General features: G+C 39.7%; 5 protein-coding genes across 5 annotated transcripts; 2 read left to right on the top strand and 3 right to left on the bottom strand.

Moving 5' to 3' along the window:
• Window positions 1-462: 462 nt before the first annotated feature.
• On the top strand, window positions 463-2,501 carry LOC145138920 (uncharacterized). The gene is made up of 3 exons (XM_079072918.1): window positions 463-1,228; window positions 1,485-1,931; window positions 2,003-2,501. Exons 1-3 carry the CDS (start codon window positions 604-606, stop codon window positions 2,164-2,166), a joined length of 1,236 nt encoding a protein of 411 aa, XP_078929044.1. The 5' UTR covers window positions 463-603; the 3' UTR covers window positions 2,167-2,501.
• Window positions 2,502-5,308: 2,807 nt separating this feature from the next.
• On the bottom strand, window positions 5,309-6,271 carry LOC145140407 (uncharacterized). The gene has a single exon (XM_079073910.1). It carries the CDS (start codon window positions 6,269-6,271, stop codon window positions 5,309-5,311), a length of 963 nt encoding a protein of 320 aa, XP_078930036.1.
• A 22,010-nt stretch (window positions 6,272-28,281) lies between these two features.
• On the bottom strand, window positions 28,282-29,468 carry BNS (bonsai). Its single transcript, XM_079072545.1, has 4 exons — window positions 29,343-29,468; window positions 29,146-29,233; window positions 28,993-29,046; window positions 28,282-28,557 (listed from the first exon to the last, which is right to left on the bottom strand). The coding sequence occupies exons 2-4, from the start codon at window positions 29,222-29,224 to the stop codon at window positions 28,493-28,495; spliced, it is 198 nt and encodes a 65-aa protein (XP_078928671.1). The 5' UTR covers window positions 29,225-29,233; window positions 29,343-29,468; the 3' UTR covers window positions 28,282-28,492.
• A 7,447-nt stretch (window positions 29,469-36,915) lies between these two features.
• On the top strand, window positions 36,916-38,087 carry LOC145137209 (uncharacterized). The gene has a single exon (XM_079071347.1). The coding sequence runs from the start codon at window positions 37,087-37,089 to the stop codon at window positions 37,996-37,998; it is 912 nt and encodes a 303-aa protein (XP_078927473.1). The 5' UTR covers window positions 36,916-37,086; the 3' UTR covers window positions 37,999-38,087.
• A 116-nt stretch (window positions 38,088-38,203) lies between these two features.
• Window positions 38,204-43,175, bottom strand: LOC145137207 (DEAD-box ATP-dependent RNA helicase 3, chloroplastic-like). The gene is made up of 10 exons (XM_079071346.1): window positions 42,612-43,175; window positions 42,214-42,347; window positions 41,551-41,965; window positions 40,491-40,589; window positions 40,179-40,403; window positions 39,651-40,028; window positions 39,432-39,578; window positions 39,229-39,324; window positions 38,790-39,136; window positions 38,204-38,604 (listed from the first exon to the last, which is right to left on the bottom strand). The coding sequence occupies exons 1-10, from the start codon at window positions 43,071-43,073 to the stop codon at window positions 38,526-38,528; spliced, it is 2,382 nt and encodes a 793-aa protein (XP_078927472.1). The 5' UTR covers window positions 43,074-43,175; the 3' UTR covers window positions 38,204-38,525.
• Between the last annotated feature and the right edge of the window lie 28,914 nt (window positions 43,176-72,089).

Raw genomic sequence — 72,089 nt, 5'->3', positions numbered from 1 at the left:
ATAGATGCTAGTATGATCGAGATTGTTTTTAACTAATATGATCTTAAAATTGTAAGATCTTAAGAACAAGATCGGGATTTTAACAATCATCATTGAAGCATTAGAGGGGCCATTTATGTAAAAATTCCAATTTACATAAATCTTTCTAATAATTTATAAACATAAATCTTGTAAAACAAGATAAAAAAGTGATTAAAAGAATGAAGATTGAAGTAGTATAGGGTCGTTTATATAAAAAATTTTAATCATAAATCTTATGAAACAAGATAAATCTTATGAATTTTGAAATATGTAAATTTTTCTAAAAGTTTTCAACCATAAATCTTGTGAAACAAGATAAAATAAAGTAATAATAATAATAATAATAATAATAATAATAATAATAATAATAATAAAAGAATGAAGTCGTGGAGGGGCCATTTATGTAAGTTTGGTTATGCGTATCGGAGTATCGGCGCACCTCCCTACGCAATATTTGTATACTTTGTTGTGTTGTGATAGCAGCTCCCAAAAACTAGGTCTCCAGCTCCCAACGACTTCTCTTTCACACAAAGAGAGAGGAAGGGAGGGAGGGAGAAAGGGAAGAAGGAAGAATCAAGAATTATGCCGACGTTCACGACAATTGCTCTCGAAAATCTACTAGAACATAGAAATCCGAGCACGAATTCGTCGACTCTCAAGAGCCAACAACCCTCCACCAACAAACCTAACTATCTTCAAAATCATGTAGAACAAAACGATGAAGCTAAAGAGGAGGAGAAATTTAAAGCAAGGAAGAGATTGAATCACATCTACATATCACCTGCTCTCTACACGACTCCAGAACCGACTCCGATTTTGGATTATTCTTCATCTGGCTCTGTCTCGTCCTCACCGTATGTGTTTAATCGGAAGGGGCGTGGTGGGGGAAACTCCGCCAATCGGAGAGTCGATGGGTTTGAGGTTCAGGGAAGTGGGGCCCAGTCGGTTGGAAATGAAGCTGAGACGTTGCTTGATGGGAAAGACGAATTGGTTGAGAGTAGTTTGATTGGAGGAGGGGGTGAAAATGGAAATCGTGGTGAGGTTGAAGGTGAAGGTGCGGATGATGATGATGAAGACTTTGTAGATCCTCGATGTGATTCGTTCAGTGTTGCTAGCTCGAGCGACCTGAATGATTCTGGGAGACTAGGGCTTGAGAATATGAGCGTCATTTCTAATCAAATCGGGGAATTCTACGACGCCATTGAAGGTAAACAAAACGTTTCTTTAAATCTGGTTGACTTGTGTGCTCCTGCTCTAGATTAAAGTAAAGACTAGAACATATAAACCCTAATCCCTTCTCCATCTTTCCAGAATTTTCTAGCAATTAATTTCAGGTTTTGTTCCATTGGCTTAAGTTCAATCCCAATCAACCACAGTAGAATCTGCTCTTATTGAATCATTCTTCTATTGATTCAACAAATAGTGTAATATCATCTAAACACAAACTGTAACTTTTGACACAGATTTCTCCTCGGATGGATCTATAATGAGTTTAGCTTCATGTAGCCGCAACCTAGAATCAGAGTTGCACACCACAGGAATCACTCTCATTGAGGAGATTGAGAAGCGGAAGATCGCGGAACACGAACTTGCTACAATGCACACTCAATGGCAGAAAATCAGCAAGATTCTACTATCTCAAACTGGCTTCACGTTTCTTGAAGCACCTTCAAGTGAAGGTGGTTGTATGCAGTTTGACATTAATGAAATGAAGCAGTTTTCTCAGGAAGTTGTTTATGCTCGATTTGTGGCAGAAGCCATGGCAAAAGCTGAAGCTCAGGCGGAAGCTGAGCTGGCGGCAGAGGTGGTGATAGGATCCAAAGATAAAGAGATCTCCAGGTTGAAAGACAGGCTGCAATACTATGAGGCTATGATCCATGAAATGTCCCAAAAGAACCTTGAATCTATGGGTATGATCTCTTATATCTTAATTACCTTTTTAACCCTATAACATATATTTATTTTGTGGGAACTTTTGCAGAGGTAGCAAGAAGGCAGAGAGAGAAGAAAAAGGGGCATAGGAAATGGTTATGGAGTTGTATAGGAATGTCCATTGTTATTGGAGCTTCTGTGATTGCTTACTCATATGCTCCACCTACTACTACTACTACTAATACCGCAGAGTCTGAATCTGGACATGATTAGTGGTTCTATTCATCAATCTTACTTGTTTACATGTCAAATAATGCAACAAAACATTGAGGGGTGATTATGATGACCAAATGGTTGCCCAAAAAAAGTGAAGTTCACAATTTTGGTACTGATTACAAGTAGTTGGATTTGGTTGGATCTTTAAAAGGGTTTAATACTGACCTGATAAAAGTTAGGTTGTAGATGAAATGGATTTAATGAAAGAAATGCTTTTGGCATGCTATTCATTTGTTTTTTTTTGTGTTACATGGTGTTTAGTTTATGTATGATTTGTCAAAATATTGCTTCTAATCAATCATGTTAATGCAAGAACCTTTTTTTATTTGGGAGATCCAATTTCAATGTGGATTGAGCTCTTTGTGGTGATAGGTGTTGTTGATCTTATGTAGAATTTAGAGCATCCACAACAGTATAATGTTTTATAAAGTTGAAAAAGGTCGTATTGTAAATGCTTTACAATAGGTGAAGATTTGTAATTGCTTTTTCAAAATGAAAGCTTTGAAAAAACTCATATTGTAAATGCTCTAACAATGAATATACATGATGTTTTTGAACCATGCAATTTGGGTTTTAGGCTTTTAGCAGCCACAGCATGAATTTCAATTCTCACGTGACACTTTTGAACAATATAAATTTGTCCTCTTTTTATCTTGTTTATGTCATAAATGATGGTTTTAAACAGTGTACGATCCTATCCTCCTTTTGTCTTGGCAAAAACAAAGAATTTAAATCTTATTCAATTCTAATATGGATTGGATTTCTTGTGGGTATTTTGCTATTGTTCTTGTGTAATCAACCTAGGAAATTGCTAGGGAAATGATAAAACGTGCCATTGGAATGGGATGGTATTTTCATGAGAATAACCTTTTTGCAAACACCATCTAATCTTTTTGTATATACCAATACTTTCTTGGGTAGTTGTGACCATGGGGACACGGCTAGTTGCCAAAGTGTATTGGTTTCATACAAAGTTCATTGTTATTCTTTTTTTTTCACCATTAAATGTTATCTGGATAAATAATGTTTATTTTTTTTAAGATGATATTACACTAGAAAAAAAAAATGAATGAAAAAATATATGGTAATTTGGGATGAGAAAAACAATCGTTGGAACTGAATCAGAACCAATTGGAAACCGATTATGCATAACAGTCCGATTCTCGGTTCTTCAACTTCCCCTTTTTCAGTTTCGGTTTTTCTCTGAAAGTATATATATATATATATATATATATATATATATATATATATATATATATATATATATATATATATATATATATATATATAGACACACACACACACACACACACACAGAGAGAGAGAGACTAAACGTTTAAACATAGAAAAATAGCCAGAAAAATCCCTAAACTATATGACCTGATTAACGAAAAAGTTATCCTTCATTTTTATTTACACTTAAACATAGGATGTCCGTAAACGTTTGCAAAATGGGTCTTGTACCCAGTTTGACCTTATTAACGAAAAAGCTATCCCTCATTTTTTTAATTGTCTAAACAAGATGTCAAATCCATGCATTATTAACATTCAAAATTAGACATCTATTAGGTCCGTTAGCTGCAAGGCTTAAATTTTTCCTGAACATGTAAACCAGTATAATAATAATAATAATAATAATAAATAAATAAATAAAATAAAATAAAAAACGTTTCCGTAAAGCTCTTTAGTTGGGTTGAAGACGTAGCTTAAGTCTAACCGGAGTGGGAGGACTAACCCACGCTTCTTGCTGATGTGTCCGGCCTAAGGACGCGCGAACACCGCCTTAAGGCCGGTTGTTTGGGTGTGGCGTGGATGGAAGGACAGACGAAGACGATGAATAAAAAAGTAACAGCAGCAGCAGCAATAGTCACATATTTGATCCTTTTTCCCCTTTTCCTTTGTATCCATCGAAGTAAAAAAGAAAATGGCAATGGACCCGTTTTCCAGAAAGCGGGTGAAGAAGACAACCAAAAAGTAAACTGGAGGACATTCAAATTTGTTTTAATTAAAGTTATAAATTTGGTCCTGAGGTTGTGTCTTTTAATTTTATTATGCCCTCTCATTTTTATTTGAATAACTTAAACCTTCAACTATATATAACTATATATGTTTATTTAATTTTAAAAATTAATAATATGTTTATTTGATTTTTTAATTAATAAAATGATTACTTAAGTTTATAATTATGTTTTTTTATTTAATCTAATATTAAAAAAATTAAAAAATATATAAATATAAATAATGTGGAGTGGTAACTATTTCTAATATCTAGTGAGTAGATGGTGTCAGGCTAAATGGAATGGTCACCACCAGCCCACCGGAAAAGTGGTGTCACCTCTGCGCCAGATCAGCTTCACCACCAACCCACTACACATTGGAAATGGTCACCACTAACAATATTCATTTTTTTTATTTTTTTTTATTTTTTGTAACATTTATATTAAATAAAAAACATAATTTATAACATACATAAATTTTTTTTTGTAACATTATATTAAATAAAAAACAAAATTTATAACATACTTAGTTTTTTTTTTATTTTTTTTTAATTTTCGTAACATTGTAATAAATAAAAAAATATTAATTTTTAACACAAATAAGTTGTTTGAAAACACAAAAAAATAAAACCACATTTTATTAATTAAAAACATAGATTTAAAACCTAAATTACTAAAACAAACATAAAACATAACAAATCAAACATTACACTACTTAATTAAAAAATAAAAAACACATAAAACATAAAACCCATAGATAAATACTACTCGTCGTTGTCACCGACTTCATCACCCTCACCCGCCTTGTCGTCACCTTCTGCATTTGTCTCGTCATAATCGTCCTCATCCTCTTCGTCTTCATCGTTATATCCCCCTTCTAGTTGTCTCCCTCATATGTGCTCAGTCGAATCGTGACGTAGATTGTGATGTGTTTCACGATTTTGAATTTCCAAAACTCTAGAGAAGTATGTCGGGTTGCCAACTTGTATCACTGCAGGTGGATTAAGTATATCGTTCCCATTATATGAACATATAGCCCTGCCCTCTTCTTCTATTATCATGTTATGTAAAATAACACAAGCAGTCAACACCGTTGTTAGTTTTGCCCTATCCCATGTTCGTGTCGGATGCTTGATTATGTGTCACCTTTGCTTTAGGACTCCAAACGCTCGTTCCACGTCCTTCCGTGCAGATTCCCGTGCTAACTTGAACAATTTTCTTTTTTCATCGGCTGGAAACGAATACGACTTGACAAATGTGGCATACTCTGGATATATATCATCACCTAGGTAATACCTATACTTATATTCATTTCCATTTACAACATATGACATGTCTGGTGCTTTACCCTGCAAAATATTGTTAAATAACGGAGACGCTTGAAGCACATTCAGGTCATTGTTGGACCCCGCCATACCAAAGAATGCATGCCAAAACCATAGGTCATGTGATACAAACGCCTCCAATATAACAGTCGGGACCCCATGATCTCCTCGCGTGAATTCACCACGCCACGCATTGGGACAATTTGCCCACTCCCAATGTGTACAATCAATACTACCAAGCATCCCTGGAAAACCATGTTTAGCTTGATGCGCGGCATACAACTGTTCGACATCACTTTTAGTCGGATGTCGCAAGTATATGTCACGGTAAAGCTCAATAAAATACTCACAGAAAAGATATGTACACTCTCGACCCGTCCTCTCAGACATTTTCAGATACTCATCTGATGCGTCTGCGGTTATACCATATCCCAACTGTCTAAGAGCGGCCGTACATTTTTGTATTGTAGTAAATCCGCGTCTACCTCTAGCATCCCATCGTAATTGGAAATACTCATAATTACGTTCCAAATCTCTAGCTATACGTAAAAATAAAGTTCTACTAATACGAAAACGATCTTCGAATTTCGCTAGGTCGTATAAACTATCAGGGGCAAAATAATCACGTACCAAAAGTTCATGTGCCACCTCTCGATCCCGGTTGATCCATTTTCTATGTTTCTTCTCACGGTGGGAACTTTCGCCTCTCTCATGAATCACGTTTTGTGCCGCAGACAATAGTGTGTGCAAAACCAAATCGTCATCAGAACCGCTATCCATTTTTTGTTGAATGTGTGTGTTTGATTTGAGAGAAATTTTGTGTTTGTTTAAAAAAAAATTGTGTCAAAATAGATGTATATATAGAGAGAAATTGAGTGGTAGGTGTAATAATTAATTAAGTAATTAACTTTTTTTATGGAGTATGCAAGCCAACGGTCAAAAAAGAAATCACCCAATCAAATTGCGTGTCTTCGCCTGTCTTCGGCTCCACGCAACAAACAACCCACCGGAAGGTGGGGCGTGTTGGGTAATACATGCATCAAATACACTCTATAACTAGGCAGGGGAAGAATCGAAACAACAAAACGATTTACCTGAGTGTACATGCACCCTATGGATCTATGGCTTCATATTATTACTTCTACCCTATGAAATCCAAAAATACAAGGAAGAATACTAACCTCTTTAGCAGCTAATGATCTTCGAGCTTGACTCCTTGTGCGTGCCACCTTGTTTGGATGATGAGGATCCAAACTAGAATCCCTCTCTTGGTTCACACCCAATGAACTCAAATGAGTAGAAACAAATATAAACTAGGAGGGATGAACTATAAGGAAAGTTCTTCCACAATGAGGGAGAAAGAAGATGGCGAATACTCAAGCCAAAAATGAGCCAGGAGGAATGAATCCCTAAGGCCCTATTTATAGCCTTGGATACCTCCTAGGGTTTTATCCTTCCATCCATGTGGGATGGGATAGGCTATGAACGAAATTACCTTTATCCAAATGGAGATTTCGTCCAACCCCCTTCCTTCTAGGGTTCTGGAATGTTCCCTGATTAACCAACTATTGATTAACTTACATTCAACCCTTCTATTAATTAAACTGTTAATTAATTCCCAAATTGTTTTCCAATTAGTTTCTAATTAATTATTAAACAATAATAATTAATAAACTAATCACTCCTATTATTTATTCTACTCAATTCTGAGTCTTGAGGGCAGCCCAAGAGGACCATGCTATTATTAGAAATATCACCAACTAGTTAATGACCTTGGACATACTTCCAACAGTCTCCCACTTGGACAAGTCATCAACTAGGTATATATATGGTTCTATATTTCTCTAATAATCAAAAGAGAGAATGCCATCCAATGCATCTGCCGAACTCTGATCTAATCAGTTTCAGCCCTCAGATAAGTGATCAACTATTCCTTCATCCTCATGATATCTGTATGAATTTGAGACATGGATAATGGTCAATCTCAGAATTCAAAATTATGTTTCCCGATATAGATTTGTGACGACTACATCTGACTACTAAATCGAACACATCAATTCTAGTCAACACCCGGCCAGGTATTTAAGATGTCAGAACCAAATCATCGAAGGGCCCATAGATATCGCTTCTCCTATTAAGGCAGAAGGGATGAATAAACTTTGGCTACATAGTCTTTGTCTATTTCATCATGTCACACATGAATATACCCGTTATAGCCACCAGTTACGGATAACGTTAGATTACATCAATGCATAACAGAATCACAGAACAAAGCCCCACATGTATCTCGGTTCGAAGAACAGAAGATATTATCATCTTAGAATTACTCGTGACTGAATCCATGAAGTAATCTCTAAGTGTGGGTTGTTCCAATACTTAAATCACTATTAAGCAGTCACGAATGTTGACACAATCACTATGTTATGGCCAATGAAAATGGTCAATCCACCAACACTCATGATAGTCTTAAATCACTACTTACTTCCAAGAGTATGACCGACTGTGTAGATTTGAGTACTTAGTACTCGGGAAGTGGGTTCTAAACATGCAACATTGAAACACAGTAATAAATAAATAGAAATGATAGCAATCCAGCACTTTATTAAGTCTCCACAAAATAAACATCAATTCTATTACAAATTCACACTGCTAAATGTTTCAAAGATTATCAAACTAAACAACTAAACAACTACACCATATCTTCAGCAAATCTAATGCCTATAGATCTAGTATGACTATCATGCTTGATCCTTGATAGTGGTTTAGTGAACAGATCGGCTGGATTCTCCTCCGATGATACTCTGCCCACAACAATATCTCCATCCTCGACTCGATGTCTTACATAGCGGAACTTTCTAAGTATATGTCTTGAGTTACCATGGTCTTTGGGTTCTTTAGTCAACTCGACTGCACCCTCATTGTCACAGAAGATTTCCAAAGGATTCTTGATGCTCGGAACGACACCAAGATCGTCAATGAAATACTTCAACCATGTAGCTTCTTTTGCAGCTTCACTAGCTGCTATATACTCTGACTCGCACGTAGAGTATGCCACTGTCGACTGCTTGGAGCTCTTCCAAGTGACCGCTCCTCCATTGAGCAAGAATACCCATCCTGACTGCGAACATGAGTTGTCCCTATCAGTCTGGAAACTGGCATTTGTATAACCTGTGACTTTCAACTCATCTTTACCCCCATATACCAAGAATATATCCTTTGTTCTTCTTAGGTATTTCAAAATGTTCTTTACTGCCGTCCAATGACTTTCGCCTAGGTTGTCCTGAAAATGACTCACCATACTCAGAGCAAATGAGACGTCAGGACGAGTACATGTCATGGCATACATGATCGATCCTATAGCAGAAGCATATGGGACTCGACTCATTCTTTCCTGTTCATCACTAGAACTAGGACATTGAGTCTTACTCAATTTTGTGCCATGTTGCATAGGTAGATAACCTTTCTTGGAGTGCTGCATCTTGAATTTATTCAAGATCTTATCCAAGTATGTACATTGGCTCAGTCCTATTAGACGTTTTGATCTATCTCTATAGATCCTTATACCAAGTATGTATGCAGCCTCTCCTAGATCTTTCATAGCGAAACAACTCCCAAGCCACATCTTAACACCTTGCAACGTCGGGATATCGTTTCCTATAAGGAGTATGTCATCCACATACAACACTAGGAAGACTACATTACTCCCACTAGCTTTGATATATACGCAGGACTCACCTTCACTTCTTGAAAAACCAAACTCCTTGACCTTTTCATGAAAGCAAACGTTCCAGCTACGAGACGCTTGTTTTAGCCCATATATGGACCTTTCAAGCTTACACACTCTATTTGGATATTTTGGATCTATGAAACCCTCAGGTTGTGCCATGTACACTTCCTCTGTGAGTTTTCCATTAAGGAAAGCGGTCTTCACATCCATTTGCCATACTTCATAATCATGAAAATATGTTATGGCAAGTAATATCCTAATAGACTTGATCTTGGCTACTGGTGAAAAAGTTTCCTCATAATCAATTCCTTGAGTCTGAGTGTAACCCTTTGCAACCAACCCAGCCTTGAACGTGTGCACATTCCCATCCATGCCTGTCTTCTTCTTGAAGATCCATTTACACCCAACAATTTTAGTGCCAGGAGCAGGATCAACCAAATTCCAAACTTGGTTGTCATGCATAGACTGAATCTCGCTCTCAATGCTTTCTGTTGAAACAAAGTTCAATTAGGATCGATAGATTCTATGCAGACAAACAATTAAGAACGTAAATATGAACACAAGAATGGCTTTGAATGTGTCGTATGATTAATGCTTTAACACCTCAGAAGAGCTCGATTAAGAACTTCGACTGTAGAGGTGTTTAGGGTTACAAAAACAATAATCGATAATCAAGAACGTTAACCTTTTAATGCATACATGCATGCATTATTTATAGTCTAACCCTAACAGCTAATCACGGATGGACAGGCCCAATCCGAATACAAAACATAAGCCCATGACGCAACACAATTAGACCCAACAATCTCCCCCTTTGCGTCAATGGAACAGAAAGCTCACTTCGGCTGAGCTGCGGAAGACTTCTTTATTGTTTTGAACACCTTCGGAATGATAGCCAATAGATGATGACAGAACGTTATGTAGCACCGAAGCATGTCCGTGAAGTTCTTTTTGTCTGCTTCTGAGTTCTGCTTGCACCGATGAATAATGTTGATGATGTGCTCCAAGCAGTCGGTTGAAAATAAATGTTTATCAACAAGAGCGAATAAAAATCTGTGTGATTCGCCTTTTGTAAACATCACAGTAAGATGTGTTGAATCTATTTGGCCCATCTTCATCTTATTCACATCTCCTGGTTTCGGTGTTGGCTTGATGGTCGGTTTCTTATTCATCACTTTCGCTATCTCTTGATCCATAGCTGCAACCTCATGGATGTAAGAAGCCAACATCCTCTTCAAGTGCTCCAATATCGGCTCATATTCCCTCGGATTTGTGAGCAGAATATTAAACAAAAGAATCCAGTCATGAGGATTTAGATTTGGAAGGTCTGCCAGGGAAATAATCGACACCGAGTTTGCAGATCCTTGTGTGATTTTAAAATTAACATTGATAAACCTCCCAGCAGACGTAGGTTTCAGTACCTTGACAGTGATTATCTTCTGTGCGCTCCATGTCAAGTACTGCAGTTGACCATACTTCAAATAAAAGTCTATAAGCTCACGAGCAACCTTAGGATGAGGAAAAGGAACCTCAGCAGTCGAATCGAAATAGTGAAACGTGAACGCCTTTCGAGTTATCGGCATGTCGAACTACGAGTCCTTAGAATTGTCACAGTCAAACGAAGCAACAGGTTCCAACCAATAAACACTTGGAAACTCTATAGCTTGATTGATAAGTGCCTCTTTTGTCCATAGGAGAAACAAGGCCTTCTTGCAGTTCAAGGCTTCTTCTTCTTCCTTGTTTCTCCTTTCCCTCTCCTCTGCTTCCCTTGTAACCTTCAAGGTTTCATCCAGCTCTTTATCCCTCTTCTTTCGCTTAAGAGCCTCAACAATAGTTTCACCAGATTCGTCATTGCTATCATCATCAATCTCCTTTTGCTTGGCTTGTGAACCAGGACCTGAAGCTTCATTACCCTTCAGTTCGGTTGTAACTTTGACCTTTGGTTGAGCAGAATCAGTTTCAGTTTTAACCTTCGGTTGAGGAGCACCTTCTCCCCTTGTTTTGGAGCAATAAATCTCTCCGAAACACTCTTCATCTCGTGTAACAATGCAAGGGCAGGAAGAAGTTTTGTAGTGAGATGATTCCTAATGGTCAAAGTAAGGATAGGATCATGAGAACCAAGAATGTTGGTGAGCATATCCTACACATCCCCTGCACAGCTGTGGAAAACAGCTCTCTTCGTCTTCAACAAAGTAATTTCTTTTTCAGCTTGAGCGAGCTGAACCTTCTGAACTTCAATCGTGGATGCTTGTCGAGCAAGTTCTTCCTTCAGAGCACTTTCTTTTGCTAGATCAGCATGAAGAGATTCCAGCCGAGAGGACACATAACTGAGAAGTGAAGTGTTCTCTGCTTGGATGGAAGAACGAACAGCTTCAAACTTTGTGTGCTCTTCTTGAAGGGACTTGGAAAATGAATCCACAGAGGCTTGCACCTTGGCTGCACTTGTATCAGCATGCCCTTTGAGTGACTCAAGAAAGATCTGAGTAGTATGAACAATATCAGCAACATCAGCAGAGGCCTTTTGGCAAGAAGAAGTAGACTCATTAACAGCCTTAGTGGATTTGTCAATGGAGTCAGTGTATTGCTCAAGAGCTGTGTCCAAAAAGACTTTGAGCACAACACCACTGTAGGACTTGTTGTCATCAAGCAATTTATCCAGTTTCTCATGAATGCCCTGCAAGTGTTGACGTGTGACGGGAGCATCATCATCCTCATCAGTAGGAAGCCTATAGGGGCTATAATATGTTAAATCAAACTCATCATTAGCACCACCGAGAGTGGCACCGGAAGCGGTTGAAGGTGAGGGTGAAAGTGGTGTAGAAGTAATTGGAGGTTCTGTTTCAGTAGTCGCCCCCGTATCAGATACGTTGACTCTTACTGTCGGTTCAGGGATTGTAGTGGTAGTTGATTGGGAAAGTATAGGAGGTGGTAAGGGAGTTGTAGAAATAGGAACAGAAGAAACTGGTGGTGGTGGTGGAAAAGAAGTTGTTGTTTGAGATGTGGTAGGTGGGGGAATAGAAGCAACCGAAACTGGAACTGTCTGTTTCGGTGATGGAGGTGGGGTTGGAAGTTTGTTATGAGGAGATTCGGTTGGAGTAGGAGATCGGGGAGGAGTATTACCTCTCGGTGATTCATGATAAATTTCCTCTTCTGCATCCTCCTCATCGTGTTCTGAACTGGGAGGAGTAGGACTCTTGGACCTTTTCGCCATCTTTTTAATCTTCTTCGGTTTAGAAGAATCCCCTTTCTCAGACTTTCGCTTCTTGGACTTGGCAGTCTTAGACTTATCATCCTCTGTTGGCTCTTTCTTGGTAGTAGTCCGTTTCCCTCGGTTACTAGGCTTGTCCACAGCATCTAGGGCAGCCTGTTGTTCAGGAGATAAGACTCTCGGTTCCGTTGGAGGAAGCTTGCGATAATCCGCCATGACTTTACTCTCGGTTGTGACATAGAGCCAATGTAAGGGAACTTCTTAGGATCAGAAATTATGATTTTCTTGGTGTGAAACGTAGCAATAGACGCAACCAGGGCATCCTTCATTACCGTAATTTCCAAAGAATTAATCGCCCTTCGTGTAATGAAAGTCCAGAATCGTGCACACGAAATTTCAGAATGCCTCGTTGAAGTGTTGAGGCTTTGCACCACTTGAGACCAGATAATCGTCCCATAATCGAGATTGAGACCATTGTAAAGGTCGTAGAGAAGAGTCAGGAAACCCTTACTGGTGCCATCTGATCCACCACTTCTCTCCGCCAAACTCTTAATGAGAAGAGTAAGCATTCCATTCCATGGGGACGGTAAGCATGACTTCTTAACCTTCGTTACCGTGGTAAGCACGTCAGTGTATCCCATTTCGTAAAGCATCGAGAAGAGTTGAGTAGTGGTGATGAAGTCTGGTGAAATTACAGATGAATCCACAGCCAGGTGCAATAGGGAACAAAATCTCCCTTTTGAAATAGAAGCCTTATGAGAATGGATTTGGAAGTAGATTCGTTCTTTGTTCTTGTCATAAGAGGCAGTAGAGTAAACCTGTGATAAAAGTGACATAGGGACGGCTTCCACCTGTGTTAGGGCTAGAACCAGTGGAGAATACTTCAAACACTCAACCACCTGTAGCATATACGAATCGTACAGAAACGGATTGAGTTCAATAATCATGTTCTGATTTGGCTTGATCGAAAGCAATGTGGACGAAGCAGTCTGATCGTGAACTGATGAAGAAGTCGTCATTGTTGATCGAAGAAAGAAGATGAACAGTTTCAACTTGCCTTGTAATTTGAGAGAATTTGTTGCTGGTAAAAGACAAATAAGATTAGAAACCCTTTATATACCATTGCCAGGAGAGAGAAAAATCATCATGATAATGACGCGATCAATAAAACGTCGCCTGAAAAAGCGCGATGTGACAGGTTGGTTACTCCCAGGTATACGTCAGCACGCGTGGGTATAGAGACCGTTCAAATTCACGCGCCCAAAATCTTATCCTCAATCGTCATTTGAAATTCAGTTTCGCTCCAAGATTTAGGATTACCCCTGTTTCGCCAAAAGATAAACAAAAATCGAACTAACAGCAACCAGAATGTTGGAAAATAAATATTTTCGTGCAATAGAGTGACAAACGATAAAGAAATAAAGCAAATGTGTATTGGATGTGAGTGATGTCTATTATAAGACAGAAAGCAGGTGATTCCGGGCAAGAATCGCTTCCTTCAAAGTCAAGAGAGACTTGAAGTGCTTGTGTGGGTTCCCGAGAAATAACGATCAAGTGTTTGTGGAGAAACATTGAAAGGCTTCTTTTTAATTCATAGGCTTAGGGTGGCTAACCTTCAACCGAACGTCGATTCTTAACATAAGACCGAACATTGGAAGAAGTACTCGTGAGACCGATGTGGTCTATTGAACAAGTAGGTGGGTTATAATTTATAGTGACTAAAGAAGTGATAGAAATCTCAGAAACAAAAATAAACTGGATCCTTTTGGGAAGAAAAGCCTTGGTGTTAGACAAATTCATAAAAGATCACTCAAAAATAAAAAATGAGATTTCATTAGGTAACCAGTAAGATCTTGAATATTACAATTCACCGTCAATTCGTTGTTGGTGTTGGATTGTGGGTTTCACTCAGCACGTGGTATACGTATCTAAAATTACAAACACAGATTTTGTGCAACCATAAACCTCAGTGGTAAAGACTGAGAGTCTCAAGGGTTACAGTGGTGAACCGAAAGTTGATGGAGAATATAAGGAGGGTGGCTAAAGAACCGAAAGTACCTTCTGCTATAAAGACATGACTAAGCAGAAAAACTCTTAACTCATTTGAGAAGAGTAAGGTAGCTCTTGACTGAGTTGATTTTAACAGCCTGATTGGGAAGAAACGATAGGTATAGATCGAATCATTAAGGAGGGTGGCTAAAGAACCGAAAGTACCTTCTGCTATAAAGACATGACTAAGCAGAAAAACGCTTAACTCATTTGAGAAGAGTAAGGTAGCTCTTGACTGAGTTGATTTTAACAGCCTGATTGGGAAGAAACGATAGGTATAGATCGAATCATTAAGGTCTTGCTCTAAGTCGTAGAGGCTTTGGTCAACATGCAGCAGCATGCTTCTAGGGACCCTTAACTAGTTCATATGGAAATGATTATACCTTCCTTAGCTCCAAATTCTGTTGTACTGGTACACTTGTGACCTAATTAAAAGAACAAGCAAACAAACACACCACACAAAAAAATATATTTTTGAAGTTTTGAGATTTTCTAAAAAAGAATAAAAACAGAAAAAGAAAATATTTTTGGATTTTTGAAGTTTTCTGAAAAATAATAAAAACAGAAAAAGAAAATATTTTTGGATTTTTGAAGTTTTCTGAAAAATAATAAAAACAGAAAAAGAAAATATTTTTGGATGAACAAAGTGTACAACCGAAACCTTATCTTAAAAGAATGAAGCGAAATAGACTGAGCGTTCGGTTCATTTCGGTTCCTTAAAATTCCAGAGCCGAAATAGACTGAGCGTTCGGTTCATTTCGGTTCCCAAAAATTATAGAGCCGAAATAGACCGAGCGTTCGGTTCATTTCGGTTCCTTAAAATTCCAGAGCCGAAATAGACCGAGCGTTCGGTTCATTTCGATTCCCGAAAATTATGGAGCCGAAATAGACCGAGCGTTCGCTCCATTTCGCTTGTCTAATTTTTAGTGAGAGATTTAAGGATTCGGTACAGACTCTGCTTCCATCATTCCCAGGCCTTGTAAAATTTTATTGAAACTCGCTTCAGGTAAGGCTTTAGTGAATATGTCAGCCAGTTGATCAGAGGACCGAACGAAATGTACTTCCACGTTCCCATCTTCTACGTGGTCCTTGATAAAATGATATCTAAGTGCAATATGCTTAGTCTTAGAGTGTTGCACTGGATTGTGACAAATCCTTATTGCACTTTCTGAGTCACAATAGAGAGGAATCTTCTTCATACTTAGCCCATAATCTCTTAGTTGACTTTGAATCCATATGACTTGAGAGGTACAAGATGTTGCTGCTATATACTCAGCTTCGGCTGTTGAAAGTGACACACAGGTTTGCTTCTTGGACTGCCAGCTAACAAGTTTACCGTCAAGAAATTGGCATCCACCTGTAGTGCTCTTTCGGTCCAGACCACATCCTCCAAGATCAGCATCAGAAAAAGCTTGAATGAAGAATCCAGATCTAGCAGGATACCAGAGACCGAGAGATGAGGTTCGCTTCAGGTAACGGAAAATATTTTTCACCGCCACCATGTGAGGTTCTCTTGGATTAGCTTGAAACCTGGCACAATAACAAACACAAAACATAATGTCCGGTCTACTAGCTGTTAATTACATAAGGGACCCTATCATTTGTCGATATAGTGTTATGTCAACAGTAGGTTTTTCCAGAGAAGGTGTTAGCTTAGTGCCAAACGCCATAGGAACCTTCACTTTTGAGTCTCCTGTCATGCCAAATTTTGTTAGCAGGTTCTTTGTATACGCCTCCTGGTTGATAAAGATACCTTCTGGTCCCTGTCTAATATTCAAACCAAGGAAAAAATTAATCGGACCCATTGCGCTCATTTCAAATTTAGTCTCCATCAACTTCCTGAATTCAGCCGTTAAGCTGGGATTCGTGGAGCCGAAGATGATGTCATCGACATAAATTTGAACTATCATTAGATGTTCGCCTTCTTTCTTTCGGAAGAAGGTTGGGTCAACCGAACCTTGCTTAAATTTCGACATTTTCAGAAAGCGAGTTAAAGTTTCATACCAGGCTCTCGGTGCTTGCTTCAAACCATATACCGCTTTATCCAGCACATAGCAATGATCAGGGAATTTCTCATTCACGAACCCGGGAGGTTGCTCAACATACACTGTTTCTTCTAGTTCTCCATTCAAGAAAGCGCATTTGACATCCATTTGGAAAACTTCAAAGTTTTTATGAGCAGCATATGCCAGGAAGATTCTAACTGATTCCAACCTAGCTACTGGAGCGAAGGTTTCCTCATAATCTATCCCTTCCTCTTGGCAATATCCTTTAACCACCAACCGAGCCTTGTTTCTAATGACGTTCCCCTCTTTGTCCAATTTATTCCTGAATACCCATTTCAATCCAACCACTGAAACATCCTTTGGTGTGGGAATCAGCCTCCAAACTCGATTTCGTTCGAACTCATGAAGCTCATCTTGCATTGCTTGAACCCAATCAGAATGATCAAGTGCAGCATTAACTGTTTTTGGTTCGACTTTGGAGACAAACGAATTAAACATACAGAATTCAACTTTAGAGAATAATGCAGTTTGTTTCGCTTTCAATTGAGAATGAGTGAGAACTTTCTCAAATGATTCACCAATGATTTGTGCTTTGGGATGATCCTTGGTCCATTTCACTAATGGAGGATAATTTGGGTCATAGGTTGGATCCAACTCTGCATTTACTTCCTCTTCAAGTTTTGATTGATCACCTTCGTCAGTTGTAGTCTCTTTCTCCCCCTCGACTGGCGAAGTGTAACCCGTGTCAGGATCAAAGTTGTCACCCTTTGTGGAAGTCGGACTCTCCCCCTCAATTGGACTATTATTGGGTGGGTTTGGAGTTGTATGTTCACCCTCGCCTGGACCTTTATTGGTTAGGGATGGAATAGAATTCTCCCCCTCGAAAGACATTTCGGTTGTCTTTGGTGCTGATGAACTCTCCCCCTTGAACATTGAGCCGTGGTTTGGAGAGTCAGTTGAGGGTTGACCACCTGTAGTTTTAGGAGGTTCACTTTCCATTTCTTTGGCAGCTTCATCTATAATCTTTTTGAGATTATCAATTTTGTTATCTGCTGCTTTCGCCTCTGAGTGTGCTGCTTTTTCTGGTTCATCAAATAACTGAATGTACTCTTCAAACAAGTTGGATATTGGAACCGAGACCTGTCCAGATTCAGGAAATATTTCACCTAAGTCACTTTCACTCCTTTGAACTTTCTTCATGTAATTATCGTCAAAGGTGACATAATATGTTTCTTTAATTCGTTTGGAGCATTTTTTCAACACTCTGTATGCTTTTGAAGTGAGTGAATAACCAAGAAAAATTCCCTCATCTGCTTTGACGTCAAACTTGTTTTGGTTCTCCTTTGAATTAAAGATGAAACACCTTGAACCGAACACGTGGAAAAATTTGACGTTGGGCTTTCGATTGTTTAAGATCTCATATGGAGTGATTGAGAATCTTTTGTTGAGCAAAGATCGGTTCTGAGTGTAGCACGCGGCTACAACTGCATCAGCCCAAAAGTATAGTGGAAGAGAGGCGAAGCTGAGCATAGTTCTGGCTGCTTCACACAATGAACGGTTTCGTCTTTCAACAATCCCATTCTGTTGTGGAGTATAGGGGGCTGAAAAGTTGTGAGATATCCCCTTGTCTGCCAGAAAATCCTCAAAATCTTTATTCTTGAATTCCAGCCCATTGTCGCTTCTGATATTCCTCACTGTCTTTCGCAGCTGTACTTCCACTTGCTTGATGAACGTCTTCAGCTTGGGAGTTGCATCTGATTTCTGTTTAAGAAAGAAAACCCAGGTGAAGCGAGAAAAATCGTCTATTATGACAAGAATGAACTTACTACCACCGAAGCTTTCGATAGCCGAAGGTCCACATAACTCAATGTGCAGAAGTTCAAGAGCTTCAACAATCTTCGTGTTGATGCGTGTAGGATGGCTCTTTCTGCTTTGTTTGCCCATCTCACACGCTGCACATAGATGTTCCTTGTCAAACTTGAGAAGAGGAAGGCCTCGAACATGATCACCAAGCACCAACTTATTAATGTCTTTGAAGTTCAGGTGCGATAGTCGTCGATGCCACAACCAACTTTCATCAGTGTTCGCTTTTGATAGCAGACATATAGCTGGTTTTCCTCGAATTGGGTTGAGATTTAAAGGATACATCTCTCCCTTGCGTTCAGACTTCAACATAACCTTTTTGGATTGTTTCTCAATTATTTCTGATCCCTCATCATCAAATGAAACTTTCAATCCTGTTCCCACAACTAATTGTGATACACTGAAGAGGTTATGCTGCAATCCTTCCACATACGCTACTTTTCGAATCGAGAAATCTCCGTTGGTTATCATCCCATATCCTTTGATTGTTCCATAGGAGTTATTGCCATACTTCACACATCCACCATCCTTTAGGGACCGAAATTCCCTCAGCTCTTCCTTCCTTCCTGTCATATGACGCGAGCAGCCACTATCTATATACCATTCGTCATCGAACTGCTCGTCACTTATCACCTGCAAATTCAAGCAGATTTAGGAACCTAAAGTTTCTTGGGTCCTGGTGAGTTTTTCACAGAAAAAGGAATTGCAGTAGAAACATCAACCAAATATGTTCGTTTTATTAAAGTGGTTTGATCTTTTCTTTTGATGGTATACACCTTGATTTTAGTTTTATCTGGTTTAAACTTTGGTGTATTAGATGGTGTGTTGTTAGATGTTTTTGGTGTTTTCTTTTGAATCCTAGGGTTAGCTGACTTTTTCTTATTATTGAACTCAGAATCAAGCTTTCCTTTGCCTTTGATATCCTTTAATGGTTTTAATTTGGTTTGTGAGTTTGAAGGACTGAAACTTGTCTTAGAACCGTAACTTGACTTAGGACCGAAACTTGACTTTCGGTTCTGAGTCTCTTTGCTGGGACAGAAAGTTGAAGTTCGGTTGTTCGCTTTGACATTTGGGCCGAGACTTGACTTCCGGTTCTGAGTTCCTTTGTTGGGACCGAAAGTAGGCTTTCGGTTGTTAGCCTTGATGTTTGGACCGAAATTGGACGTTCGGTTCTGCGTACTGGTTTTGGAACCGAAAGTGGATGTTCGGTTCTGAGATTTGGAATAGTAGGAATTTGGACTGAAATTTTCTTTTCCTTTCAGTTTTTCCTTTCCTTTAGCAATTGATTCTTTCTTTGGAGAGACGAAGTTGGGATTTTGAGATTGCCAATGACGTTTTCTCTCATTCAGATTCTTCATGTATCTTTGATTTCTTAAGTGTTTCTGTTCAGCTAACTCCTTCTGCGATTTGTGGATATTGAAGCTAGCCTGTCGCTTCTCCTTTTGAGTTTCGGTTGTCCTAGTTGGAACTATCGGTTCTTTCGTTGGTTCTTCAGGGATTTCTTTAATTCCACTTGTGCTTGGTTTGTCGAAACTCGAGGGTTTGTTGATGGGTTCAGCAACATATCTTCCTTTAACCCTCCATGAAGTTTGCTCAGATAAGCCTATGGTTTCATCTGCGTTGTCAATAGGGGCTGACCAGAAGTAATCGTCACACCCTTCAGCATTGTCTTTGTCGACCAAGATTTTCAGCTCTGCTGTTTGTTTTGCAGTGACACCGGTAACTGCATAGACCTGATTCGGCACAGTTTGAACTTTCTGATAAACCATGGCTTTCTCTTTGAGTTTCTGTGGCTTGTCCTTTGACAGGCGAGCGAATTCAACCGAATTTTCAGATATAAGGGGTTTCTCATACTCGGTTTCGCTTTTCATAAACTCAGAGCAATCAACAACGTCTTCTATTGAGATTTCGCTCATCTCACTTTCCTCATCAAATTCAGACGTGTTTTCTAAGTTCATTTTATTTTCTGAAATTAATTTGGCGTTAGACGAGTCAAATGATTGAATAGTTTCGGACTTTATTTTTAACCTATCATTTTCATCTAAAAGATTTTTGAGCATACATTTATGTTCCTTACAGTCAATGAAGGTCTCTATCTTGTCCAGTCCGATTTTGTAAGACATGGATGTCTCTTCTGAGGACACTATTGATTCACACTCAGCGATGACCTCATCTTCCTTAAATTCAAGGAAGGGCAAGATCATCTTGTGAATCTTCTTCCCTATCTCACAACTTAAATGCAATTGAGCAATATTAGTATATAAGCGCTTAGCAATCAAACAAAAAACATTCCTTTGTTTTAAAAACTTTAAATTGTCTCTTTGCAAATAAATACTTTCATCCCTAGCTCTATTTAATTCTGCCTCCTTCAGCTCAATCCACATCCTTCTCTCCTCACTTTTTGAAGACACCCTGCTGAGTTGGTCAGTTAGGTTAGAATTCGCTAAGCGAGTTTGCATGAGACTACCACTTAAGTTAGAAAATTTAAATTTTAATTCTTTTAATTCTTCTTCATAATCTATTACTGGAACTTTAAGTGATTCAAGGATGGATTGTACCTTTTTGATCAGCCGATCGCAGTCGTTGATCTTTTCACTTACGGGCTTGGTTGCAAAACATTTGTCCTCAATCAGGTTCGGTTCCTCACTTGTACTTTCAGTTGATGCACCGACTGTGACCATCAAACATCTTCCAGCCGAACCTACATCCTTTGCCACATAAGCTTTTCCATGAGTGGGCTTTCTCACCTCTTCATCTTCAGAATCGGTTGACCAAACTTCAATGCCACCGAACTCATCTTCATCTGCATTCTCCTGCACAATCAAGACATTCATAGAACTGTTAGTCACCTTCTTTTTCTTGATCTCTTCCAACTTGCGCATGTAGTACGCCTCATCATCTTCACCATCTCTTTTCTCAGCCATTTTCCTCAGCATGCAATCTTTGGCAAAGTGGTTCTTGTCGTGACAGTAATTGCAGTCGAACCCAGAGTCTCCTGCAAGCTTGCTCTCCTTCTTGTCTTCATCCTTTTGAGAAGAGATTTTCGCTTCATCCTTCACCTTCTCAGAACTGTAACTTCCCTGCCAGTTTCGGTTCTTGTTGACAGGAAATTTTCTTCGTGCAAACTTCTTTGGATTGGTGACCATCATAGCATACTCCTCGCTTGTAAGGTCACACTCAGACATATCCGACTCTTCTTCTTCTTCTGCAATGCTTTTTCCTTTTGAGACAAGTGCCAGCGATCCCACACCAGAAACTACCTTTGCTTCTTTGGTTACTACACTCTCATGGGACTTAAGTATTCCCACAAGTTTCGCTAGTGAGTAAGATTTAAACTGTTCATGTGCTTTCACGGTTGAAACCACAGCCATCCATTCTGGTCTCAGACCGTTCATGAAGGTCACCTTCTGCTCGATAAACTTTCTTTCTATTCCATGCTTGATCATCTTACTTAGGAGATGATTGAACCGATCGAAAGTTTGTATGAGTTTTTCTTCCGGTTTCTGTTCGAAAACTCCAAATTCTGACAACAGCAAGGTTTGAATGGAGTGTTCTAGATGTTCATCAGTTGAATAAAGTTCTTTCAACCTATCCCAGATTTCTTTGGCCGTCGTGCATGAACCAACCAACCGAAAAGTGTCAGATTGCAAGGCGAATCTGATCATTCTCATGGCCTTCACGTTACACAGCAACTTGTCTTTCTTATCCTGTGGCATCTTCTCTACATCCGCCACCAGCTTGTTGTATTCCTTTTGGGACTTAACTGTCGTGTTCGTTCCTGAGTGAACAAACGGCCCAAGTGTGATAGCTTCCCAGATGAGATAGCCATTGTCTTCAGATCCAACCACGTAGTCTTCAAAGTGATGCGCCCATACTTCATAGTCTTGAGCGTAAAGAATGGGTATCCTGGTAGTAGATCCAATGCTGTTTGAGATGTTGATGGGATTTGTTTTCGAATCTTCGTGAGACATGGTGAGGTGCTAGAATCAGACCTGTAAACTTGAGATTAGGGTTTTATCAGAAACAGAGTTGCCGTCGAAACGAAGAAGACGACTTCTATTTATACGACAAAAGCGGAAACCCTAAAGAATTCTGAATACAGAAGGAATGTGTATTGATCACACGGTCTCCTGCTCTGATACCAATTGTTGAAACAAAGTTCAATTAGGATCGATAAATTCTATGCAGACAAACAATTAAGAACGTAAATATGAACACAAGAATGGCTTTGAATGTGTCGTATGATTAATGCTTTAACACCTCAGAAGAGCTCGATTAAGAACTTCGACTGTAGAGGTGTTTAGGGTTACAAAAACAATAATCGATAATCAAGAACGTTAACCTTTTAATGCATACATGCATGCATTATTTATAGTCTAACCCTAACAGCAAATCACGGATGGACATGCCTAATCCGGATACAAAACATAAGCCCATGACGCAACACAATTAGACCCAACACTTTCCTTCTACTTAGCAGCCTCAGTGCCTGCCATCGCTTCCTTATATTTGGATGGTTCATCCATATCAACCAGTGTACGATCACTGATCAATACGTCTCCTTCTGTGCTCACATGAAAACCATAGAACCCAGGAGGAGCACGGACTCTATTGGATCTGCGAAGGGGAGGTGGAGATATATCATTTTGCTCAACAGGTTGGTCAGCCCCGGGTTGAGGTTCCTCAACGGGTTGTTGCTCCTCAGGTTGAGTGCTAGTGTCTACTAAAGGTTCTTCTTCATTTTTCTCTTGAAGCTCTTCAAGGTCTATGTGGCTCCCACTGTCCTCTTTGGAAATGAGATCCCTCTCAAGGAAGAATGCCCTTCGAGCAACAAACACTTTGTTTTCCGAAGGCTTGTAGAACAAGTATCCAAACTACTTTTGTGGATAACCAATGAAGTAACACTTCTCTGACCGGGGTTCGAGCTTGTCACTCGCCTCGCGACGAACAAAAGCTTCGCATCCCCAAACCTTTATATGTGCTAGAGAAGGACGTGTCCCACTCCACATTTTAGATGGTGTTTTAGCAACCATCTTAGTAGGTACGAGGTTTAGGATATGGGCGGCTGTCTCTAAGGCATACCCCCAAAAAGATATCGGAAGTGTAGCTTGACTCATCATAGATCGAACCATGTCCAACAATGTTCGATTTCTCCTTTCAGCTACACCATTCAACTGTGGTGTTCTGGGAGGAGACAATTGTGAAACTATTCCATAATTCTTAAGATGATCGTAGAATTCAAGACTTCAGTATTCTCCACCCCTATCGGATCGGAGCATCTTGATCTTTCTGCCCAATTGGTTCTCTACTTCGTTTTGAAACTCTTTGAACACCTCGAAAGTTTCTGACTTATGCTTGATTAGATAGATATATCCATATCTACTGAAATCATCGGTAAAAGTCACGAAGTATCTTTATCCATGTCTTGTGGCGGATTTGAAGGGTCCACAAACATCTGTGTGGATGAGGTCCAACAAATCCTTGCCTCTTTCACAGTGGCTTGTGAATGGCGCTTTTGTCATCTTGCTAAGTAAGCAAGATTCGCATACATCATCTGACTTGGGGTCAAATGATTCCAAGATTCCATCAGATTGGAACTTGGCAATGCGTTTCTTGTTTATATGGCCAAGTCGACAATGCCACAAACATGATTTATCTAATTCACTATTAGATGAACCAACATTCATAATTAGTTTATCAAAATCACCATCACAAACAACACTTTCATACACACCTTTACAAGGACTAGCTTTAAAAATAAAACAATCATTCTTATAAACCAAAATGTCACCATTATCATTATCAAAAGAAAAACGACAACCATCCTTATAAAGTGCATGAAAATAAATAATGTTTCGTGCCATATCAGGCGAGTAGCAACAATTTAATAAACTAAGATAAACACCACACTAAGCATGAGCTCATAGTTCCCAATCCTTGTAACAGCTGACTTGTGCCTGTTCCCCATGATTAGGTTGAGCTCACCATGCTTCAACTTCCTACTTTGTCTTAGTCCATGCATATCAGAGCAAATGTGAGTACCACATCCTGTATCAAGAATCCAAGAGTTAGAAGTAGATGTGTTATGGAGTTCTATCATGAACATACCTGAGGTGCTAGCCACCTTGACTTTGCCCTTCTTAAGGTCCTCGAGGTATTTAGGGCAACTACGCTTCCAGTGTCCCTTTTCCTGACAGTAAAAACAAATGGCTTCACTCGGATCTGAAGAAGGAGCTATTTCAGCTTGGGCCCTTTTCTTGGGAGCAGGATCAGACTGTCTGATCTTACCCTTACCCTTTCCTTTGGGTTGAGGCGCCCTTTTCCTTTTGGCAGAACCACGATCAATAGCCAGTACGGGAGCAGTAGGGTTGGAGTTGTTGGGCTTCTTCATGCTCGCTTCAACAGTTTTGAGCATGCCATGCAACTCCATCAAGGTCTTGTCAAGTCCGTTCATATTGAAGTTCATGATAAACTGTGAATACGAACTAGTAAGCGAGTTCAAAACCATGTTAATGGACAACTCCTTAGGCAGCTCGACACCTAGATTCCCAAGTCTGTCTATGTACGACTTCATCTTTTGGACGTGCGCACACACAGAAGATCCCTCTTATAGTTTACATGCCATGAGGGATTTGACGATCTCGAATCGTTCTTGCCTAGCTTGCTCTTGAAACATTTCCTCGAGCTGCTGGTTAATGTCAAAGGCACCCCATGTTTCAAAGTTCTTCTGGAGACCAGAAGCCATGGCTGCTAACATAAGGCAAGCCACTTTGGTTGATTCATCGTAATGCTTGTTGTAGGCAGTAACTTCTTCTGGGGTAGGGTTTTCTCCAAGCACGGGGACATCTTCGTCGAGAACATACTATTTGTTCTCATATCTTAACGTGATCCTCAAGGTTCTTATCCAATCAAGATAGTTGGATCCATCCTCCTTGAGTCTCTCCCTATTAAGAACCGGCATTAGAGAGAAGCTTGAGTTTTGAGTTAGAGGAGGAGGAGGAGGAGGAGGAGGAGGCAGATTGTTGTTGTTGTTGTTGTTGTTGGCTTGGTTCGACATCTACAAAAGATAAGACTCCAATTAGTTTGATATAAGTCCTTAATTAATAATCACCCTAAATAAATTATTTTATTAAGGCTAGGATCCATATTTGGCTTCATGATGTGTAAAGGGATGCCGTAAACACACCACAAAGTTATTTAGGTAGACAAAGCTCTTTGTCAATTTCAATCACTATGAAATTCCTAGATCTTTGAGATTCATTGACTATCAATGGCATGTTAATCTCGGATTATGTTCATCTCAAACTCAATGACGGGGATGCCGCGGATCATTGAACAAATGGTGAATCACCCATTCAAAATTGCGTGGTCCCCGGCTCAAGTTACGCTTGAGATTCGCGAGTCTCACATCATTTTCTACCTATACCATCCAATTGACGTGCCGGTTAACCACACGAGCTTCATCAACAAGTTATAAAGAGAATGTGCAATTTTCATGGATAACATAAGATTCACTTTTTAAATAAAACGGGATTTTGTTTTATACTTGTATTTAGAATACTTTTAGATTGACCATTATCACTATCAAACCCTTTCGGTAACTCCATTCTCAAAATGCAATAGGGCGGTGAGGGTGGTAAGCGCGTAGCATATTAAAAACCGACCTCATTAGGAATCATAGAGACCTCCTTTAAACCCATACATTAGAACGGGTGAGCCTAGTCGAGGTATGACTAACAATGTCAATATTTAAAATATGCGAGGACGCATATTGTAATTCTCATATACATACAATATATGAATCTTACATATATATAAGGGGTAAATTTAAAAACACTTTAAATTTAGTTGTCTATTATTAATTCAAATTAATTACAAGGATGCAATATAACAATTAATAAAACATGAGGGGTCAATATTTAAATTTATAAAACTCTATTATAAATAATATTAAAATATTTAAAATCACTATTTAAATAATAAATAAATATTCAAATTCAAATAAACATATTTAAATGATATTTATCTATTTCCAGATTTACACAATTAAAATTTGACATTTATCCATATTTATCAAAACTTCAAATTCGAAAAATGAAGGAAAATTCGAAAATCCCGAATCTGCTGAGTTCACGTCGTGAACAGCTTGTTCACGTCGTGAACCCCGATTAGGGTTTTATCACATTACGAATTTTTGTTTACTCACTCATCATTCAGTTTCAAACAAGTATTTTCCAGAAAACATGGATGTAGGGTGATAGTAACCATGAACCAATGGCTCTGATACCACTGTTGTGTAATACATGCATCAAATACACTCTATAACTAGGCAGCGGAAGAATCGAAACAACAAAACGATTTACCTGAGTGTACATGCACCCTATGGATCTATGGCTTCATGTTATTACTTCTACCCTATGAAATCCAAAAATACAAGGAAGAATACTAACCTCTTTAGCAGCTAATGATCTTCGAGCTTGACTCCTTGTGTGTGCCACCTTGTTTGGATGATGAAGATCCAAAGTAGAATGTCTCTCTTGGTTCACACCCAATGAACTCAAATGAGTAGAAACAAATATAAACTAGGAGGGATGAACTATAAGGAAAGTTCTTCCACAATGAGGGAGAAAGAAGATGGCGAATACTCAAGCTAAAAATGAGCCAGGAGGAATGAATCCCTAAGGCCCTATTTATAGCCTTGGATACCTCCTAGGGTTTTATCCTTCCATCCATATGGGATGGGATAGGCTATGAACGAAATTCCCTTTATCCAAATGGAGATTTCGTCCAACCCCCTTCCTTCTAGGGTTCTGGAATGTTCCCTGATTAACCAACTATTGATTAACTTACATTCAACCCTTCTATTAATTAAACTGTTAATTAATTCCCAAATTGTTTTCCAATTAGTTTCTAATTAATTATTAAACAATAATAATTAATAAACTAATCACTCCTATTATTTATTCTACTCAATTCTGAGTCTTGAGGACAACCCAAGAAGACCCTGCTATTATTAGAAATATCACCAACTAGTTAATGACCTTGGATATACTTCCAACAGGGCGGTGTTCACGCGTGAAGGGGGCTGACACGTCAGCTCCCACGCGTCCTTTCCCCCACCACTCCGGGCAGCCTCATGGTAGGTTGGTGGTGGAGCTGAAATGACGCTGAGTTGGCAGCGTTTTTCCGGTGGCTTAAGTGTGGCCACTACCCATAACATAAAAGAAAGCAAACCTTTTTAGTCGTGTTGGGAACAAAAAGATTCATTACAATTATCAAGCCAATGTCATTGTTTGATGTTTATCCTTGTCCAGGTTTGCTTTATTTTATCTTCCCACATTCTGAAGTTTATAATTATATAGGATTTCAACTATTGCTTAACGAAACATTAAAAAGACTAACCAAACATACATCGCTGAATCTTGTGGCTCTAATTCAAAACAATTATATAAAAAAAACAATGTAATCTCAAAATTGGTTATTTTCGGTTATGAAACTGTAAAACAGAAACCATACACTACTCCTCGGTTTGGTTATTGGTTCCTCAATACCCATGAAACCTGGTTCCAGTTTTCGGCTTTTCAATTCTTATTCGATTCGGTTCAAACGGAACCAATTTATAAAAATAGGCCGCGACTTTATGGGTAAAATGTCATTTTCCTAACTTTTACATAAAGTCTTCATTCTATGTCATGTTAAATCATGTATCTATAATGTGGTAGAATGAGTAATGCTGTATGTGCAGATAAAATATTGTATCCACAAGGTGTGTTTTTTTAGATCAAAATAGGACTAAATAACCATTTTACCTTTCATTTTAAAAAAGCAAGTTTCAAAACATTCTTCAGTGAGAGAAGTAGAGAAGGAAAAAGAGCAAATAGGTAACTTGTAAGTGTTAAACTCATTAAGTTGTGTTATTCGTTTAAACCCATTAAGCTATCCAAATTAAGTGCTTAACCATTAAGCTCATTAAGTAAAAAAGAAACATCCCCTTAAACTTGTCTCCTGTAAGTCCATTAAGCAAAAAAAAAAAAAAAAAAAAAAAAAACACCACCTTAGGGTAAGATAACATAAGGCTAATAACATATGTAATGAAATTTGAAATATTAGAAGATGTGTAACAAAGATGCAGTTAGACAACATCTGTACTACTGAGTTGACCCAAGTGCAAGATCGTGCCAAATATCTCCATCCGCTTGTGGTGCCTCATGATCTGATAAACAAAATGATTTTATCAAAGTACATAAATACAAAGCAACAATTAATGAATACCATTTTAATATTCTTGTTTAAATAAATGATAATGAAAATTTGTTGTTTGTTTGACACAATGGAATGGAGTGGAGTATTCAATTATTCTGTTCATTCCATTCCATCATACCAAAGGCAAACAGACCCTAAGAACATCAATGGGGCAAAATATATAATGAATTTTGGGAAGGTTTTCTGGTTTTTACAGCATCAATGGAGTTCAAAGAATGCTAAACCATGCAAGTTTTGTTCAATTGATAGATAAATACTAACAACCCAATCCAAACAAGACATGCGATTCAGTTATTCAGTCGTAAATAAAGCAGACACCAAAAAAAAACCCTAAGAAGATAAATAGATAGAAATATTTGTTTGTTAACAGCAAGAGAAAACATACTGGAATCTTCAGCATCATCATTCCGAGGGACGAGTGATGGGGGTAATGCGAGATCTGTTAAAACAGAGTATCAACCATTTAATTTAAGCATAAATTCTCCAATTTCATGAAGCTTTTAGTATTTCAAGAAAGAAAGTGAAAGAAGTAACGTACCATCGTCAGGAAGAGTATCTCTCATCCATTCGTCGTCGACGACGTCAATTAAAATCCCTAGGGTTAACTCTTGTGCCATTCTTCGCCCCTAACCAGATCATTTACAAAGGGAAAAAAGATGAAATTAGTTTCCAATGATGCATCGTTGTTATGCGAATAGATTAGTCTAAGAATCGAATAAGTGGAGCGGGGCTTACAGTGGGGTTGTCGTGGATGAAGCTTCACACTGGAGAAAGGAGTAGGATAGAAAGGGATGAATGGATAATAAATTGTCTACTTGATTTTGTTAGGAGGGAGGGGGAAGGGATTTGAAGAAAATGGAGAATAATTGCAAAAAGGGTAAATGATTTAAGTCTTAATGAAGTATCGTTTTTGTTCTATCTAGTCAATTTTTTTTTACATCATTTAGTATTGAAGTTGTTGTAGATGTTTAAAAAATATCCTCATTATCGGTTATTGAAGGTTTCAAGCAACTTTGTCATCTCCAGCGACTCTTCGGTCATCTTCTTCCACGAGTCTCTGACGAATATTAGTTTTCCGGTGATTTCAAACATTTTCTTGAAATCATTTAAACCAAAATACATATGTTAGATTTGTAGGTCCTGAAATTGTTTAGTTCAGAAAACCAAGAACTTGCTGGAAAAAACAAGAAATCATTTAGGGATGAAAACTAAGAACATACACACATCAGGGTTGAGGGTTCTGAAAATAAATGAACACACTCCTAAAAACGATTTCTAGATGAACACACTCCTGAAAGTCTAGAGCCGCCCCTTATGCCGGATCACCACCTTCATGTCATTTGTTCATCTCCACCTTCACTGTCGTTAAGTCACCTTTATCGGAGCTTCCTTCACTACTAACCCTAAACCACCAGTGAGTTATCTTCAACGCTAAACCCTAATGTCGTCGGAACCTATGTTGGCTAGGGTTTTATGGTTCGAGGGCTAGAGTTTTCAAGTTCGAGGGTTAGGGTTTTTTGGTAGCAGCAACCATACTAGGCTAGCTAGGTTTTCAAGATCAGAGTCGTCACTGGTAAAAGGTGTAAGGATTTTCCAAATTGGAGTCATCAATGTAATCATCTCTCGGTTTCTTTCTCTGGCGAATTCGGCATCGGATACTACTAGGATTCTGGTGGCTGGATATTATTTATTTCTTCGTCAATGTTCGGTTCATCGCCAACAAAGTCTAGTCCGCCACCAACGAAGTCTGGTTCATCTATGGTTCATCAATGTGTGTCGAATTTCGGCGAAGTCCTTAGCAAAGTAACCAGGCACTTTGTGACATCCCCATTTTCACGGCCAGAAAAGACCGATTTTGTTTATGCTTTATAAAAATCAGAGTATTTCTTTTAATAAAAATGTTGCGGAATTTGTTCCCAGAAAAACATGATAAATGTGTTATCAAAGCATTTCCGAAGAAATGTATTTTTATTCATTTTAAAACCTTGGGATGTCATCGTCAATACAGGAACATAAGCATAAACAGAACTTACTTTCATTTACACTAGTGATCTACATCTCTTTTAATCTCTCAGTGTAAAGTAGCTTCGTATCGACACTAGTGATACAAATAAGCTGGAGTGGGTCAGGTTGGGAAACCTGGTGAGTACATAGGGTTTTCAACCCACTATAATATAACTATATTATATTTAATCATCAAACAATTAACCAAATTACCCATCCCCATTATCTTCCTTGTTCTTAAGGATCTAACCTAAGAATCAGCTATTCCTCGTTCATTCATTCCTAAGGATCATCCTAAGGAATCGGCACGAAGTCCATCGTTGTCATAGTTTACACAACGGGCACTAAGTCTGCATAGTCGCCAGGGTTTATACAACAGGCACTAAGTCCGCATAGTCGCCGGGATTTAGGCAGTAAGTCTGCATAGTCGCCAAGGTTTTGGCACCAAGTCTGTATGATCGCCAAGATTTAGGCACCAAGTCTGCATGATCGCCAGGGTTTAGAGTACACCGGGTGAACACATCGTTCACAACACCTACAGGTTGCGAGCCTGCTAGTGTTCCACTGGACTGTCTAGAATAGTCCGTGGTTGTCATCCATACTCTGCTAGATGACGGGGACATCATTTGGGAAAAAGGCTTCTCACATCGTCCACCTCTCACCCTTACCTCATGGTCTATATCACCTCTCAACTCATCATCCAACTCATATTTCATCTACCCATGTTTTACCCAACATATTATGTAGATATAAAATACATATACAGTTTAAATCATTTAAAACATGTATAAAATCGTTCATCCATCATAGATAGCAAGTATACATATAATATGCACACATAGCACGTAATTTATATAAAATACTTCATATCTATGTGTAAAATGAAAGTAACTATGCACTCACTTGTTAAAGTGATGATTCCAAACTCGGGCAGCGCTTCGCTTTTAATGATTCTATTTTCCTTCGACGAAACCTAGCATTATTATCGCTAAAGTTTAGTCTAATATTCACTGAGACTAATTAATAGTCTAGCTATCATTACTATTATATAAGCGTTAAACAATACTCTTCACCCACTATGTACAGACAGGGGCCAGACATGGAACACCGGAGGGCAGGATCATTTTGGCATATAGCACTTCTGAATCCAGCAACCCAAGCGGCCCTCCAAACCAGATTCCCTGTACCGCGAGTGGTTAAAAAGATATTATAACGACACTTATATAACCTATAATAATAGCCCAAATAATTATTATAAGGTCCTAATAACATTACTATATTTAAATAAAAGCTATATTAAATATAGTATAGGCGTAGCTCACTTACAGCGGGTTTTTATTAAAAACCGGGCTTCGCTGGAGCAGCGTTTCCGAGCCGAAAGCTTTTATTCTCGGAGCCGTCGGGCGCTCCGTGGCTTCCTTCTCGTGCTAGGGAGGTTCCCTAGACTTGGGAGGGGTTTAGGGAGGCTAGAGAGAAGTTAGAGAGAGAAAGAAAGGCTTATGGTGTGAGTAAAAAATATGAAGAGTTCGCCCTTTATTTATAGGGATTTTATAGTAAAGTAGCCCCTAAGTTTCGTCTGTATCTTCCGCGTACGAGCTCCGTTTTCTACGTTCTTTATATCCACGCGTTGGTATTTACGAGTACTACAACTTTCATTTAGACTTTGTCGGCTAATTCTCCTTCTATCTCAAATTTACAAAAACTGTATCGTATTTATCGCGCACGAAGAGTAGCGACTAAGCTTCGTCCATATCTTTCGCATACGAGTTAGGGATGCCAATGGGAGCAAATGGGACGGGAAGTGCATCCCCCGCCCCCGCCCCCAAAATTTCTCCATTCTTCCGTCCCCGCCCCCGCCCCCGAAATGTTCAACCTTCCTACCCCCGCCCCCGCCCCCGAATCCCCTTTATTACCCCCGTCCCCGATTGATTTTCGGCTGCCTTTTTTTGGGCTAAAAATAGTTGTTATTTATGCTAAAAGAAACTATTTTTTAGGTAACAAATAATTATTTATAGCGGAATTTTAGATGTTAAAAATAAAAAAGTTATGGCATCTTAAAAACATTATACTAACAACTTAAAAACATGATTTTTGATGAACTCTGGAAGCTCAAAATCATGTTATTGTTTATTATATTTATATAATAAATATATGTAAATATATATGTAATTTATTAACGGGGTCCCCATGGGGGTTTCGGGACGGGATTGCCTACCCCCGCCCCCGCCCCCGAAATTAAAACGGGGGTTAACCTTGCCCCCGCCCCCGTCCCCACCCCCGATTTTTTTAATAAAATTTCCCCAAATGGGACGGGGCCCCCACGGGAACGGGGTCCCATGAGACTTTTTGACATCCCTAATATGAGCTTCGTTTTGGACGTTATTTATATCCACGCGTAGGTAAAAATAAAATCTACAACTTTCCTTTTTACTCCGTTGGCTAATTCTCGACCGATCTTAAATTTAACAGTAGGAGGTGATTATATTGTTAAATGTCTGCGTAAATTTCATAACTTCTACATACGGACTCCGTTTTCGTCTGTATTTTTATCGTTGAGTTCCTATTAATGAGATATTCAACTTTCATTTAGGTTGCGTAGGCCAAAAACCGCTCGAACTAAAATTCGAGTTTCGGGCCATGCACTGCTATGCCAAATCTTAGAAAATTCATAACTTCCTCATACGAAGTTAGATTTGGGCGTTCTTTTTATGGATGTTGTCGGTTTAACATATTCTACGACTTTCGTTTAGATCACTAAGGCTAAAAGTCACTCTATCGTAAATTCACTATTTACGTCTCCCGGTGTCGTGCCGGTTTTGCCGAAAAACTTCGACGGGCCATAACTTCTTCGTTATAACTCGGATTTCGGCGTTCTTTATATGTACGGAACCCTTGAGACATATTCTACAACTTGGTTAAGATTATTTATTCTAAATAATTTTTTGTCGAAAAGTCGTTTTCGACCCCTATTATCTCTAAATTGACTAGCCCAGATCTACGGACGTTACACACTTGGAGAATGTGCTCCACTGTTGGAGATGCACTCCTAAAGCATGGAGAATATGCTCCTAACATGGAGAATGCGCTCCTGATGTAGAGAATGTGATGTTGGCTCGGAGAATACATTAGGTAGATAATGGAGGTTTAAGGATATGTTGCTTGATGTTGAATGCGCTCCATGCATAATGAATACGTCTTATGCATGAAGAATGTGTTGCCTAGGTGCATGGCATGTGGTCTTGTAATTGACTAATTCCTTTTAGGGATACACTAAATCTAATGGGCTAAATCTAATGTGTTGCCTAGGTACATAGGGATACGCTAAAGCTAATGGGCCATGCATATCCATAATTAGGCCCTAAAAGAAATTAGTCAATTACAAGACGTCATGTAGTTGCTTCAAGAATCTTCAACCTTGAGGGGTGTGTATGTGTGTACAAATTTCAAGAGAGCAATCATTGTGACGATAAGAGCATATCCACCAAACCATATTAAATATTGTGTTTAGGTTTACAATTTTTCGATTTTTGTTTTTCAGAAGTTTATTCTGCTTGTTTTACCGAAATTGTTTATCATTTTTCTAAAGTTGCTTAACTTGTTTTGGTGTTTCCAAATAGTATATAGTTATTGAAGCTCTCTTTGTAAAAAAAAAATTACATAAACATATAACAAATATAAAGATTTACACATGTCCAAGGTTGACTAACAATCATATCTTTCTACTAACGAAAAATAATGTTTAATTTAACACAAATGGCATAATAGTTCTCATTATATTTTTGCAAATTCTAATTTCTTTTATTAATACATATTTGTAAATAAATTGTATGTAACTGTATACATAATTATAGAAATATTTAGGGATAATGACTTAAAAGGGTAACATATTATTGGTTTTGTACACATTTAGTCCCTGACTTTTTTTTGTCCACATTTTACCCTTGAACTTGTTGTTGTGTTTAAATTAAATCATTATTACCGGTTGCTTCCAGTTAAGCCGGTCATTTTGTGTTTTACTGGTTTACGTGGCAATTACGTGGCAGTTACCCTCTTCCACCCTCATTTATCAAAAAACCTCATTTACGAACGAAGATCAATTAGGGTTATATTGTCTTTATTCTCATAATTCGTTCTTGATCGGTTCCACATTACTCACACTTCTCTTCTCTCAAAACACCATTCTGATTCAATGGAGGAAAATCAAGCTTTTCCAAAAGTCGATGTACACTATAATGGTACTTTTGTGCCTAATCTGTTAGTGTATTTTGCTCCACAAGTACTACGTCTTAATGAAGATGCAAACGAGTTTGGTTTCTCCGATTTCATCAAATATGTTGAGAAGCTTATCGATTTTCAGTGCAAGCATGTGTATTACTGTATACCTGAAGTGAGATTGAGTGGGGGCTCCAAACACTACAAAATGAATGTGACTACTCTGAGTTTCTTGAGGTTGCAAATGCTAACAGACATGTGGATGTGTATATTGACCATGATAATGAACCTCTATTTGAGTGGATTCAGAAAGAAGAACCAGACGATGAAGAACTTGTGTATTCAGAAGAAGATGTCGACTCTGTTTTGGCAGATGATGAGAACTGTGAACATGAAGAGGATGAATGTGTTACATCAAGCAAAAGAATCTTCAAAAGAACCTATAATGATAAGTTTTTGAACAAGTTATGTCCAGTAGTTGTTGAAGATGAAGATGAAAAAGGCAATGAACTTCCAGCTGTCTACCCTAGGCATGATGCTACTCAGGAATGGAGGAAGATGAAGCCTGAACTAGGTATGAGATTCTCTTCTCCTGAAGAACTTAAGTCATCTCTCAGTAACTATGCAGTTGTACATGGATATGACTTGTATTATGAGAAGAATGACAAGGATAGGTTGCTTGTAAAGTGTTGTAAAGGAAAAAGACCACAATGCCCTTTTAGACCGTGGGCTTCCTGGATGAAAGATGAACAAACATTTCAAATAAAGTCCCTTAGAGAAGACCATAGTTGTTCAAGGGCATTCAAACTTGGGTCAATTGTTACCTATAAGTGGATAGGGAAACAATTTGTCACTGATATTCTAGAGTCCCCTAAAATGAGTTTGAGGAAGATGAAAGTTATGGTATCCAAGTTATTCAACATAAATGTTAGTGTTGGACAATGTAGGAATGCAAAAAGATTTGCATTGTGTGAAATTGAGGGTGATTTGAAGGATCATTATTCCAAGCTGTGGGATTATGGAGCTGAAATTAAAAGGGCCAACCCAGGATCTCATGTAGAAGTGTATGTGCAGCCCCAAAATAATTCTACTGTGGTGTTTGAAAGGTTTTATGTGAGTTTTAAAGGAGTGGTTGATGGATGGTTAGATGGGTGTAGGAAGGTAATTGGGATAGATGGATGTTTTCAATGTAAATTACAATCAAATGTTCACCATGTAACACTTCATTCAGTATGCAAACTCCATTCAATACATTTAATATAAACTATTCAGTACATTCCATATAAACCATTCAATCCCTACATTCAAAATACCACAATTCAATACATCATACAAAACTCTATTCAAACTGTTTTCATATAATATTACAACTGATTTCAACCCTATAACTATGTGCTTTATTCTTCAGCTCTTGAACTTCTTTCTTCAAACATGCAACATCCTCTTTAACTGCTTCAAGTTCTTGTTTTAAATCCGGATTCCCAGTCACAGGTTCATCAATCCATTCCCAATACTTACACTTCTTACCTGGTTTCTTTGAAATCAAATATAAAAATTGTAAGAACCTCAAAATCTTTATTTATTAGAAGGAAAATCAAAAGTACAGAGGGAAATCAAGATCGACATACCAGAGAATTAGGGCAAACTTTGAACTTTTTGTTAGGGTTGTCTTTAGTCTTGGATGTGCATATTCGAACTGGGAGTTGACAATCACATAGCTCCTCTTTCTTTGCGATGGAACCAGATGAACTAGGAGTCGACATCTTCTTCTTCGATTTTGGGTATGGGTTCGAATGTTTTTTGACTGAAGTTAGGGCTAGACATCGTATTATAATCAACAGAACTAAGAGATGATCCACGTATGAGTGTTTTCTTTTAATGAGTGTCCACATAGGTAGCCATGTTAGCAAATATGGAAGCAACCGGTAATAATGATTTAATTTAAACACAACAACAAGTTCAAAGGTAAAATGTGAACAAAAAAAAAATCAGGGACTAAATGTGTACAAAACCAATAATATGTTACAAGTCATTATCCCAAATATTTATTATGTTGTTATTCAATTTTGGTTTAAAACGAGTTATTCACTTTTATTCCAAGATTTTAACTCTATACCTCCTCCTGTATGCTTCTAATTTCCCTTGGACCAAAATTTTCATAGTGTTAATGGCTTAAGAATTTTCATTCCAGAAACTTCTACGTCTCTTCATGATTTCAAATCTCCAACTCTCTGCACTTTAAACCCAACGATTCAAAATTCACATGGCGAGAATCACTTCCATCCTCTTCTTCAAGCTCAAACATCAAACTCTCTTCTCCTCCACCTCCTTATTCCGCCACCACCTCCCACCGTTAACCGTCCCCATTCCACCCACACCCCCAAACGAATCCTTCTTTTTCCGACTCTTCAACAGCACCACCACTACTTCCTCTCAACAAACAACCACCCCAAAGCGCAACACCAAGGTAAACTTCTCACTCTCCGACTCCGAATCCGACGATGATTCCCAATCGCCACCAACGCCAGCCGTGAAAGAGATCGACAAGAGGAAGCTACCGCCACCGTACGACCCATTTAAGAAAACCCCAGTAATCCAAGAACCCGATGACCCCACAAATCTCCAGGAAGTGTTTCACAAAATACGCACAGACGGGCTCAACGATAGTGCAGTCAAGATGTTCGACGGATTGTCTAATGACGGACTCACCCACGAAGCGCTTGAATTGTTTTCCCAGATCAAAGATAAAGGCCAGATGCCGGACGTAGTGGCGCACACGGCTGTTATCGAAGCGTACGCCGCCGCTGGTAAAGCTAAAGAAGCCCTGAAGGTATATACGCGCATGCTTGCTTCCGGCGTCCTGCCCAACGCCTACACTTACACGGTGTTGATCAAGGCGCTGGCGGGGTCCGGCGACCAGAAACTGTTGGGGGAAGCGAAGAAGTATTTTGTGGAGATGATGGGGAAGGGGATTAGACCGAATCCGGCGACATGTGTGGCGGTTATGGAGGGGTTTGTGAAGGGAGGAAAGGAAGAAGAAGGTAGAGAAATGGTGGTGAAGATGAAGGCTCTTGGAATGGCTCCTGATGAAAAGGGTGTGAGGGAGATTTTGAAGAACAAAAGAGGTCAGGTTTTTCGATCAGTTATCAACATTTTATTTGAAAAGCTGAAATGAGTTAAACATAGAGAGATTACATGTTAAGAACTACCTCCTTGTTGAAAGACAATGTCGAATGCAAAATCTTGATTTTTGTGATGCATCTATTTAAATTTGTTTTGATCAAAGAATATATTGTCTTTTTGATGATGATTGATGATAAGACGATGATATATTTTGGGTTTTACGATTTCAAGAAAATCACTTTGATACATAAACATAATTCAAGGAAACACTCATTGATTAATAACGAAATCAAGAAAATCACTTTGATACATAAACGTAATTACTCAAATAAGACAAAAATCAAGAATCCCGAAGGGGAACACATTACACAGGGGAAAAAGATGCTGCTACATAAAGATAATCTACCGATTTTGCCCTCAGATTTCTGTAGCATCATGGTTATCCACTTTTTCCTATTTTGACCAAGATCCAAAGCACACCACACCACACCGACTGCCAGCATGGGCGGCAGTTGGTGGCCTCCACCCCTTTTCACCGGAGCAATGATGGTTAACACTTGAACAACAGAAGAGCATCAACTAATAGTCTTGCTTCTTAGGGCATTCAGAAGCCCTGTGCCCTGACCTCCCACAGTGGAAACATGGGCCCACAAGATTTCTGTTTTGTTCACACATTCATTCAGTATAACCCTCAGATTTTATTGTATAAAGTTGGCCAAGGAATAAATGCAATAAATAGCAACATACTTCATTATATTATTTTAATTTTAATTTCATTTCTCCGATTACAATACATTGAAAATTGAAAAATCTACTCAATTAATTATAGCAATTGTATACTACCTGTCCCTATTTCCAAATGGTGGAGAGCGTGAAGATGAAGATGAAGATCGTCTGTCACCAATCAACCAATCACTTCCACCGGTGGTTGTCCTCGACCCTCCACCAGTTCTAGAGCCTCCTCCACTTGACCAACTACTACCACCACCACCACCTCTGCCGCCACTCCTACCGCCTTGCCGGAAGTTATCCCCTCCACCACCGGATGAGAATCGACTATTATTACCCCAACCACGAGACCCACCGGAACCTTCCCTTCTTGAACCTCCACCACCTCGTGAACTTCTCTCCCTGTTTGAAAACCTTCCATAAAAATCACTCGCTGGACCATTGTCTTCCAATACAGGCAACTGCAATTCATATCCCTTATATATCTTCAATATAACAAATTAACAAAAACAAAAATAACATATACATTTTTCAAAATCGAAATTAACTTCACCTTGTTAATTTTTGTAATAGTGGTGCCAGGTGGCATCTCCTTAGTTAATAAATTTTTCGCAATCTCTTCCGGAAGATCAAAAACAGCACCTTGAACCTGATGACAAAATATATATATATATATATATATATATATATATATATATTACAAAAAGCAAAAATCATATATCTGGCGGGGCCCACCACCAACTATTATTTTTATACCTTTTTATCTGCAATCACATGAATTTTTCCAAGTGCACCAGCAGCCGTAGCATAAACACTGGACAAAAATCCAGTAACCGTTCTAGCAGACATGTACCCTTGCAACGACGACTCAGAATCCCGCGTCATTTGCAACGTCATCCATCCCTATCACGCAAAATTACAAAACTACCCTTATAAAAAACGTATCAAAAATCAAAATAATTTCATATAACATACCTTTTCATGTGTGATTAAAGAACGGGAAGATGGTGGTTGGGAGAAACCGCTCATGTGTGCAAGGGCTGCAGCGAGAGCCCGTGTACCCTTTTCATCAATTAACTTTTGGGCAGTTGGAGTGAAGAATTCTATGGAGTCATTATGAACACATGAAAGGGTAGCGATTACTTGTTTGACTGAGGAATCCAATAGATCTTCGACAGCTGGCGGACTTATATATTCGAATTTGCATCCAACATCTTGCTCCAGAGATCTAACGGTTCTCCTTTGATTATTTGTGTACATCAAAATCGCCTTTCCTTCCTTTCCTGCGCGCCCAGTTCTACCTGATCGATGCACAAAAGTTTCCGGATCGTTCGGTAGTTCGTAGTGGATAACCTAAATCGTCATTTTATTGATTTAGTCGGTTTAACTATTTTTTTTAGATAATAATTAGATTGAAAATGGTGAAAGTACATTACATTGTGACTTTCTGTATCTTGCTCGAATATAATAATTACAAGATATAAATAAACAAAAAAAGCATACCAAATCAACATTGGGTATATCAAGTCCACGAGAAGCAACATCTGTGGCAACAAGCACTGTAAACTTTCCTTGTCTGAATCCATTCAGTGTTCTCTCTCTTTGATGTTGAGATATGTCACCATGTAATGCCTCTGAAACAATACTACTAGTCAACCCCAATGACACCTCATCTGCATCCCTTTTTGTTTGAGTGAAAATAATCGTCTTCCCACCCTTTGCATATACCTAAATCCATATCTCAAGTTTATAAATATAAGATTTTTCATTAATCAAAAAAATAATAATAATAATTTTTTTTTTCAATGGTCATACCGTGACAAGATCACTAAGCATTGACCGTTTTGAAGTTGAGGTAGATTGTATAGCATAGAGCTTGATACCTTCTGCTAGCTTCTCATCTTGATCACCAACCTTTTTAATAAGCATCATGACATAGTTTAAGACAAATAAGAAGAAAATATTATGTAAATTGGAATGTTAACATGTCAAAATCGACTTAATGAGGACATGACTTAATATAGTAAACTATATTAAGTTGATGTGGAAAGAATATCTTAATAAAGTCGGGGAAATGAGGCTTTCCTATTTATAGTGTAAAAAATGGTAACTTGAAAAAATCTTGGGTATTCTATTCCTAATAAAAAATAAAATGTAGGGTTGAATGTAAGAAATAGCAACATATTTTCATTGATTGTTTAATATAGCATCCTACTTTTATTTCTTAAAATAACATCATTGTACTTTAAAAAACATGCCCAATTATAGCAATGCTATCCAAATACAAAGCAATTTCAATAAAGTATATTTTTCAAAGTATAATGTCAAAAAAAGAAGAAAAATAAAGGGTTAATCTCATAAAAAAAAAAACCCTTATATTTTGTGTTTTCTCCAGATTAAACCTCAACTTTATTTTTTGCCTGAAAAAGACCTTGTATTTTTTTATTTTTCCGAAAAAAAACCCTCAACTTTGTCTTTTTTTCCGAAAAAAAAACCTTCAACCTGCTAACTGCTTCCAAATAAACCCTCAACTTTTTTAGCTTTTCTCGAAAAAACCCTCACATTTTACAATTTCTTTTTGGAAAAAAAAAACAACTAAAAGGGCCAAATCGGAAAAAATGAAAAAATACAAGGTCTTGTTAATTAAAAAACAAATTTGAGGTTTAATCCGGAAAAAACGCAAAATATAAAATCTTTTATGAGATTAACCCAAAAATAAAATCAAAAGTACAATGCTATAATCGGACAGATTTTCCAAAATACAATGCATAATAAGAAAAACATCAAAAGTATAATGTCATAATATAAAGAAAGTAAGAAACGAAAGTATGTTGCTATTTCTTGCGTTTATCCAAAAAAAAAAAAAAAAACTGACCAAATCAATAGTCAAGGGGGCTTTCAAATATTTCCTTGAGAGTTTTTGAACCCAACCAGGCATAGTTGCTGAAAAAAGCATGCTTTGTCTTTGTGAAGGAAGTTTTTGTAAAATAACTTCAACATCTTCCTCAAAACCAACCGCAAGCATTTGATCAGCTTCATCAAGAACCAAAAATTGAACTTCCCCTAATTTCAAAATATTACTATTCACCAGGTCAATGAGTCGACCGGGTGTCCCAACCACTATATCAACCCCACGACTCAGTTGGTTTTTCTGTAAAGTGTAAGAGACACCACCATACACACACACTGTTTGCAAATAAGGTGCAGATTCTTTGATTTCGTTTTCTACTTGCTTTGCTAATTCTCTTGTAGGTGCTAGAACTAAAACTCTTGGCATACGTCCCACAATCCTTTAAATAAAAAAAGAAGGAAAAAAAAAATGGAAAATTTGGTTAGATCCTATAAATTATTGGGATAAATTTGTATTTGAATTACATTGACGTGATTGGGTATTATATTTTTCAAAGTACAATTATCCGTTTTTGAAAAGTACAATGAATTTAGTAACAGTCTTTATGATCCATTGACCGAATTATATATGAAGGGAAAGTACGTTTTTATATAAAAAAAACATTTTTTTATTTTTTTGCATAGGTACCTATTTCGGTTTTGTTCATCTTCTTCAGTGAGTTTTTTGATAATAGGAATTGCGAAGGCTAAAGTCTTCCCTGTTCCTGTTTTTGCACGACCAATAATATCTCTGCCTTCTAATGCAGGAACCAAAACGGCTCTCTAAAAATCCAAAAATTAATATCACAATTAAATTTCGACAAAAACAACCTTAAAACAATTGTAATCACAAAATACTAAGATTTTTGGTTACACGTTTTGAAATTGAAAGGTGTAATAGATGGTATTATGATGTGATTTTGCTGCTTTTGGAACATTATCACGTTTAATCATAAGATAACACATTTTCAACAATAGAAATGTTGAAAATAACAATAGAAGCATTTAAGAAGTGCATAAATAAAAGGGAAGAAATGGTGAAATTACTTGAATTGGGAAAAGCTTAGTAATTCCCCTCTTAACAAGAGTTTCAACCAGTCTTTGAGGCAACCCCAGTCTACGAACTGAAAGCTCATCATCATCGTCAACACTGGCGCCATCATTACCATCAATGGGGGCTTCAAATTCAGACTCATCGTCATACTCTGCGTCACCATCGTCTTCCAAAGAAGAACCTTCATCGAACACACCAAGACCCTTAAACGCCTCCTCACTAAGAACTGAATTCCGCGCCGCAATTGCCGACGCCACGAAAGTAGAACCACCTCCGCCAACGCCGACGCTGTTATGTCTGAGTCTGGATAGGGAAGTGAAGTGCGTTTTATCGGAAGACAACGGAAAAGCTAAAGGGGATGAAGGTGTAATGGTTTTCTTCGAGATATGCTCTAGTGAAGAAGGCGTTTTCGGGAAAAGGGAGGAGACGCCTATGATGGAGGAAGAACACGACATGACGGTGGTGCTGGTGGCGGGATTTCGGAAAAGGATAGGGCGATAAGGGTGAGAGGTTTATGGATGTATGGTAGTGCAGACCTCTACCTCTTGCCTGTGACTAAACCCACGAATTTATAGTACCCAATTTTTGTTTGTTTCTCGTGTGATTTTACTGGATATTTAGCCAAGAGTATAAGTATATAGAATTATGATTTTGCAAAATATTTCGTTTAATATAGTTTCTGTTAATGTAAACTATTGGGCGAAAATATTTCGTTTAATATAGTTTCTGTTAATGTAAACTATTGGGCGAGCCTGTGGTGAACCACCGGTCATCTTTGTGGCTATTTTTGTACGTTTATTGAACCCGGTATTATTGAAATGTGTTTTTTTTATTCACAAATGATGACGATGAGAAAACCATGACAAAATGAAACCCAAAACAAAAACAAAATCGATAGATGAAAAAGAGACAAAAGGAATGTCAAAATGGTCAAAGGGACTGAAAGTGAGAAATATTAAAACATGTGTGGCCAATCTGTAATGAAAAATAAGTAGTAAGACAAAAAGAAGGCCAAAATGGTCAAATATTCAAAAACATGTCGTCAATCTCTAATTACAACATGATATTGATTAAAATTGTCAAACTATAGAAAATATTATGGTAAAATCTTAAAACATACAAAATAGTGGGACTTAAAGTGGCAAATATTAAAAGACATGTGTCATTCTCTAATTATAACATGTAAGGGACTAAAATTGTCAAACTATACAAAGTATTGTGGCAAAATCTTGAAACATACAAAATATGGACTAAAATTGTCAAACTATATAAAATATTGTGCCCAAAATCTTGAAACATACAAAATATACTATTACTAATGACTATGACTATTAATATTTTACATAAATTAAACATTTGGTTAATTATGTGTTGGAACTTTGTTTTATGCATTGTGATCTAAACTCACAAAATTTCTTGTCAGATTCAAGATAACTCTTCGATAAGTTGTATCCTCAAAACCGGCGACAACTCTGAGAAATTAAATATCCTCAAAGACCCAAGACGAACCAGACAAAAGGATCCTTATCGTTATTATAAATTTTTATTTTTAAATAAAAATATATAATAAAAAAATTAGACCCTGTGCAGTTGCCCACCATACCCCCTCAACGCCCCCATGCTCAAAACAAATATTAAAAGGACAATGTGTGTCGATCAAAGCACTCAACATTGCTTTAATCATTAAGTGGTGGTGGCGGTTATGATATGATCCCTCTCTACTATGGAGTAGGGTCATCTCATGTATACATAATCTATACTCCAAACAAGATGATTATTACGCCAATAAGCACATCATTGGCATGTGATTGTGGGGATAAAAATGGAATTGCCGAAACTCGGAATTCCTATCTCTGATATCTTCTCAAAAGACAGGTAATGCAAACAATGTAGAATGGTGATGTAACTTAGCTCTTGATGGGCTATATTCGGACTCGGTCCATATGTTAAGGCAGAAAATTGACCAAATTACCCTTATAAACCTGGAAAATATCGATTGGCTGAAGGAGGTTCCAAACAAAGTTTTGTGCTTTATCTTGAGAGTTGGAATGGGTCAATTCCATATGCCATAACGCTTCAAAGAAGGGGGTGCATCTGGACTCACTTGTAACGCCCGGTTCCCGGTACGTATTTTATTATAAGTTTTTGCATAATTACATAGGGACTCGACGAGTTGGAGGCCTAACTCGTCGAGTAGATGCGAAGGATTGGACGCGGGTGGAAGTATCTACTCGCCGAGTCGGAAGCCCCGACTCGACGAGTAGACCTGTCTGGATGAAACCCTAAATTTTCGGGTTTGCGCCCTATTTAAACACTTTAACTGGCCTCCACTCCAGCCTCCATCACCCTCAGACCCCATTCTCGAAACCCTAATCAGTTGTGAGTGTTCTTGAGCTATTTTGGTGCCATTTTTGTGATTTGAAGCTTGGAGAAGGAATGAAAGACTTGGAGGTTCAAGAAGAAGGCAGTAGATCCAGAGTCTTGGTTGCATTTCCAGCTTGTTTGAGGTAAAAAGCTTCAACCTTGACTTCCCAATTGTTAGATCTTCTTTAGGGCTTGAATCTTGTCATTTTTAGGGCATTTCTAAGTCACAAACGGTTGTAGAGTGTATAGTAGAGTAATGAATTCAGATCTTGAACCTTGGAGGGTTCTCATGGCATAAAGGTGCCAACTTTATGGCCATGAGAGCCCCATGTATCTTGTAGACTTCATTTTTGGACCTTTTGAGCATGAAGACCCATGCATGGACGTAAAGTTCGTGACTTTACGTGATATATGGACCCTAGGAGGTCAGATCTATGTTCTGGATGCATTAAGCCTGATTGAAATCGACTTGGTAGACTTGGACTTTGGGGGACTCGGCGAGTCGCTCATAGGACTTGGCGAGTCGGGTTATGGTTCTCCAACCATCTCTGTTTCTGATCGACCTGGTTAAGTATAGAAGAGGACTTAACAAGATGGTCTTGAATATGGACTTGAAGATCGAAGAACTCGACGAGTTCAAGGATGAACTCAGCGAGTTCAAGGCAATGTCCCAATGTACATGAAGAAGAACTCGACGAGTCAAGGAAAGACTCGGCGAGTCAAGGACTAACGTTCCAACTTGCATGCAGAAGGACTCGACGAGTTCAAGGACGAACTCGGTGAGTCATTGACTAAAGGTCCCGATTTCGTATGAATAAGAACTCGACGAGTTCTTGAAAGACTCGACGAGTAGGAGCGAGATTCCAGGATGTTAGTGGATTATGGAACTCGACGAGCTGGCGGACCAACTCGGCGAGTTGAGTCAACCAGATGTTGACTTTGACCAAAAGTTGACTTTGACCAGGGTGTTAACCTTAACTTTGACTTGATTTGAGTTGACCCTCGAAAGGGTTAAGAGTATGAAATGGTAATTAAGGAAGGTTGTTATGTGTAGGAGTCTGAGAGGAGTTAATCCCGGCATCGAGGACAATTCAGACACTTCACGTCATTGAGGTGAGTTACCTTCCTGTAGAAGTGGGTCTACGGCCACAATGTCGGCCCGCTAGTAGGAGTTATTTGATTAGATGATTGTCTTTGTGATAATTGTCTGGGTTGCCACTATCTGATATGTTTTATGTGCTAGGATGCTCTTTTATAAGTGTTAGTAGTAGAAAGGGTGGAATAGCCCCGGATACCGGTTGAAAGATACCGAAGGGGTAGACAACACCCACACATGTCTAGCAGTATGTTCATGATATGTTATTATATGGTAGTGGTAGGGGTGAAATAGTCCCCAGTTACCGGTTGAAAGATACCGAATGGGAGGTCAGCTCCCGGTTACCGGTTGGAAGATACCGAATGGGAGGTCAGCTCCCAAGTTACCGGTTGAAAGATACCGAAGGGGAGGTCAACTTCCGATTACCGGTTGAAAGATACCGAAGGGAAGTCCAGCTTCCGATTATGCCAGTCAGATACTGGTTGAAAGATACCGATGGGATAGGCAATATATGTTTATGGTATGTGGTATGATGGGGGAACTCACTAAGCTTCGTGCTTACAGTTTTCGGTTTTGTTTCAGGTACCTCTTCAGCGAAGGGGAAGGAGTCGGCACGGTAGCAGCGCATCGCACACATATGATTTCCACATTTTGAGATCCATGGGATTGTACTCTGACATTTGTATTATTTTGATGATATGGTTGAGACATATGACTATGGTTTTATGAATTGATATGATTCGATGATGTTTTTCAATAAACAATTTTATAAGTTACTTAATCAAAAACAAAATTTTTGGTCGTGAAAATTGGGATGTTACATCACTACTTGCGGGTATTGTAACCATGAGGAGGAATGTGGAGACCATATCCTTACTAAATGTTCGTTTGCAAGGTTCATGATGGAGTGGGTCTTCAAGTGGCGTTGAATCCATGTAGATCACTTCAACACAGTTGTGGAAGTTCTAGATTTTGCAACAGGGTGGTGAAATTGCTCAAAAAAGATATGAATCTTACAAGCTATTTGTTATGGGACTCTTTGGAGTATTTGGAAGGCGAGAAATGACAAACTTTTTAACAACCGTCGAAAATCCCCCACTAAGGTGGCAAACATGGTAAAATCTATGGTGTTCATATGGATCAAACACAAAAGAACTTTAGGAGGGAATGTGAATTGGATTGATTGGTGTGCCAATCATTTTCTATGTATTTAAATTTTCAGTTGTAATTTGTGTATCTTGTACTGCCACTTTTCTAGCTTCTTGCTAGGTTTGGGTTTTTCTTTTTTCTAATATATTTTCGATTCTAAAAAAACTCCAAAATACAAGCCTCAATTTCTTTAGAATTTGTGTGTAATCTATAATTTCGAGTATGTTTTCTTATTTGTTTTGGATTCTGTTTGTTCAAATTCAATAATACTAGTTATTTTGTTTATGTATTTTATAAAAAGTGTTCAACTCTTACTTAATGTCATAATAATCTAAGATATATGGCAAAGAGTGAAAATTGGATAAAAAATCGATCATCAAAATTTATGTGGAGAAATCTGAGAATTTTAAAGGTTCTAATTTTAAAAGATGGCAACGGTAGATGTTTTATCCAAAGTTCTAAATTACTGACGGCCGCCAGGACTGGGCAGACGCGCCTGTGGCGAAGAGCAGGGTTTCCAGTTGACGGCCGAGGAGGCGCGTGCAGCTCCCGATGTGGTGACGGGTATGTATCTTCTCCTTATCTCTTTATTTATATTGAATTGCTTGCTCATGTTTGTGTGTTTTATTTTAGGATCGTTCCTTGTGAACGGTATTTCTGCATTGGTATTGTTTGATTCGGGGGCGACCCGATCCTTTGTATCACTTGCGCTTATCAAGAAATTTTCTGGAGCTCAGGGGGAGCTGGATTATCCTCTAGATGTTGAGATTGCTGATGATAGGTCTGTTCGGGTTGCGAGGGTCCATCGGGGTTGTACTCTCCAGTTATTCAGCGAACAGTATCCGATTGATTTGGTTCCCATTCCTCTGTATGGGAACAAGGTTATTGTGGGCATGGATTGGTTGAACCCTAATGGGGCAGTGATCGACTGTGAGCAGCAGTTGGTTCAGGTTCGGACCTTAAGTGGGGGAGAGTAGGCGATTCATGGGGAAAGACCGCAGCGTCGGCCGATTATGTGTTCTGTAGCGAGGGCCAGACACTATTTTCATCAAGGTTGCTCGGGTTATGTCGCCTTTGTCATGGATACCCGGGATAAGGGTAAGGCGAATGTGGATGATGTGTCGATTGTGCGGGATTATCTGGATGTATTCCCGGAGGATTTCATGGGGTGCCTCCGGAGAGGCAGGTTGAGTTCATGATTGATCTGGTTCCAAGTGCGGCTCCGATAGCCAAAGCACCATATCGTTTGGCTCCTCCCGGGATGCAAGAGTTATCTACAAAGTTGCAGGAGCTGTTAGACAAGGGATTTATTCGGACAAACAGTTCGCCTTTAGGAGCACCGATTCTATTTGTGAAGAAGAAGGATGGGTCTCACCGTATGTATATTGATTACCGGGAGCTGAATTTGGTAACGGTGAAAAACTGTTATCCACTCCCGATGATTAATGATCTTTTTGACCAGCTTCAGGGTGCATCTTGGTTCTCCAAGATTGGTTTGCGATCGGATTATCATCAGATGCGGTTCAGGGATGAGGATGTGCAGAAGACAGCTTTTCGGACTCGATATGGTCATTATGAGTTTTTTGTGATGCCTTTTGGGCTCACCAATGCTCCAGCCGCGTTCATGGATCTCATGAACCGCATATGCAGACCGATGTTGGATCGGTCTGTGATAGTATTTATTGATGATATCTTGGTTTATTCCAAGACTCAGGAGCAACATGAGGAGCACTTGAGGGAAGTGTTGGAGACTTTGAGGAGGGAGAAACTTTTTTCAAAGTTCTCCAAGTGCGAGTTCTGGTTGGGCAAGGTGCAGTTTCTGGGGCACCTTGTCAACCAAAAAGGTATTTTGGTCAATCCGGCCAAGGTCGAGGTTGCGATGTAGTGGGAGGTTCCGAGTTCTCCATCTGAGATTCAGATCTTTCTTGGTTTGGTTGGTTACTATCAAAGATTAATCTAGGATTTCTCCAAGATAGATGTTCCTCTGACCCGACTGACCAAGAAGCCGGTTACTTTTCGTTGGGGGCCTGAGCAGCAGGCAGCTTTCGAGACTCTGAGACAGCGGTTGTGTGATGCACCGATTCTGACCCTTCCAGAGGGTGTTGATGATTTTGTAGTTTATTGTGATGCTTCGATCTCCGGTTTGGGGACAGTGTTGATGCAGATGGGTCACTTGATCGCTTACGCTTCGAGGCAGTTGAAGCCTCATGAGGCGAATTATCCGACGCATGATTTGGAGTTGGGGGCCGTGGTTTTCGCCCTCAAGATTTGGTGATATTACCTTTATGGGGTCCGTTGTACTATTTACACAGCTCACAAGAGCTTGAGGTACTCGATGGATCAACCGAATCTAAATATGAGCCAACGTCGATGGTTGGATGTGGTGAAGGATTATGATTGCGAGATCATTTATCACCCGGGGATGGCCAATGTGGTGGCCGATGCTCTCAGCTGCAAGGCGGCCGCGGCTCCGATCAGAGACATATGTTTGAGGATGACCGTGATTACTCCATTATTGGAGCGGATTCGGGTGACACGCCTTGAACTCCCGAAACGAGGGAGTTCCGGCCCCGATCTGGCCCGCAGCAATCTCAGCTCTAAATGACCTGAGCCTCTCCTCCATAATCTCCATCATCCCCTCCTTGACCGTCCCAAAGATCACTGGGGTAGCATCAAGGACGCCCTTCGTAACCTCGGCTGCGATGATCTCGCGCAACCTCTCATCAATGGGCTCAGTACCGCTGCCTGATCCGGATCCAGATCTTGATCCTGATCCTGATCCCGATCCCCCTGTCCCAAATCGTGTCACCACCATGTTGAACTGAAATGTCATAAACCATAATAATCAGGACATCTATATAGGGGATCTTCCCACATCGGCCCCCCTTAGAGCTGTCAGATCTAGCTTTGGTTCGGTTACAGGTCCTGTGCTTTCAGTAGTACATGCCCAATACTACCTTCCACACCTACCTGTACCTTTCCCTAAGACTTTACCTGGTAAATCCAATTCATCCCAAAATAAATCATATCCCACAAGCCACCGGATAACCCAAATCTCAGGCTGTCCTAAGATTTGCTCTACCCATATTAATCAAACCAATCATAACAGGTTGCCTTCATGCATGCAAATTATACACAGAAAAGGATTAAACAGACTTTCGAATAAGAGATTCTACCCTAGGACCACAACCAGACAAGGAACATGAAATAAGGCCAAATCAATATTCTAAGGCTATAAGCTCCTAACCGTATACAATTTTAAAAGCATACACATAGCAAAATCCATACGATTATCAAGGCTCAAATATCAGTATAACATGACTAACACATTGGGGAACTACTTACTTGGCTCGGCCAATCACGCGCGTTGCACTCTCCTCTTTTCCAATCTCAAAAGTTTTAACTTTTATTTTTTAAAACAATTTTACCATTTCCTTAGTTTGAGTCCTGACACACCCGAGAGTGTGCCCGAATCTCTCAAACCAATGCTCCGATACCAACTTGTAACGAACCAATTTTTCAAAAGAAAATTTTCATTTTTAATTATCCAAAACACATTTCCATCATCCACAAAAACCAGTTACAATTGTTTTCAAAACCATATCAAATACAACTTTATTTCAAAATATCAGAGTGTCCCATAAAATGCCCGAGTGAGAGTGCACGTCGCGTCATCAAGCCTTGCCCTTGCCCTTGGGCTCAGATGTACCTGAAACAAATCCACAAACTGTAAGTTAATGCTTAGTGAGTCCCCCAGAGCATACCCCACACGCAATCCACGTAACACATATCATATTAGCTATATAGCTACACATATCACATAAGCCATGCATACAACATATAAGGAAGCCATGGAAACCCTCCAGGGTCTTACACCTAATGCCACAGGAACCCCCACGTGGTCTTATATGCCATGGGAACCCCCACATGGTCTTCCTTCCTTGGGAACCCCCACAAGGTCTTCCTGCCTTGAGAACCCCCACAAGGTCTTTGATTATATATGGTCCATTAGCATGGCCTAGACAGCTCTGGCGCGCCAGCCTTGCCTGGCGCTCCCTTGCCAGCCTTGCCGGGGACTCCCTTGCCAGCCTCGTTGGGGACTCTCCTGCTGGTTTATATGACTGAGTCCAGTCCAATGTCATTGGCCGTATACCAATAACATCGGACTCGGGGGACTTGATGATATATGGTCCATTAGCATGGTCTAGACCGCTCTAGCATGCCAGCCTTGCCTGGTGCGCCCCCGCCAGCCCTGTTTGGCTCTCCCTTGCTAGCCTTGATGGGGCTCTCCCACCGGCCCGGCCTGGCTCTCCCTTACCCGCCTTGCTGGGGACTCCCTTGCCAACCTTGCTGGGGACTCTCCTGCCGGCCCGGTCTGGCACTCCCTTGCCAGCCTTTCCTAGTGCGCGCCCGCCAGCCTTGCCTGGTGCGTGCCCGCCAGCCTCGCCTGGCGCCTCCGGGCGGCCTCGCCCATCTCCTTGCTAGCTGGGCCTGAATTGGGCTTGCCCAAGGCCTGACCTAATTCCACTTGAGCTAATTATCCCCTATATAATGAACAGTATCTCCTCCATGCAGGGGGATCCTTCCCCGGTGGCTCAGCCGCCACCCTCCGCCGTCAGCCACCAACCACCAGCACCAAGATGGTTCTCTCTAGCTAAAGAGAGCCATCTCAGATCTACCAGATGATCTAACTTGATCGTCGGAGCCCGCTCCCGGGGCACAGTCCTTGGGGCGGCTCTAACAGCCTTGTCTGTTGTGACCTCGCAGATTCGTCTCCGGCGTAGAAGCACATCCTCAGAGTAGGTGGTCAGAGCCGAAGTTTCATCATTTGGCGCCATCCCGAACTTGAACGACCAACCATCTCGCTCTTGCCTAGATCTGTTCAGATTTGTTGCATTTTCACATCAGGTTTGCTCAGATTTGTTCATGTCTACTCTTATCTGTTCAGATTCGTTTGGTTCTTGCTAAGATCTTTTCAGATATGTTTTACCATCTTTTAGATCCCAAGATCTACTTCATTTTCAGATCAGATCTGTAGATATATTTTCGTTTTTCGGCTTAGTTCTCCAGATCTTTTTTCGTTTCTAAGATCTTACCTCAAGATTTGTTTAGGTTTTTAGCTCATCTGAGCATTCATGAAGTTTGAAAAGATATCTTAAATCTATTTTAGTTTACACTTTGGTCGTTTTTCAGAACTTCAAGGAGGAGAAAAGAAATTCTTACAAGTTTTTATCCTTCTATCAAGTTTACATTACCAGAAATTCATTTTTTAGTTAAGATTTTCTGTATACAACCCCATTCACTGCAACATTTGTTTGTAAACAAAGCTGTGACACTTGTACATTCCCCAAGTTTGCAAAAACCTTATCATATGGGTTTTTCGTTTATATCTTGGTGGTTTGATCAACAAAGGGGAAAGAAAATATTTTTTATAAGCTTTCTATTCCATTTTCAACACACACAATATCATAAAATCGTTTTTTAGTTGAACATTTTTCATCATCTGAAAGAGCTGTTTGTAAACAAAGCTTAGATGCTTGTACATTTCACACAACTTCAAAAAAAACCAAATACAACAGCTGTATTGCTTGTTGTCCTTTCATGGCCGACCAAAAAGAAAAAAAAAGGGAAGTGGTGTATATAGTATACACTATAGAACAGAAGACAAAAACCCACGTGGACCCACCTGATCCAATCCTCCATATACAGAAAAGACAAAAGAACCGAGACCCACCCGGTCAAGACATCTTATCGGGCAGTCAAAGACTTTCCTAAATCCCGACCTCTCTCACCGGAGTCACAACACCACCATACCATATGCTAGACTCCCTTCACATCGATGTCGGCAACCGAATTCAAGTCGCCGCTGGTTGCTCCACCATCAACCAGATCCTATTGATCTTCCTGCAACCTGAACACCTCCACTCACCTGTCGACATACAACAACTGCCTTAGTGCCGATCTCCGTCATCACCACTAGGCGACTCAACAAATCAACGCTGGCGATAATGACGCTAATATTCCGACCTCCTTCCCCAGTCGGCGATTCTCAGGAGGGGAATCACCAGCATCACCAGCCGACGAAGCTTGCCCCTCCAATCGCCAGTTGTCCCAGTCAGCCGAAAACGTCCACGAAGCTCCCTCGGGCCACTCGATAACCACCAGAAACAACGCATCGATGCCACCACCGGTTGCTCCAACTAGTCGAGGTCGTCTCCGACAGCGACTTTCATCCCTGTTGCGGTTGTTTTCCTATTTTCTTGACCCATCGCCGCCAGTAGCAACCACCGGCCCTACGTCTTCCCGATTCATCGCCGATATTTGGAACCAAAGAGCAATGTTGATCGTCGCCTGCTACCCCTTCGTCACCATCGACCGAACAAATCGATGTTTTCGGAAACACACAGGGTTCCACCACCGTTCTGATATCCTCCTACAGGCGTGATGTTCCGACAAGAAAAAAGAGGGGGGAAGAAGAGGAAGGGATCGACGACATTCTCTTTTGGGAAGTCACAACATCGATACAATCAAGGAACAACCAGACTTTGATTCAAGATGGTGGGCCCCGACATTCTAGTGCAACACATTTAACCCTAAAAGCAAAGGAACATGGGCTAATAATCTGCAATGGGTTGTTAGAAATTTACAATTGGGCTCCTACGCATATGGATCCACACGATTACACCCATAACCTAAGTTCCTAACACAAAAAAAGGGAAGAGGAATAAAAGAAAAAAAATAAAATAAAAATAAAATAGGCCTGGCCGATTATTTCTAAGCGTGTCACACCCCCGAACCAGACGACGGAAACGTCTGAGGGCTCGTGTGACTTAAATTGAAATATCATCACAATGAATATACATGAAACATAACATAAACATCACCATGCATTAATACATTACAACCGTCATTGTTCACATCAAGTACATTGTTTACATTACATAATCCAAAACATAAATTGTTTATCGATTGACATCACACAAAAGACGTTCAGAAACACGCTTGATAATTCTTCATTCTAACCGTTACCTGAGAACACAAGTTATTTTGAAAACGGTCAACATATATAATGTTGGTGAGTTCATAAGCAGGTTTGATGTGTAAATGTTTTGTATTATTTGTAAAACCCAGAAAATCCGATATTTTCTGTAACAGAAATTGTTTACGAAAAAAGGTGTGATGATCCATAAGTATACGTGTGAATGATTTCAAAACATGTAAAAGTGAAATGCCTTTCATAATAGTTTCTTGTATTATAGTTGTTGTAAGTAAAAGTGAATAATGTTGTTCCCCCGGAAAACCCGATGTTTTTCGATATAAATAGTATGATAGTTTTGTATTATTGTATCGTGACAGCGTATGAATATGGTTTCCCATGATTACTTAGATGGTAATGGATCTCTATGTGAGTCGTTATAACCATGCATAATAATGACTAATTCGCCTTTCTTGGCATTTTATCGAATGCCGGTCTTAAATTAAGATTTTTCCACCCTAGACTGGCCGAGTCTAACTGTAGCGAACAGCTTAGGTGTGGGGGAGTCACCCCGTATAGATCTATACACAAACTCTCGCTCTCCCTCCAGGAGACTTTGATTATAACTACAGACTACGACCGACACTTATTGGTGTCACCCGTTATTTCTCACTAAGTCCAAATGAAATTGAATGACTTTGTTTTACAACCCGATTTATGTTTACTTGAATAAAAGGTAAGCCTAACAGACGAAGTGAAGAGGACAACGGAGGCCCACTAACTTTGTATGTTATTACAGGCTGTCGAGTATGCTACGGACACGTTATAGCCCATTAAGCATATTATGAATGTTTAGGGTCTTATTAGCAATGCAAATAGACCATTAAGGCCCAATAGCATGTTAAAGCTGATAAAGGCCCATTGGGTATGTAATTGGGTCACCGGAAGCCCAATAACATGTGTGAATATATTGGGCCCAAAAATCATGATATTGGGTCACAAAGGACCAATAGCACGAATATAAGATATTTGAGCCCAACCATTGAATCATTTATAATTTATTGATCTTAAGTTCGTAATGTAGGTATTTGTTGTAAGCTAAATGTTTATTCGAAGTGTTAAAATAGTTTGACGTTTGATTTATAACGAAGCTGTGGATATACACATTTATATATTTTTAAAACCATGCGTTATAAACTTAATATTTTTAACCCAATAATTTAATATTTGTCTATTTGGCCCAAAAACATTTAGTTTGATCATTTCAGCCCCTTTATCTATAAAAATGGCACTTTTAGTCCCCTTTTATGAAAATTGACATTTTTGGTCCTTAAACCGTTTTTCTTGACATTTTAGACCCAAACTTTATTTAAATAATAATTTCAGCCCAAAACTATTGTATTTGCCATTTCCAGCCCTTAGTTGTAAAAACTTTACACTTTTGGCTCAAATTCCGTAAGTTTTACAATTTTGACCCCAAAATCAAAAACTTTGCATTTTTAGTCCAGTTTGTGCATCAAACTCATTTTCAGCCCCTAAAAATAGTTTATTCATGTTTTAGACTCATAGTTTGTTACGTTTTTCATTTCAGTCCCTCAACATTTCATTTTTTCGCAACTTTGGGCCCGAAAACTCGTGAGGCCCAAATTAAAGCCCAATAAGCTAAAATTTATGTTTTTGACCCCTAGAAAAGTGTTATTTTCATAAAAGTCAGATTTTTATGTGAATAATACCATTTTATCCTTATAGAACCGAAAATATTATGTTTTACCCAAATCTTTGTTATTTTTGCAAAAATGACACTTATAAGGATTTTGACTTTGTTTTCACTTCTTGAGCCTAAAGACCCTTAGATATTTGAAGTAAGTTGTTTATTATGTTATTTGTTTATGTATTCTTCACACTTTAGCCATAGATTTCAATATTTAGCAATTAATATCATATCTTTACAACATAAACCAAAGAAATCACATATAACAAGCATACACACATAGATCAACACATAGTACTTGTATTCTCCCCTCAATACAAGTAAAACCGAAAACAAGGGGGTATGAACTCACCTTGATTAGTTGTTCTCGGTTTTGAAGTAGAAATGGAAGAAGTTGATGTGATTTTCGGCCCTAGATAAGCTTCTTGAGAGGACTTTGGTTTAGATGAATTCTAAAGAGTAGATCACGAATTTTGCATGAGTTAAGAGGAGATTTTTGATGAAATAAAGAAACTAAGCCATGGATCTAAGTAACAACTTACCAAGGGTGGTGATATGAGTGAAGAATCTTCTTGGAATGCTTGCAAATCTCGAAATTTTGATGGAAGAATGAAGGTGTTCTTGAGAGAATTTTGGAAGTATTTGGAAGTGAATTAAGTGTGTGTGTATGTGTGTGTTGATGCTCTCGGCCGAGAGTAGAAGAAGAAGAGGGGAGAGAGGGTGAGGTGACATTGCATGGATGTCCACCATGCAATAAGGAGGTGGCATGCTCACAATTTTCCTCCTAAATCCATTTTATTCCTCTTCTAATCTTTTCTTTCTTTTTTTTAAATGGGCCGAGAATTGCATTAAGAAGGGAAGAGGATTCATTTTGGCCCAATTCTTGAACCTTACTCGAAATCATGAGGTCAATAAAGAAGTTTTCGGCCCATTGGGCCTTTAGGGTAGTTTACGGCCCAATTTGCATAAAAGAATGATTTTTATGGCCCATTAGGGCTTATTAGATTTGTTATGGCCCAACAAGGTTAGTTAGGCTAGTTATGGCCCAATAAGGCTTATTGGAGTAGTTTATTCCATTTTAGGCCCAATATGGCCCAAAATGTTAAATCTCATGAAGGTGTGTTGAATTAGAGCCCAATTAAGAGTTCTAAGCCCAAACTAGTCAAATTGGAGACTTATTGGTCCATTAGGCCCAATAAGAAAATCCTAGTCCATATTAGACTTAAACTGGGATTTTTAGGGTTTCCAATCCTTTGCTGACTATTTGAAGTGTTTGATGGAATTTTGTTGTCATTGAATAAACATCATGCATGCTTTCAAGTTTTAGTTACAAATGTTACCATCATTATTGTTACAAAGGCATAGAATTTCTAGTTGTGACATCATCCCCCCGTTAGAGGGAATTTCGTCCCGAAATTCTTTTTGAAGCTAGATTTGAGAATGCGAGAATAAGTGAGGTACTTTTGCTTCATCCGGTCTTCGCGTTCCCATGTGAATTCCGGTCCACGCTTTGCGTTCCATCGAACTTTCACAATCGGAATGCGACTTTGCTTAGTACGCTTCACTTCCCTGTCCATGATTTCAACTGGTTCCTCGATGAACAGGAGATTCTCGTTGATTTCGATTTCTTCCAATGGGGTGACAAGAGTTTCGTCGGATAAGCACTTCTTCAAATTGGAAACATGGAACACGGGGTGTACACTGCTGAGCTCAACAGGTAGCTGCAGCCTATAGTCCACTGGACCAATTCGGGCAAGAATTTCGAATGGCCCAATGTATCGTGGGTTTAGTTTTCCCCGTTTCCCGAAACGAATCACCCCTTTCAGGGAGAGACCTTTAACAACACCCGATCCCCGACTTGAAATTCCAAGGGCTTTCGCCGTTTATCAGCATAGCTCTTCTGTCGGTCTCGTGATGCTTGAAGTCGAGATTTGATTTGAACTATCTTCTCTGTCGTCTCACGTATGATTTATGGCCCTGTTAATGCATTGTTTGGTGTCTGTCCTCTTGCTAGCTGAGTGTCACCTACCTCAGCCCAACACAACGATGATCTACATTTACGCCCATATAATGCTTCAAAAGGAGCAACTTTGATGCTTGTGTGATAACTGTTGTTGTACGAAAACTCAATTAAAGGCAAGCGGATATCCCACGACCTTCCAAAGTCTATCACACATGCTCGAAGCATATCTTCAAGCGTTTGAATGGTTCGCTCACTTTGACCATCCGTTTGTGGGTGGTAAGCAGTGCTCATGTCGAGTTGTGTTTCCATAGCTTTCTGAAGTGATTGCCAAAAGCGTGAAGTGAATCTACTATCTCGATCTGAGATGATAGATATTGGCACTCCATGGAGTCTCACAATTTCCTTGATGTAGATTCTTGTCAATCGCTCCATCTTGTATGTCTCCTTTATTGGCAGGAAATGGGCGGATTTCGTCAACCTATCGACTATTACCCATATGGCATCCAATCCATCAGTTGTCTTGGGTAATTTGGTCTCAAAGTCTATGGTAATCCTTTCCCATTTCCACTCGGGTATTACCGGCTGTTGTAATAGTCCCGAGGGCTTTTGATATTCTACCTTCACTTTAGCGCAAGTGAGGCACTTGCTAACATAAGTGGCCATTTCTGCCTTCATGTTAGGCCACCAATAATGTTGCTTGATATCCAGGTACATTTTATCTGAACCCGGATGGATCGAGTATCGTGTCTTATGGGCCTCATTCATGACTACCTCTCTGACTCCCCCAAGTTTAGGGACCCAAATTCGGTTCATGAAATAATATGTTCCATCCTCCTTGATCTCGAAGTTCTTTTCCATTCCTCGTAACGCTTCGCTTGTTCTGTTTTCTGTCTTCATGGCGTCAAACTGGGCTTCTTTGATTTGCGAGAATAAATGGGATTGAATGGTTATTGAAAGAGTTTTCACACGATGATTTGAGTATTCTTTTCGAATCAAGGCATCAGCTACCACGTTAGCCTTGCCTGGGTGGTACTTGATTTCACACTCATAATCGTTTAGCAGCTCAACCCATCTTCGCTGCCTCATGTTTAACTCCTTTTGATTTAAAATGTGTTGGAGGCTCTTATGGTAGGTGAAAATGGTGCACTATGTACCATAAAGGTAGTGCCTCCAAATCTTCAAAGTAAAGACCACAGCTCCCAATTCGAGATCATGGGTGGTATAATTCACCTCATGTGTCTTTAGTTGTCGGGATGCATAAGCTATCACCTTCCCACGCTGCATGAGTACACAGCCTAAACCCTGATTCGAAGCATCGCAGTAAACTACGAAGTCCTCAGTTCCCTCTGGTAATGATAGTACTGGTGCACTACAGAGAGCTCGTATCAGAGTTCGAAAGGCAACCTCCTGCTTTTCTGTCCATTCAAATGGTACGCCCTTTTGTGTAAGCATGGTAAGTGGCTTGGCTATTTTGGAGAAGTTCTGAATGAATATTCTGTAATAGCCTGCAAGACCTAGAAATTGACGAATTTCTGTGGGTGTCGTTGGGACTGCCCATCCTTCAATAGCTTTGATCTTATAAGGGTCCACATGTATCCCTTCTTGGCTGACAACATGACCTAAAAAGTTTACGCTACGGAGCCAGAACTCACACTTAGAGAGTTTTGCGTATAACTTTTCGGCCCGCAGGGTTTCCAAGATTTGTTGGAGATGTCGACCATGTTCCTCTTCGCTTCGAGAATAGACCAGGATGTCGTTGATGAAAACGATGACAAAGTTGTCGAGGAATGGTCGGCAAACTCGATTCATCAGGTCCATAAATGCAGCAGGGGCATTTGTTAGACCGAAGAGCATTATAACAAATTCATAATGTCCATAGCGAGTTCGGAAAGCGGTCTTGGGGATATCCTCTTCCCGGACCTTGAGTTGATGGTAGCCGGATCGCAGATCTATCTTAGAGAAGTAATTTGCTCCTTGAAGCTGGTCGAATAGATCGTCGATTCGTGGAAGTGGGTAGCGATTCTTGATAGTGAGCTTATTCAGTTCTCTATAATCGATGCACATCCTAAAGGATCCGTCCTTCTTCTTAATAAAAAGGACCAGAGCTCCCCAATGTGAGAAGTTGGGTCGGATGAATCCTTTGTTCAAGAGTTCGCTGAGTTGGCTTGACAGTTCTTGCATCTCCGCAGGAGCCAACCTATAAGGCGATTTGGCGATGGGTGTAGCTCCTGGCACAAGGTCGATTCGGAACTCGACTTGACTTTCTAGGGGTATCCCCGGAAGATCTTCAGGAAAGATGTCAGGGAAATCGCAAGCCACCGGGATGTCTCGAATACTAACCTCTTCCTTGGATTTATCCACGCTGTGAGCCAGAAACGCAAAGTCCTTCTTTTTTAGACACTTCTGTGCCTTAATACATGAGATAAGATGAAGGCTCGTACTAGGTTTGTCTCTGTATATGATTAGGGTTTCGTGGTTAGGGAGATGAAGGCGAACGTCCTTCTCGTGACACATAATTTCGGCATGATGGGGGCTCAACCACTCCATGCCAATAATCACATCAAAACTCCTAATAGTTACAGGCATGAAGTTTATTTGAAAGGCGTGGTGATTTAAAGTTAGGGTACATCCTACGTAGATTTCCCCAGTTGATTCTGTTTTCCCATTAGCCATTTCCACCGTAAAGGTTTCATTAAGCTTCTGGAGTTGTTGTTTTAGCAAATGTTTGAATTTATTACTCACAAAACTCCGCTCTGCCCTGGTATCAAACAGGATGCATGCATATGTGTTGTTAAGGAGAAACGTACCAGTGACAATAGCGAGATCCTGAACCGCTTCTCCTTGACCCATGGTTAGCACTCTCCCTGCTCCTCCATTCCCTTGGTTGTTGACATTAGGGCAGTTTCGACGGAAATGCCCAGTCCTTCCACATCCATAACAGGTGTGGCTAGCCCCAGTGTTGTTGTCGTTGTTGTTAGTGTTGTTGTTGTGGTTGTTGTTGCGGTTGTTGTTGTTGTTTCCCTGTTGCTGGTTCTGGGGAGGATAGTGTGACATCCCCATTTTCATGGCCAGAAAAGACCAATTTTGTTTATGCTTGTTTGAAAATCAGAGTAACATTTTAAATAAAAGTGTTGCGGAATTTGTCCCAAAACAAAATATGATAAAGATTTATCAAAAGCATTTCCAAGGAAATGTATTTCATTAAAAGACTCGGGATGTCATGTTCGATACAGATCAAAAGCATAAACAGTACAATATAAGCCTTACTACATTATTTCATATCTACATGCCTATATTCGTAATCCCTCATCCAAAACATCACATATATGCTCGAGCGCCAGTACCTGTAATACATTAAACTGAGTGGGTCAGGCTTGGGAGCCTGGTGAGCACATAGGGTTTTCAACCCACAATAAATAAGTTTATTAATTTCATCAATCAACAATAACCCGATTACCCGTTCCCGTTATCCTCACTTTACGTCCCTAAACACCTATCATAAGGGACCTAGCCTAAGGATCATCATCGGGACGGACACTACTGCTAAGGGGGTTCCTCAGCAATAAATGTCCTAAAGGCAACCATGAGGGGGATAGAGTACACCGGTGAACACATCGTTCACAAACACCTACAGGTTGCGAGCCTGCTAGCGTTCCACTGGACTGTCTAGAAGAGTCCGTGGTCGTCATCTATACTCCGCTAGATGACTGGATCACCAACAACATCGAGGCCTCTCATCGTTTTATCACACATCGTCTTATTACATCTACCCATGTTTTACCCCAACATTTTTGTAGATATAAAATACTTATACAGTTTAAATCATGAAAAACGTGTATAAAAATCATTCATCCAACATAGACCGCAAGTATTTAGATAATATGCACACATAGCACGTAATTTATATAAAATACTTCATATCTATGTGTAAGATGAAAGTAACTATGCACTCACTTGATTAGGTGGTGACTCGGTACTTAAACAGCGCTTCGTTACCTCACAACAATTTTTCCTTGACCAAAACCTAGTATCAATACCACTAGGGTTTAGTTTTAACGTTAACCGCGACTAATTAATAGTCTAGCTATTATTATTATTATTATATAAGCGTTAAATAACACCCAATATAACTCATAATAATAGCCCAAATAATTATTTTAAGGACCTAATAACATTACTATAATTATTTAAAAGTTATATTAAAAATTGCGTAGGCGTAGCTCACTTACAGCGGATTTTAAAGAAAACCGGGCTTTGCTCGGAGCAGCGTTTCCGAACCGAAAGACCCTTTTTTCTCGGGACTCCGGGAGCCTCGGGGGATTCCTTAGGGTGCTAGGGATTTTTCCTAGGGTTTAGGGGGTTAAAATGGGTAGTGAGAGAAAGTAGAGAGAGAAAGGAATGAAGAAATGAGTGATTTCCTCGGCAGCCCTCGCAGGGTATTTATAGGGGCCGAACTTCGGATCTACGCGGGGCGTTCAGCAAGTTACGCGGGGCGTAACTTCGGATAAGGGTGCCAGCTCGCACCAGCTGGCTCGCACTCGCAAGAGGATCAGGTCCGAAGGTATGTGTCACACCCCCGAACCAGACGGCGGAAACGTCCGGGGGCTTGTGCGTGACTTCATCTTGAAATATCATTACAGTGAATATAATTGAAACATAACATCATCATCATCACACATGTAATATAACAACATTCATTGTTTACATCGAGTATTGTATTTGAATATTACATGCCAAAATAGTAAGAGTATGATGAAACAAAATATAACACAATATCCATTAGTTTGTTTCGTTCATCATGCTTCAACGGTTTCCTGAGAATACAAGTTATTTTGAAAAACGTCAACATATATAATGTTGGTGAGTTCATAAGCATGTTTGTGAAAATGATTTGTATAACTTTGAAACCACCAGAAAATCCGATATTTTCTGCAAACTGTTTAGTATGTTTGTGTCAGACCTTGTATTAATGCATGTATGTTTTTGTTTATTTGACTAAAAGGGTAAAGAGAATGTAGAGAGAATGTAAAGAGCATGTATAGATAATATTCCCAGACAACGCGACGTTGTCTGCAAAAGAGAAGGGTCTTCCGTAAACTTCATAACGTTAATTCCTCTAAGCGAGCCGTCATAACCATACTAAATAATGACAATTTCACCTATCTTGGCGTCGTTGGACGCCGGTTTTGATTTTGATTATAAGGCTTTCGTCACCCTAGACTGAGTTAGTCTAACTGTAGTGAACAGCTCAGGTGTGGGGTGTCATCCCCGTATAGATCTATACACAAATCCCCGCTCTCCCTCCAAGAGACTCTGGTTATAACTACAGGCTACGATCGTACACTTAATAGGTGCCAACCGACAAAAACTCACTAGATCCTTAATCGAATTTACGCGAAGAAAAAAAAAATGTATAAACTCATTCCAGGCCCAATGATCCATGTAAGTGAACCACTAAGGCATCGTTAAACATGTAAATCATTTCAAGACCCAATTGGAATGAGATTATATAACATGGGCCCGAAATATATATGAAAGGACGACTAAGGCCCATTTCACATGTAAGGTATTTACAGGCCCAAATAGCACACAAATAGTATCCAAGGTCCGTCGCACATGTTATTGGGTCAATGAGGCCCAATAAACATATAAATAGTATACAGGACCTCTCACACATAAAAATGGGCCACTAAGGCCCAATAACCTAGAAAATGATCAATATAATCCGTTTGTTAGTTTATCGTTGGTTTTGGTTCAAGTATTCACTAAAATAACATAAAAGCCTACTTTTGTAAAAATGACGTTCTTGGCCCAATAAGCCAAAAATTTACAATTAAGGCCTAATTTTTGTAAGAATAACACTTTAGTCTCCATTTTGTTCAAAACTTGTATTGATGACTAGTTTGTGGTAAAGATAACATTTTAAACCCATTTTTGTTAAAAATATCATTTTTGGCTTGATTTTTGTGAAAATACACATTTTTCTGGTTTTGGGCTTTTCCGACCTAGTTTTTGGAAAGTTTGTAGAAAAATCATCGTAAGTCGAAATTTGGATCCGTAAATTCTGGAAGTTTGGAAATTTTGTCTACTTTGTTCACAATTTTTCTCATAATTTTTGATGGCCTCAAACTAGTGTGAAATTACTCACCTTCACAGGTTGGTCCGAAATTATTTCAAATATGATAGACAGTTTTGTAAAATTCGCCAAAAATTGTAGAAAAATCGTATGAAAACGTGAGAGTAGTCATTTTAAAGGTATAAATCTGAACTTTATCCATGTAAAACAGTTTTGAAAAATATTTCCATTAAGAGGGTCAAAACAGTTCGAGATTGGGCTAAAACTTTCCTGCCAAAAGCTGATTTTTGTGTATAAGTTATAGATCTTTGAGCACAACACTCATTTTTGCTATTTTAAGTGTATAATTCCCAGATCTACAAGTTTATATGTAATAAAACATACTTTTCTCAAGGTTCTCATGAAGATCCAAGTGATAAACTTCAAGTTCTTAACATATTTTTAGGTTAATGAAGAAATCAACACATAATCACCAAATAATTCATGGAAAACACACATAATCATGCATATATACATAGATCTACACAAAGCAACTTGTATTCTCCCCCAAAACAAAGTAAAAATCGAAAATAGGGGGTATGAACTCACCTTGGGGTGATGGATCGGTTTTGGTGAAGAAGTGGAAGAAGATTTTTGATCCTAGCAAGCTTTCTTGAGTAGATCTTGAACTTAGATGGTTCTAAGAACATGATCCACAAAAGTATGGTGTAAGAGGAGTGATTTGAGTTTAAAGATGTAGTAAGTCAACTTAGTTTGTGAGATCTTACCAAGGATGATGATCTTTGATGAAAACTCCTCTTGAAACCACACCAAAACTCGAAAATTTAGAGGGAAAATGTAGGAGAGTTCTTAAGAGACTTCTTGTGAGAGTTTGAGAAAGTAAGAATAATGGTGAGGAGGCCTTATGGTCGTGAGTTTTGAAGAGGGGAGAGAGAGAGAGAAGGCTTGCCTAGTTATATGAGATCTTACCTTGTTGTATGTGGGGTTTTGGTGCATGGGTGACCACCATACAATATTGAGGTGGCACTTGCTCATAATTTCTCATTTTTTTTTGTCTAATAAACACCTTGGGCCAAGAATTTGGGCTAGGAGAAAGGAGTTGAAGTGATTTGGGCTCACTCTTGGATTTGCTCGATTTTTATGAAGTTTAAGAATACTTTTCGGCCCATTGGGCCCCTTGTTAAGGTTCTCGGCCCAATGAAGCCCAATTAAAGAGTTTACGGCCCATTAGGGAAAATGAAATCTTTTATGGCCCAACAAGGCCCATTAGAGATAGGATGGATTATTTTAGGCCCACATGGCCCAAAATGCTAACGTTTTATGAATATGGTCTATTTAGAGCCCAATTAGGTTTCCTAGGCCCAAAGTGATCAAGTTGAAAGTTTATTGGGCCATTAGGCCCAATAAGAGAATCCTAGTTCATATTAAACTTGACCCGGAATCTCTAGGGTTTTCAACACATAATTGACTATAAGAGATGTATTGGGTGAACGTAGAGCATGATATTCATTTAGAGTACATGTTTTTTTACAATGGATGATGTTTACATGAGAATAGAATTTCCTAGCAAAATTTCCAGTTGTGACAGTATGCTGGGCGTACCAGCCTTGGACGCGGGGCGTAGGGCGAAGGCAGGCGACGTGGCGTTCATCGGATGCGAGACCGTGGGGAGCAAGGGAAGGCTGGGATTGAGCCATGTCATCGCGTCTTGCATCAGATTTCGCAAAATTGCACTCTCGACTTTAAAAATTCGCAACTTTCACATACGAGCTCCGTTTTCGATGTTCTTTATATCCACGCGTAGGCGGGAACGTACTCTACAACTTTCGTTTAGACTCCGTCGGCTAATTTTGACTTTATTTTAAAAGTTATATTTTTAACAGGCCAGGACAGGATTGGTCCGTTAAAAATTCATAACTTCTTCATCCGACGTCCGTTTTCGTCTGTCTTTTTATCGTTACGCTACTATTAACGAGATCTTCGATTCTCGTTTAGGTTGTGTCGGCTAAAAACCGCTCGATCTAATATTCGAACTTCGGGCTGTATACTGCTAAGCCGAAACTTCGAAAAATCATAACTTCCTCATACGAAGTCAGATTTGGGCGTTCTTTTTATGGACGCTCTCGGTTTAACGTTTTCTACGACTTTCGTTTAGATCGCTAAGGCTAAAAATTGATTTATCGTAAATTCACTATTTACGCTTCCCGGTATCGTGCCGGTTCCATTGCGAAACTTCGACGGGTCATAACTTCTTCGTTATAACTCGGATTTAGGCGTTCTTTATATCTCCAGAATCCTTGTTTCGACCACTACAACTTTATGTAAAGATATCAGGCTTATCTCATACTTTAATTTTGACGCTTATTTTTATTCTTTATTAATTATACATTTATAATTAAACAATAAGCATATAAATTCACATAATTCACAAAATACTCAAATATTTCATCTTTATTACATCAAAAGAGTTACAATAGTTGACATAAACTATTACATCGTCTAAAATGCTTAGCCCCGAAACTCGGGCGTTACAATTCTCTCCCCCTTAGGATGATTCCGTCCCGGAATCATACGTCAGCAAACAGATGCGGATAGCGACTCATCATGTCATCCTCTATTTCCCAAGTGAGATTCGGCCCATTCGAATGTTTCCATTGGACTAGCACTAAGTCGACCATCTTGCGTCGTAACTTCTTAGTCTTACAGTCAACAATTGTCTCGGGCTCTTCAACCAGCCTCTTGTTTTCATCCATTCTTAATTCTGAGATTGGAATTATGTCGGGAACTTCTCCCGTGAATTTCCTCAGATAACACACATGGAAGGTGTTATGAATACCATCGAGTTCTTCGGGCAATTCCAGTTTGTAAGCTTGGTTCCCAATCTTCTGAAGAACTTTGAACGGTCCAATAAACCTTGGACTTAGCTTTCCTCGTTTTCCGAATCTTATAAGTCCCTTCCACGGTGAGACCTTAAGTAAAACCGAATCCCCAACTTCGAAGGTCATCGGCCGTCTTTTCTTGTCAGCATAGCTCTTCTGACGATCTTGAGCTGCTAACATTCTTTCCCTGATCACTTTCAGCTTCTCAGCAGTCTCATGGACTATCTCGGGGCCCATATACTACTTTTCTCCAGCCTCAAGCCAACAAGACGGCGTACGACACTTCTGTCCGTACAAGGCTTGATAAGGTGCCATCTTGATGCTCGAGTGGAAACTGTTGTTGTAGGAAAATTCTACCAGAGGTAAGTGCTCGTCCCAGTTCCCTTGGAACTCGAGGGTACATGCTCTCAACATATCTTCCAGTGTCTGAATCGTTTTTTCACTCTGACCATCAGTCTGCAGATGGTAAGCAGTACTCAAACACAACTTCATACCCAATTCCTCTTGTAGACTTCTCCAAAAGACGTGAAACGACTATCACGATCGGATACAATCGTTAGAGGAACACCGTGAAGTCTTACTATCTCCTTCACGTAAGCATTTGCGAGCTTATCCATAGACCACCTTTCGTTGGCTGCTATGAAGTGTGCACTCTTAGTGAAACGATCCACGACCACCCAAATCATGTCGTGTCTGGTCTTCGTCCTGGGAAGTTTAGTCACAAAATCCATGGTGATGTCTTCCCATTTACCCATGGGTACAGGTAAATGTTCTAAATTCCCATACGGTTTCTGATGTTGTGCCTTAACTCTTGCACAAGTTACACACTCGGCCACATACTTTGCAACATCGAGCTTCATCGTCGGCCACCAGTAGTAGGGTTTTAGGTCCCTATACATTTTTTTGCTACCGGGATGAATCGAGTACATGGTCTTGTGAGCTTCTTCCATCAGAAGATCTCTTATTCCTCCCGTCTTAGGTACCCAAATCCGATCTTGGAATACCTTCAGTCCTTGACGGTTTGTACCAAATACCAACGTCTTTCCCAAACGTTCTTCTTTTCGGTCATTCTTTTCCGAAGCTTCTTCTTGAGCTTTCTTGATACTTTCCACAATTGTCGAGACAACTTCAATTCTCAACGCTCTTGGGCTTTTTCTTTCAAGATTGACTTTCCGACTGAGAGCATCAGTAACAACATTTGCTTTACCGGGGTGGTAAAGTATCTCACAGTCGTAGTCCTTGAGTAATTCTAGCCAGCGTCGTTGCCTCATGTTCAATTCTTTCTGATTAAAGAGATACTTGAGACTCTTATGATCAGTGAAAAGCTTGCACTTCGTGCCATAGAGGTAATGCCTCCATATCTTTAAGGCGAATACTACCGCTGCCAACTCCAGATCATGAGTGGGGTAGTTCTTTTCGTGCTCTTTCAATTGTCGAGATACGTATGCTATCACCTTTTCTCTTTGGGTCAGAACACAACCCAACCCGACTCCAGATGCGTCACTATAGACCGCGAAGTCTTCAACTCCATCGGGTAGAGAAAGAATCGGTGCTTCACATAACTTCTTCTTTAGCTTCTCGAATGCTTCTTCGTGCTTCTCACTCCATGTATAAGTAGCTCCTTTGTGGGTCAAAGCTGTCAACGGAGCATCTATCGAAGAAAAGCCTTGGATAAATCGTCGGTAATATCCAGCTAATCCAAGAAAGCTTCGAATCTCTGTGGGACTCTTTGGACGTTCCCATTTCGTTACAGCTTTGATTTTTGCTGGGTCAACCATTATCCCTTCTTGGTTAACCACATGACCCAAGAACTGGACTTCTCGGATCCAAAAATCACACTTGGAGAACTTTGCATATAGCTTCTCCTTCTTCAAGACTTCCAACACTTCTCGTAGATGCTGGCCATGCTCCTCCTGGCTTTTCGAGTAGATGAGAATGTCATCTATGAACACTATCACGGACTTATCGAGGAATGGTTTACAAACCCTGTTCATCAAATCCATGAATGTTGCTGGAGCATTGGTTAGTCCAAATGACATAACCAAGAACTCGTAGTGTCCATATCTCGTTCTGAACGCAGTCTTCTCGATATCCTGATCTCTCACCTTCAGCTGATGATATCCTGACCTAAGATCGATCTTTGAGAAATAGCTCGAACCTTGCAGCTGATCGAATAGGTCATCAATCCTTGGCAATGGATACTTGTTTTTCACCGTTGCCTTGTTCAGCTCTCGGTAGTCTATACACATTCTCATGCTTCCGTCTTTCTTCTTCACGAATAGCACCGGAGCTCCCCAGGATGATGAACTAGGTCTGATAAAACCGTTGTCCAACAACTCCTGAAGTTGCGTCATGAGCTCCTTCATCTCCGTCGGTGCTAATCGGTATGGTGCTTTCGCTATCGGTGTTGTTCCTGGTAACAAGTCTATTCTGAACTCCACTTGTCTATCAGGCGGTAATCCGGGAAGATCTTCGGGAAAGACTTCCGGATAATCACACACAATCGGTATATTCTGCACCTCTTTCTTTTCCTTCTTAGCATCGTTTACGAATGCCAAGTATGATGCACATCCCTTGGACAAACATTTTCTGGCTTTCATCAGGGAGATGATTCCAGAATTTACTTGGCGTTTGTCCCCGTACACCATAAATGACTCTTTTCCGGGTGGGTTTACCCTTACTATCTTCTTTCGGCATTGAATCTCAGCATCGTTGGCGCTAAGCCAATCCATTCCCAGAACGATGTCGAAACCGTTCAATTCTATGGGTAACAGCTCTTCGTGGACTTCGTTTCCGTTTAGGTCGATGACGATGTTCTTAATACGATTACTAACAGGTACGAACTTGCCACTGGCAACTTCCACAATTAGGGCATTATCAAGTTTTTCTACAGACAATGCTAATTTGCCTCCAAATCTATGCGATATAAAGGAATAGTTTGCTCCCGAATCAAATAGTATATTGGCAGGCAATCCATTTACAAGAAAGGTACCTGAAGCGACGTCTGCTGCCTCCTTTGCAGCCTCGAGCGTCATCTGGAAGGCTCTTGCCTTCGGCTTCGGTGGAATGTTTGGTCTTCCTGCCTCCTTCTTCTTCGGACAGTCCCTCGAAATGTGCCCTTCCTCGTTGCACTCATAACAGACCTTCTTAGTGAACGTGCACTCGTTGGCATAGTGCCCAGGTTTTCCACATTTGAAACAAGTGACTCCTCCGTCACATTTCCCCTGGTGCTTCTTCTTGCACTTGTCGCACCATTTGGCTTCACCTCCTACAGACTTCTGCGTACCAGACCTTGAGAACTTGCTTTTCTTGCTGAATTTCGACGACCCATCAAATTTCCTTTTCTCTCCCACCTCCGCTCTCTCCAGACCCTTCTCTCGTATCTGGGTCTCCATAATCTTAGCAGCCCAGATGGCGGCTTTCAGAGTGGTTGTTTGCTTGACCATTGGACCGAAGTCCGCTGGTAATCTGAGGGCAAACTTTTTAACCTTGGAGAGTTCAGTTGGGACGAGGTGAGGAACAAGCTTCATTTTCTCTGTAAAGCTTGCAACGTATTCAGTAACGCTCATTCTTCCCTTCTTCAGATTCTGGAACTCATTGTTGATCTCCAGAAGATCCTGCTCAGAGCAGTATTGCATCTTTAACTGCACCAGAAAATCCTCCCACGACATCTTGCTAGCTTCTCCTTTGGGCATTGAATCAGCTAGTAGCTTCCACCAGCTTAGTACTCCAGATTTCAATAGAGGAACCGCGAGAGCGGTCTTCTGCCTGTTGCTACACTCGCAACTCTCAAACATCGTCTCCATCTCAGAGATCCAGTTCATGACTTCCACCGGCGTCGGGCTTCCAGATAGACACGGTGGTTTGGATGCTATGAAATCCTTGTATTTGCATCCACGTCCGTCATTTCCTCCATCCTGGTGGTTTTGCCTAACTATCGGTGGGTTCGCTTGACCAACAGTCCCACTGTAGTTTCCTCCTTCTGACTGCCCATCATTCAGCTCGGGCTCTATGATTGGTATGTAGCATCCTCGTGATTTTGTTGGAGCAAACGACTGGTTTCCTCCATTTGACGATCCAACATCATCTGGATCATCGCTTGCACTCCGACCATCGTGATTGGCTCAGGAAGATCTGCTACAACAGGTATTTGTTGAATCACTGGGGGTTGATTCCTATTCCCATTTGCATTCCCAGCTCCACTGCGGGTTCTTGCCATTTTGTTCTATACACCGAATAAGGTGAATTTAGATCTTTATTCAGGATAGACGTTTAAATCATCCTTATCACTCCGAAACGTTTACATGTTAGTTCTAATATCGTAGTCGTACGTTTAGAATCCTAAACACATAAGGTTTCCAGATCCGGTCGGCAACAGACCATAGATCCGAACAAATAACAGCATATCAGACACAAAACATTTAGCACATAAAAGCATTTTAGGCATAATTCCTAAAATAAGCTAGTGCTCACACCTCACAATCGTTTCGTAGCATTCTAAGTTTAAGTCTAGAAATCCTACAAATTCCTAGTTCGCTTAAACTAATGCTCTGATACCAACTGTGACATCCCCATTTTCAAGGCCAGAAAAGACCGATTTTGTTTATGCTTGTTTGAAAATCAGAGTAACATTTTAAATAAAAGTGTTGCGGAATTTGTCCCAAAACAAAATATGATAAAGATTTATCAAAAGCATTTCCAAGGAAATGTATTTCATTAAAAGACTCGGGATGTCATGTTCGATACAGATCAAAAGCACAAACAGTACAACATAAGCCTTACTACATTATTTCATATCTACAGGCCTATATCCGTAATCCCTCATCCAAAACATCACATCTATGCTCGAGCGCCAGTACCTGTAATACATGAAACTGAGTGGGTCAGGCTTGGGAGCCTGGTGAGCACATAGGGTTTTCAACCCACAATAAATAAGTTTATTAATTTCATCAATCAACAATAACCCGATTACTCGTTCCCGTTATCCTCACTTTACGTCCCTAAACACCTATCATAAGGGACCTAGCCTAAGGATCATCATCGGGACAGACACTACTGCTAAGGGGGTTCCTCGGCAATAAATGTCCTAAAGGCAACCATGAGGGGGATGGAGTACACCGGTGAACACATCGTTCACAAACACCTACAGGTTGCGAGCCTGGTAGCGTTCCACTGGACTGTCTAGAAGAGTCCGTGGTCGTCATCTATACTCCGCTAGATGACTTGATCACCAACAACATCGAGGCCTCTCATCGTT

The sequence above is a fragment of the Lactuca virosa genome, chromosome 9 (genome assembly GCF_052849685.1).
Source record: "Lactuca virosa cultivar CGN04683 chromosome 9, Lactuca_virosa_CGN04683_v6, whole genome shotgun sequence".
In the NCBI taxonomy this organism is placed as follows: domain Eukaryota; kingdom Viridiplantae; phylum Streptophyta; class Magnoliopsida; order Asterales; family Asteraceae; genus Lactuca; species Lactuca virosa.
The sequence above is the reverse complement of the archived record's forward strand: the minus strand, read 5'-3'. Positions and strand labels throughout refer to the sequence as shown.

Bases quoted from the DNA above. Each gene is read 5' to 3' on its own strand.
- BNS (XM_079072545.1), bottom strand. From the start codon at position 29,224: ATGGCACAAGAGTTAACCCTAGGGATTTTAATTGACGTCGTCGACGAC. The intron at 29,047-29,145 runs GTACGTTACTTC...CTGTTTTAACAG, and splicing joins AGATACTCTTCCTGACGATG to ATCTCGCATTACCCCCATCA. The intron at 28,558-28,992 runs GTATGTTTTCTC...TTTGTTTATCAG, and splicing joins TGATGATGCTGAAGATTCCA to ATCATGAGGCACCACAAGCG.
- LOC145137207 (XM_079071346.1), bottom strand. From the start codon at position 43,073: ATGTCGTGTTCTTCCTCCATCATAGGCGTCTCCTCCCTTTTCCCGAAA. The intron at 41,966-42,213 runs GTACCTATGCAA...TTTTATTTAAAG, and splicing joins GATGAACAAAACCGAAATAG to GATTGTGGGACGTATGCCAA. The intron at 39,325-39,431 runs GTATAAAAATAA...TTTTGTCATCAG, and splicing joins ATGTGATTGCAGATAAAAAG to GTTCAAGGTGCTGTTTTTGA.
- LOC145138920 (XM_079072918.1), top strand. From the start codon at position 604: ATGCCGACGTTCACGACAATTGCTCTCGAAAATCTACTAGAACATAGA. The intron at 1,229-1,484 runs GTAAACAAAACG...CTTTTGACACAG, and splicing joins ATTCTACGACGCCATTGAAG to ATTTCTCCTCGGATGGATCT. The intron at 1,932-2,002 runs GTATGATCTCTT...GAACTTTTGCAG, and splicing joins AAAGAACCTTGAATCTATGG to AGGTAGCAAGAAGGCAGAGA.
- LOC145140407 (XM_079073910.1), bottom strand. From the start codon at position 6,271: ATGGATAGCGGTTCTGATGACGATTTGGTTTTGCACACACTATTGTCT.
- LOC145137209 (XM_079071347.1), top strand. From the start codon at position 37,087: ATGGCGAGAATCACTTCCATCCTCTTCTTCAAGCTCAAACATCAAACT.